The sequence below is a fragment of the Talpa europaea genome (assembly GCF_964194135.1).
Source record: "Talpa europaea genome assembly, chromosome: 3".
In the NCBI taxonomy this organism is placed as follows: domain Eukaryota; kingdom Metazoa; phylum Chordata; class Mammalia; order Eulipotyphla; family Talpidae; genus Talpa; species Talpa europaea.
This window is the reverse complement of record NC_140069.1, coordinates 129,901,752-129,973,840: the sequence shown is the minus strand read 5'-3', so window position 1 is coordinate 129,973,840 and position 72,089 is coordinate 129,901,752. Positions and strand designations below refer to the sequence as shown.

The 72,089-nt window shown below is 37.6% G+C and overlaps 2 protein-coding genes across 4 annotated transcripts; both read left to right on the top strand.

Moving 5' to 3' along the window:
• Positions 1–2,407: 2,407 nt before the first annotated feature.
• Positions 2,408–10,799, top strand: NDUFA5 (NADH:ubiquinone oxidoreductase subunit A5; the record flags this gene model as incomplete). 3 transcript variants are annotated; one of them, XM_084229272.1, is made up of 5 exons in its annotated part: positions 2,408–2,428; positions 2,728–2,772; positions 7,397–7,513; positions 8,213–8,278; positions 10,698–10,799. In XM_084229272.1, the coding sequence occupies 5 exons, from the start codon at positions 2,408–2,410 to the stop codon at positions 10,797–10,799; spliced, it is 351 nt and encodes a 116-aa protein (XP_084085398.1). The 3 variants fall into 3 exon arrangements, with proteins under 3 accessions (XP_084085398.1, XP_084085399.1, XP_084085400.1); XM_084229273.1 differs by lacking the exon at positions 2,728–2,772; XM_084229274.1 differs by lacking the exon at positions 7,397–7,513.
• A 9,131-nt stretch (positions 10,800–19,930) lies between these two features.
• Positions 19,931–48,452, top strand: IQUB (IQ motif and ubiquitin domain containing; the record flags this gene model as incomplete). The annotated part of the gene is made up of 12 exons (XM_084230619.1): positions 19,931–20,363; positions 22,964–23,098; positions 23,757–23,918; positions 23,999–24,171; positions 24,369–24,524; positions 26,642–26,852; positions 29,224–29,399; positions 37,243–37,413; positions 40,302–40,478; positions 42,306–42,554; positions 45,704–45,889; positions 48,288–48,452. The coding sequence occupies 12 exons, from the start codon at positions 19,931–19,933 to the stop codon at positions 48,450–48,452; spliced, it is 2,394 nt and encodes a 797-aa protein (XP_084086745.1).
• Positions 48,453–72,089: the final 23,637 nt, after the last annotated feature.

The following is a 72,089-nucleotide window of genomic DNA, read 5'->3' as shown; positions in this document are numbered from 1 at the left end:
AGAAAACAGAGGCAGTTTTGAATATTTAATAATGTCTCTATATTACAGGATTACATTGTAATGGGGAAAAAACCCCATATATCAGAAACGCAATTACCTGATTATACTTTTTGGAAGTATCCATAGCATATCCATATCCATATGGATATCCAAAATATCCATATTCATTTTCACAGAGAGAAAAGAAGAAAGGAAAAAAATACAAACTGTTTTTTTAAAAAAATTAATTTTATTTTTATATTCCCCATACAATTGCAATCCCCTTATTTTGACCCCAATCCCTCCCTTCCCCGCCCCCCCACCACCCATGGAGTGTCTCTGGTTCATAGTTGTTTGTTGATTTTGATTTTCACTTTCTTATAGTTGTTCATTTTCCTGGTCCCTTATTTAAGTTTTCTAGATTCCTGCTATGAGTGAGACCATCTGGTATTTTTCTTTTTCTTTCTGGCTTATTTCACTGAGCATGATCCCTTCCAGCGCCATCCATGTTGCTGCAAATTGCATGTGTTTATCTTTTTTGAATGCTGAGTAATATTCCATGGTGTATATGTACCACATCTTCTTGATCCAGTCATCTATTTTTGGGCATTTGGGCTGTTTCCAAAGCTTAGCTATTGTAAATAGTGCTGCTATAAACATAGGGGTGCAGGTGCTCTTTGGAATTGATGTTTCTGTGTCCTTTGGGTAAATACCTAGGAGTGGAATTGCTGGATCATATGGAAGCTCTATGTTTAGTAGGTCCAGAAATCTCCACACAGCTCTCCATAGTGGTTGGACCAGTTACAAACTGTTTTTTTAACATGACTGTAATGACTAGAGATACAAGAAATGGTTAATATACAAACTATTAAAATTTTATTTTATTTTTTATTGAGGTAATGTTTGTGTTTTAGAGGTAAAGGATCTCTCACCTCTTTGTTTTTCTTTTCTGTTGGAGATGAAACTGCAAAGACATCTCTGAAGCCTACGTCATGGAAAGGTTCGCCTATGTATTTTTCTAAGTATTTTATGGTTTCAGATCTGACATCCAAAGTCTTTTATCTATTTTGAGTTGACCAATTCTATTCAATTGGCCTACGTGTCTGTTTTTGCTGTAGTAATATACTGTTTTGATTCCTATAGCTTTGTGGCACACTTTGATGTCTAAGTGTGTGATAGAGTCACTTTTTGTCAGAATTGCTTTGGTATTTGTGGTCCCATATGAATTTCAGTAATGTCTGTTCTACTTCTTGGAAGAATTCTGACAAAACTTTGACAGGGATTGCAATGAATGTGTATATTGCTTTGTGTAGGATGGCCAATCTAACATTGTTAATAATTCTAATCCACGAGCAGGGAATATCTTCCCATTTCCTTGTGTGTTCTATTTCTTTTAGCTTTATATTTTCTTTGTATATAACAATATGTTTTAGATTTCTTTGTATAGGTCTTTCACCTCATTTATTAAGTTTACTGCTAGGTATTTAATACTTTTATATATAATTGTAAATGAGATTGTTTTCTTGATTCCTTTCTCTTTTAGCTCATTGTTTGAGTATAGTAAGGCAAATGATTTTTTTGTCCCATTGACTTTTCAGCAAATGCCTCTTTAACTCGTCACCCAGAATTTTGGCTAGTTATTTCCTCTTCCCTGCCACCCTTGTGCTTGGCACAAACCTCTTTTAGAACACTCCCTACTTGATTTATTAATAATGCATGTCATCATCATTGTTCTGTGAATTACAGGATATGAAAGGCTGTCTTACACATTATGTCGTAGTAACTGACACTTAATGGGTGTTCAACAAAAGTTTATGGAGGTGACAAGTGGTATGGTCTGGTATCATTTCACCTGGGAAAATAAGAAAATGTCTGATGTCCTTTAGTAAGCGAAATAGCAAAGGGTTGCCAGGGAAATGGTCTCACACTGCACACTACTGCTGTGGCTTCTAAGAGAATACAGATATTCTAGCGCTACGAATTAATTTTTGCAGCTACGAGATCACGTACATGAAAGCGCCACAATCACCTGCATTTTACTACTAACTACCCTGAGGGAGGGAGATTGAAGAATTCGCCGAAGATTAAAAGGAATGCAATTTCCTAGGGTTTCGATACCTCGGCGTGCGCCTCACAATCTCTGGGCGCACATCAATGAGGAAGGGTCAGGAACCCAGACCAAACAAATCGAACTCAACATTCGCCCCAGCGCCTGATTGAGCCGCGCGGGGACTTACTGCGCATGCGTGGTTTTCCACTGGGCCTGGGAGGAGTCGGCATTTGCTCTGGTAGAGACCGGGAGGAGAGCGGGTGCGGGGGTGGGGCCACGCTGTTTCCAAGGTGACGGCGTGGCGGCCTCGGTGGTGGATTGAGCGGGTCTGATCAAGGTTCCCAGAGGGCAGCGCGTCCTCAGCTGCTCGGCGCTGTCATGGCGGGTTTGCTGAAGAAGGTGAGGCGCCTGGAGGTCACTGCTGGAGTTTTAGACTGTGAGGGTACTCGTCCCGCGAGTGCATGGCCCAGACTTGTCCGTGCTTTTTGGGGGGTTCTTTCTGTTCTGCTTACAGGGGTGATCAGTTTAGTGGTTCCACTCGGAGAGATCAGTTTAGTGGCTCCGAACAAGCTGCACCGAGGGACCCGTAGCTGGTTTTCGACCAGCTTTAGCCCGGGGAGTGGTGATTTTGCTTTTCTTTAGCGTCATGAACTCAGAATTGCTGTAAACAGCGTGGATCTTGTTTTGTTTTTGAACAGACCACTGGCCTTGTGGGATTGGCTGTATGTGACACTCCGCATGAGGTACGTACCTCTTTTCTTTCTTGATACCTGAGTTCTCGAGGAAGACTAGAACCCTACGACCTTGTTTGTTGAAAGGCTGAGGGGATACGTGTTTTTTATACCCAAAGTTTTAATTTAGTGTGAGCTCCTCACACAAGAGAGATATTTAATTAATGAACCGTTGCCGCGTCTGTTCCCCCACCGTCCCCCTCTCTCCCCGTCTTCTTCTTTATAAAACTTTTCTTATGCACATTTTCCGTGCCATTCTACTGGCTTCATTTGTATTTATTTGAAAGCCCTGCCAAATCACTGTCTCCATTTCCCATCTTTACCCCCACCTCTCGGTTTCTACCTAGATGTGCTAGATTACATACACTTTTGCTGACCAGCAATATCAGTCTAGCAATTGCCCCCATTTCTTACCAGTTTTCCATTCTAGTTGGTCTTCCTCATCACTAGACATGTTTCCATCTAAGCAAAAGCTGAGAAAACCCTTCTCCATCCTCTCTTGATAATCCACATTTTTCGCCCTCCCTTTATAGATATCCCCCCCCCCAAAAAAAAGAATGATCTGCACTTAACTGTTACCAATTTCTCTTAAATTCTCCTTGAACATACTCCAATCAGTCTTGGTCAGACTTTTCAAGGTCATCATGATCTCCCTGGTGCTAAATTCAGTGCTCATTTCATGTTTCTCATCTTAATTGACCCAATGATAACATTTGACACTGTTTCCATTAAGTACTTTTTCTTTACTGTGTTTCAGGAAAAGCTTACTCTTCTCCCCCCACCCCATTACTTTTTCTTGTCTTCTTTTCTGGTGGTGCCGCATTTCCCCATTTCTGTATTTTGGAGTTCTGTGACTTAGTTCTTTGACCTTTACTCTTTTTGTATTTGCTCATCCCAAGTGTCTGGGCCTCATCTGATGGCTTTTAAATACCACCTTTACACCAAATACTGTTAGATTTCCAATCAAGCATTGACCTCTCCCTTCATTAAGATCTTGCCTATTTAATTGTTTAGTGGCTATTTCCACTGGATGTCATACAGGCAACAAACTTAACATGTCCAAAATTGGGTTCCTGATCTCCTTAATACCTCTCTTCTATAACCTTGCCCATCTTAGTGAATGACACTGCCATTCTTCTAGCTTAGGTCAGAAACTTTGAAATCATCTTTAGTTTTGTTTTGTTTTGTTTTTTTCATTTGGTACTTTAATAAATACACTGGCTTCTGTTCTCAAAAAGTATCCATATTTTGACTACTACTCATCACTTCCTCTGCTAATAACCCTGTTCTCAGTCACCATAATCACTGCTGTGGATAGTTGCAGTTGCTTCCTAACTGCCTCCCCTTCCTTCAGCTTGCCTGAGTTTTGTCTTTTTTCATCTTGACTAATTAACCCTGCAGTAGTTTCATCAAACTAATTAACCCTCAACATAAGTTGAGGCAGGTTACTCCCTCCCTCAAAGTCCTCCCTTTGGTTTCCATTCATTCTTAAACAAGTCCTTCTAGTGATCCTCTCTATTCCTAGTCAACATTATTTTGACTTATCCTCTTTTCTCTACTAGAATGTAGGTTTTCATGAAGGCATCATTTAAAAAAAAAAATTGTTCACTGCTAGAACTATAACTAGGCATGATATGTGCTCAGTGAATAATGTTTTTTTGAATAAATGTTTTATATCCATGAGTTAATAGTGACTTAGACAATCTAAAACTTTTTTTTTCCTAGACCTGTTTCTTCTACTGTGGGCTCCATTTCTCTTAATGCTATCAGTATTTTTCCATTCCCTAGCCAGGGGAATGTTGCTACTTCATAGTTGCTACATCATAGTTGCTACTTCCTTTACTCTTATATCTGCATGTTCATTATATAGACACGTTCATTAAATAGACGAGTTCTTTTCTATAACAGCTCTGCAATCTGGCCTCTCTTCTCTATTCCTGCTGTTATTACTGTAGTTTTGTCCCTTGCTTTTGTTTACAACACCTTTGCACTGGCCTTTCTAACTATTGCTTCTTCATCCTGTCCTTTTTACTTGCTACTACGAGATTAATTTTCCTGAAATAGATTCAGTTACATAACTTCTCTAAATCTTTTAATTGCATACAGAATAAAGTCCCAGTACTTTAACTTGGCATGCAAAACCACTTAAACAATCTGATTCATTTTTGTCCAACCTTATAGCCTAAGCATTTCCCATTGTCTTTTATTTTAGCAGCGTGCTATCCAATAAAAATAAAAGTCACAAATGTAAGCCATGTTTGTAATTTAAAATTTTGTAGCAGTCACCTTTTTAATAAAGAAAAATATAAAAGTTAATACTGTATTTTTAGACCTAACATATAGTAAGATATTAAAAAAGTAGTATTTTATAGTTTTTTCATACTAGATTTAGTTAGTTTTATTTATTTACATTTATAGCACATCTCAGTTTAATACTAGCCACATCTCAAATGCTCAGTAGCCATATTTGGCTAGTGGCTCCTATATTGGACTACACAGATCAAGGAAAATAGAACTATATTATATACTGATTCCTTTATAATCCCTGTATTTTCTGCCATTCAACCCCATGTATGCGTGCTATATTTATAATCACCTTTTCCAGCATCATTAAGTGTTCAGGTCCTACCACACTTCTGGTCTCTCCGTCTCATGCTGACTTTTCTATGAACTCTGCTGTGCTAGTTACCAAAGTGACTTCTCTGTACTCTACAGAATAATAATGCTAACTCTTGTTGAAACTTAATGTGTGCCAAGTACTGTTTAATTTATACAGCACCCTTTGAAGCACATATTAATATCTCCATTTTACAGATGAGGAATGAAAGCTAGAAGAGTAAGTAACTTGTCTAGTACAACTAAGAATTGAACCTGTGTGTATCAGGCAGTCAAGTTGTAGTTAGCACATTTAAGTATTGTCTCCCTGCTCTGCGTCTTTCCCACCCCTACTACATGCACACTTATTTTATATTTTATGGTGTTTTCCAGTTTTTTGTACACTTATTTTATATGTTATGGTATTTACTATTTTTTTTTCTTTGTTTTATCCTACACGACCTTAAACAATATGGGGGTGAAATTGTGTCCAGTCTATGTGTATATCCAAAGAACTCCTAATCTACTATTGTGTATAGGAGTAGTGAGGAGTACATATTTTATAGAAAAAAATGAATGATCTTTATATGAAGAGTTCATATACTTGTAATTATTGAATACTGGTGCTTACATGCAGGTGACCATGTCTTGTATGCCTGCAATAATGCTTTGGCATAATGATTAATAACGTCTCCTTTTACTGTCAGAAGTGTCCCAGTTTTTATGATTAATTAGATGTTCACCGTATTCATAATATTTTTTTTATGATAAATTAATCATCTCTGATTCTCATCTGTTTTCCTCCAGGAACAGATGTTTTATCAGGAAAGATTAAAGTTTAAGTCAAATTTAAAATTTTGAATCAGATTAAAATTTTATTTTATATTAAACATTGATATATGTATTACATGTATAAGTAGGAGAGGATATGAATAAAATGTATAAATTAAAGTTTAAATCAGATTAAAGTTTTTGTAGTAACATACTTGTTAAGGAAGTATATTCATTGTATATTTGCTAAGAAAAACATAATGAAAGCAACATACAAGACAGATTGCGCAGATGGCTGCTTAGAGGCTCTTACAGGTAATCTTTACACAAAGATTACAGAAACAAAAAGGGAACAAATAATTAGGACCCAAGTCTTTTGACAAGACCTTTCTATTGTCGTATCTAGTCCTAAAATTTAGAAGAAATGAAGCTAAAAATAAAACCATAAATTCAGGCTACATATTATCTGATAATATCTAAAGTAATATAGTAAAATACCTTATTATGGAACATCATATTCAAATATTTAAATAATATCTAAATATGCACACTACTTTTAAGAGTAAGATTATTGAATACTCTTAGGATTTGTTTATTCATATATGAATTAGGTATTAGCTCCAATGGATTTTATATAATTAAGCTAAAACTTCAAATTAAACACAAAGAAACAAAAGAAATTACTTATGTATATTTATTGTTATATTTAGGAATTGTCTTTACTATCTGCTATTACATTTATTATTTAGTAATCATTAGAATCTGCCATTACAACTTTTCACCATGTGATTTTACGTTGTGTTTTTGACAACAAAAACTATGCTAAGTCAAGCCATGGCTATGGGGGACTGCTGTTCTTGCTTCTTTGCACATGTGTTTTCCAGTAGCAGCGAGTGCAGATACTACTCTACTGAACTTTTAACTTCACTGTGTTTTCGTATAAGCTGAGCAGAGAGTCAGTTCTCTTGTTACTTTTCTCTATTTAGCCTTTCAGTGAAATTTTCTGTCAAAATCGTAAGTGTAAACCCTAAAGTATTATGACTACATTTGTTAAATTTGATCACACTGTGTACAACTTGCACATACAGCATACTAAAGAGTTTCCATTATTTATATTCACTTTTTTTTCTAAATAAGGGGGAAAGATAGAGCATAGATATGCAGAAATTACTTTTTAAAAGGCGTTTATTAAAGTAATCTGTATTTTAAAGTATTTCATTAAATGCTTATATTTTAAACTATGAAAATTTACTCTGATTTGTCTTTTCAGAGGCTAAGAATATTGTACACAAAGATTCTTGATGTTCTTGAGCAAATCCCTAAAAATGCAGCATATAGGAAGTACACAGAACAGATTACCAATGAGAAGCTGGGTATTGTTAAAGCGGTAAGTAGCTGACTTGATTTTGTTTTCTTGGATTTATAGTATCCAATGCAGTATTTCACAAAAAAGAATCAGTTGCTTAATTTTTTCATATGTTACACACTTTCTCTTCTTATTTCTATTCTTCATTCTTTACATATTTGTATTCCATCATTCCTCCCTTTTATTCAGTAGAAAGTACTTTCTACTGGAGTGGAGGAATAAAATAAAATCCTTCCCCTAAGTTACCATGTAGCTGTTTTTTATTCTCTCTTCCCTATTTAGTCCTTTATTTCTCTTTTACTTATTATACATACATTAATTTTCATCTCTTTCTCTAGTTTCCAAGAAGAATGAAAGCAAAACAACAATAAAATATGTGTTGTATCTAAAGCAATCTGTCAGAAATAACTATTTCTTAATAGTGCTTTGCTGCAGAAGAAAGAGGATCAAATTACTCTCTTAAGTACCAAAAATTATACTGAGCATTGTCATGGACTTTGTCCAGCAAAATTCCCGTATTGAAGTCCTAACCTCTGTTGTGTCTGGAACCTTTAATGAATTAAGGTTAATGAGGTTATAATATCACATATGCTTCTAAGGCATGGAAGTGATGCCTTTGTGGCTGCCAATACAGACAAAAATCTCTGTCCTATAGGATAGTGAAATTGTTATTGTGCTCCCTTATTAAAATGTTTTCTCTTTTTTCCCCTTAAATTATAGGAAACAGATGTTAAAAAATTAGAGGATCGACTTCAGGGTGGTGAAATAGAAGAGGTGATTCTTCAGGTAAAGAAAATGTTGAATATTTACATATTTGACTTCAAATATTCAGTGGTACAGTGTGCAAGACACAAAACTGACATAAAGAAAGGACAATTAAATACCTTTATATCAACTCAATGCATCAAATATGCGTATTCACATATAGAAAATACTTCTATTGTGTATGTCAGTTAGATAGTCATCATATACCATGATTTATGAAGCTTCTGTTGGAAATTTGGAGTTTGTTACTCTGAATTTAATCAGCATGTCCTTACTAGCCTTACTTTAATTCAAATAGTAATATAAACTTACTGTTGTTTTAATTGTTTTATCTTTTCATATACAAGTACTTATTTTAATATGGAAAAATAGATATTTTGAATCATAAAGTTAAAATGTACATTTTAGTTTCAACTGTTGGAACAGTCAACTAACTTAACATTTGCTGGAGAAACAATTTTCACTTTATTAGTTACATTTAATATATTAAGTCCTAAATTACTTTATCTGAGATTTTTTTCTTCTCCCTTATGCTATAGCCACTCTCTGTCTCTCTCTCTCTCTCTCTATATATATATATATGGAACAAAAAATTAACTTTTTATGTATTGTCCATACTTTTTTTTTTAGTTTTGCCTTTTGTCTACAACTGAATATTTTTCCCATATGTAAATTTTTTAAACTTTTTTATTTGATCAAGTCAAAATTTTTATTTGATTGCTACCCCTTGCAACACCTCCTCTACCCCAATATTTTAGGCTTGGAATATTTTCCCCCTAAGGGATTGATAAATAAATGAGTATTCAATTCTATTTCATTTAATTTTTATATTTTCTTGCTTTTTAAAAATATGTAGCCATGTTTCTTTAAGTTTCTTTATTTAGCTAAGGTTATAAAGGATATATTGGGTAGTATTGGAAACTAGGGAGACTTATCACCAACAGACATCATACACAAGTTGAAAACAATTATTAAAGGCCCTGGTAAAAGAATTATGGCATTCAGACAGCACTTTTATGAATGTAGACTATTCAGTCGTTCAAAGGCCTATTTTCCTAGCCTTTCTCTTTGCTTGCCAGGTCAACTATGATACTAGATGTAATGTTAAGGGAATTTGATGCAAATTTCGTGTTGATGATTTCTTCCTGTTCCTGTAGGTAGTGGCTACCATATTGGGCAGCCCGTTTCTGGAAGGATAGTATGAAAGGAATTAAAAAAAAAAGGACAGTGTGTCAAAACCCAGAGAAGTAGGAAGAAGTTGACAACATGGATACATGCTGCTGTGTTCAACTTTCTGAAGTTGGACAGACTTCTGTAATGTTTTAGACTAGATACCTTCCCCACACCCCGTAATGCTTTGGGGGCATAGAGAAAGCATAAATTCCAAGAGACCTAGACCAGAACACAGGGGAATAACTATCCTCAGTTCTTTTAAATCAATATTTGTATTTTCTCATTTCAGTATTAGTAAATTCTACCCCTCGGTTTCCATTAGTCTCTTCTTTCATTGTTTGTATACATTTTAAACTGTTGCTGCTAAATTTTGATTGGCTGTTTTGCACCACTGAAATAAAGGAGGAATTGCCTCTTTACTATAGAATTGTAGCCTGTAATAGAGTTTAAGCACTTACTCAGTGTTGAATGCCTTCTTTGATATGGTGACATACATTCAACAGTGTCCAGGGTTCTCATAGGACTTTTTGTTGTAGGGGGAAAAAAAAATGTAAGATAAAAAGATTCCTAAAACATACTTGTTAAATATGTTATAAAATGTTTTTGAGAGGAAAAATTAAATACAACAAAACCTGGTTAAGGGCACTAATTCAGTCAATCAATAAATATTTTTTATGGCCTATTCTTTTATATTCCACAGGTCATTGTTTTATAAAGTGTGGTGCTCAAGTGATTATGGGTCAGGTGATTATGTGGATTGTGACTAGCATTTAAAAAAGAAAAAAAAGCTGTAGAAAATAGTGTATTGCAGCTATCAGAGGTAATATTTTTAGTCTTGTTTTAGTTAAATATGTGTATTGTGGATTCCATAGTAATATATTTTTGTTTTACTGTTTGGCCATGGTAAAATAATGTTTGCAAGCCACTAACATAGATGAAGAAATATACTTGTGAGCCTCACAGAATTTGTAGTCTAATGGTGAAGAAGACAATTAAGATTGAAAACTCACCAACTAAACTTTTGGACACTTTAATTGCAAATTTTAATTAAATGGAAGAAATCAGAAGACATCCTTTCTTACTCATGGTGACTTTGTAGCTGTGAGAATTAAAGTAATTTAATTAATAATGTTCAGTGATGATATACAGTATATTATGTATTAATATGAAAGCAATACTCTAGTAGTAAAATTTCAGTTATTAGCTATGATAAAAGTCTACCAATCTACATAATCAAATTATCTTTTTAACAATTTTTTTTTAATAGGCTGAAAATGAACTAAGTTTGGCAAGAAAAATGATACAGTGGAAACCATGGGAACCTTTAGTGGAAGAGCCTCCTGCCAACCAGTGGAAATGGCCAATATAATGACATGTGTGTTGATGAGAAACTGATGTAATTAAATGTTCTGTTAAATTTAAAATGTTTCCATATTATTGACATTGTATAATCAAGAAATCTGATACAGAAGATATTTAGAAGACTTGTTAATATTGAAGATTATGATAATAAGGACACATAAATCAGTTTTTGACTTATAAAGCATGCATTGGAAAGATAGTATTATTTCATTATTTCAAAGATAGTATTTCTTTAAACAGTTTATGGGAAGATCTGAAAGTTAATTGGAAAAATCCCTATAAATTTTCAATGCAGAGGTCATATTCAAAAGAGGAAGTGTTTTAGTGGCATCTTCAACAAATATATAGGTGATTGTATCACAAAAAGTAGTTAAGAAACAGGAGTAAAAAGCATCAAAGTAGAATTCATTATAGCAGCCGAGAACTTGATTTGGCATTTAAAAGAAAGATTTCTTGTTTAAAGTGGTATTTGGGGAAAGTTCCCCTTTTTTTCATTTAAGACTTTGCTTTGTGGCCCTTAACCTATATTTTCTTGATTAACTACCATTAAAATAAAAGTGAAAGAAGACACATTAAGAGTTCCTAAAGTTTGTGATACAGATAGACATCAAAACATATTTGTATAATTATATCTTCTAAGTGGGATCACTAGTTTTCACTAAGTTTCCAATATAAATGCAGCTGGCTGTCAAAAACAAACAAACAAAAAACAATGTTTAGCATGAGAAAAGAATTGTCCTTTTCTTTTTTCTAATATATTTCTCCCCCTATAGAACTGTAAATTAATTGCTAAATAAATTGGATTGAGTTACCTTTTAGCAGTCAGACTGCAGGTAAGCTCCTGTTGGGAAAGTGGGAAAAGCACTAGAGGGTGAGTCAAGTTTTCATGATTCTGACAACCATAATAAACTCAGTGACTAAGGTAAGGAAAGTTGTTGAGCTCACAGAATGGCTCACTTTCTGCTCTAGAAGAAGTAGGATATATACCTTCCTTTATAGTTTTAAACATTTTAATGTATAATACTTTTATTTATTGAGGTCAAAATATATGCTCCTAAAGCATGTTTCCATAAATACTTTCAAGATAATTTTTTAACCATTTTTTTCAGGTCTTTGGGGGCACTTAAAAATGGAGAGATGGCTTGATATGTCTGTCATACTTTCAACATCACTTCTCATGATTCTTGGGCATCTCATATATTTCACCAACAGAACTTCTGTGGCTGTTAGTAAAGGAGGCCCTTACTGATGTTTGCATTAGTGATGCTAGTCGTAACTTAGTGGTCATCGTAGAAGTAATAAAATAATCATATCTAGTGTTAGTGTTAGCTAGGCACTGTTGTAAGTATTTGACTAATTTCGCTCACTAAATTTGCCCCACAACTCTTAAGAATGAAATACAGCAAATTATCTCCATTTTTCAGTTTAGGAACCTAGAATGCAGTGTGAGTAGTTCTTCCCTGTAATTATTCGACATGGGAACTCGGGAGAAACTGAAGCATAAGATGGTGTAATAACATACCCAAAGTCACATAGCTAGTAAAATTTGAACCTAGGCAATCTTGTCCAGAGCTCATGCATCTAACATTATGTTATTTATGAAAATTCTTGGGGTGCTGTCACGGCTGCCTGTACTCTCAGGGCTGCAGCAAGAGAACCTGGATCTTACTTTCTTGACTTTTCTATCAAAGTACCTATAAATAGGTATGAGCAGAAGTAGTTAACTATATAGTTTTGTATGATTCGGAATTTCAAACACTTTTTCAGAAAAGGAACTATCAATTTGTATTGCCAGGCTCTTAACAAGCTCATGTTTGTATTATAATCCAAATTTTTATCCATACAGATGAAGTATAATTTTAAAAGTATAATTTTATGTCCATGTTTTTCTAAATTTTAATTTTTTTCTAATTCATTCCTTATATCAAGATACATTTTTTTTTCAATCTGAAAAGAGTTTTACTTAGCCTTTTTTTATTGTGGAAAATTTCAAATACACATAAAGTAGAAAGAATAATACAATGAAGCTCCAGATGCACATCACCAACTACCCTAATTATCACGTGGCCAGCTCTTCTACTATATGTTACTACTGGAATTATTTTGAAATACACCCCAAATCTATAATTTTCCTTGTTAATATTTGAGCAGGTATTCCTAAAATATAAGGACACCAAAAATATGAAACCACAATATCATCATTCTGGACATGTGAGACATGTCAAGAATCTCAAGAACCCCCTCCATCTTTTTCTCCTTGTAATTAATTTGCTGAATAAACCAGATTGTTTATCTGGTAGAATTTCATACAGTCTAGAAGCTGTTGATTCTATCCGCCTGGTTTTGGGTCCAGAATTTTAATCCTATCAGGGTTGTGTATCAAGATATATTTTAACCTGAAGTAACAATGGGGAACTTTGAAATGAGTGATTCTATAACACCACTAGGTGGCATCTTTGTAAAAATAACACATGAACAAAAATGTATAAAAAACAAAGGTAGATGTTTCATGAGAAGTAATCAGTCATTTTAGGCAATACATCCTAAGAAAATGCATCGTTTTATTATAAAAAGTAAAATGGAAAAAATGTTGTAAAATTACTTTTCCACTTTGAAAATTGAGTTTTTTCCTCTTGGTTGTTTTTAGCTTGCATTTATTTTGTATAACCAAACAACTGTATTTGTGTGCGTGCATGTTTTGATGTGCTAGTAGCCTTTCCAAACTGCATAGATTACCTAGAAAGCCTACCAACTAAACGAGGCTCCTATGTAAGATGAGCTGTGTAAGATCGTTTCCACAGCAAAATATAAATAATAAAATATGAACATATGGTGGGTATCACATCACATTTAACACTGTGAACGACCTGAAGTTCTCTACGACCAGGTTTTCTTCTCTCCATCTCCTACCACTATTCCTAAACCTGGTGTTTTCATACTTCCCTAACATGAAGAACAATAAATAAATTTTTAGAGAGGAGAACTAGAAAAAGTTAAGTATTTAAACTTAACTAGTCGAATTCTCATTACTAGTAAAATTTAAGATAATGTGATGATTTTTGAGATGGGAGTGGGGGAGTGTTTGGAAGAAGTCGCGCACCTACATACCTTTAATGATTTACCCATTAAAGACTAACACTAGTGATTATCTGTATGCCTCCCACCCCTCCTTACTCTACTCTTCATGGGGATTCATAAAGTGGTTTAAATGCATTTGATTTTATTTAAAACATTAAAACAATTTTTTTTTAAGATTTATTTATTTATTTTTACAAGTACTGGGTACAGTCAGAAGCACAGGAGGGTGAGAGAATTCACCAGGGCCAGAGCGGGGAGCAGAGCAGGCAGAAGGACCGAAGTGCACTGCTGAGGGGAGCAGCGGGCGGCAGGAGAGGTCTGTGCGCCATGTGGGACCCTCCTCCCGTGGCCGGGGAGCAGCCGGGGATCGAACCGCGCTGCAGAGGCTGCAGGCAGCTTCGCAACCCAGCGCTCAACCGCTGCGCCACCGAGAATTTTTTATTTGAGCATATATTTCCTATTTTATAACCTAGTAAGTTTTAAAATGGGGTGCAGATAAAAGCACTGGGAGTTAATGAGATGAGAATCCAATTTCAGAATGGTATAAAGGAAAAAAGACACTGAAAATTAGGCAAGTGCCTGGCCTATATATAACATTTTAATTTTATTGATTGGTCCTTCTTGAATATCAGTGTAAAGCATAGCATAAAACTGGTTTAAAATCAAGGCTCAAGTCAGACCACTTGGGTTTATCCTGGTTCCTGCCATTAAACCTCTCTGAACCTTGATTTCCTCAGTAAAATAGGGCTAATCACAGTTCTTTAAAAACATAGGGATTAAATTAGAAATATGTGTAAAAAGTGCATAGCAACAAATAGTACTTAGTAAATATTAGCTATTGTTAGGAAATGATATGAACTTTACTACTTTTACAACAGGAACATAATATAATGTGTTATGTTCCCTAATAATAATGCTTTTTCGAAAATCTCAATTGGAAGAATTTATAGTGATAGGAGAAATAAGAAAAGCTTCCTGACATAAAAGGAAAATTATTTAATAACTTCCGTCTCCCGTTCCTCTCTGGTTGCCAGGAAGCAAAGACCTAAGTCCAAAGGTTAAAAACAACATGTACTCTGGTACCACTATTCTTTGTCAATGCCTTCATTCTCACTGCATATTTATATTTCCTCTACTCCTGGGAGTTGGGTTTTGTTTTTTTTTTTTTATATAAGAGTGAATTGCTATCTGTTTAGACTGGAGAATTGTTCCCCATTACTAGCGTAAAATGGGAGGGTGGTTAGTGTCCCACCTACTTAGGATGCAGGTTAACTGAGAAGTAAACCTTCTCCCCTTCACCCCGCCACTCTCCCTGCCTCATCCCTTGATCTCTCTCTCTCTCTCTCTCTCTCTCTCTCACACACACACACACACACACACACACACACACGCACACACTCCTCAGCCCAGGGAGGCGTGATGGGAGGGGCGCGGCGCGGTTGCTAGGATACATTCAGCAACTGAGAATCCAAGTGAGTGAGGACGCTGCTGCTTAGGATCCCTAGAAATCGCTTTGGTGGAATAGCTGCGTTTCCTAGTCAGGTAGGAGACCAGCTTCTGCCCACCCTGGCCCTTACACGCCCTTGAGCTGGGGGCTGGCGTTGGACCCTGAGGACCAAGTGCTTGGCGCTGATCTGGTCTGGGTTCTGGGTGCTGCTTGAATCCTTGGGAATGTTCCTCCTTTACTTTAAAACCATTGTGAAACTTCCCAGCCTGGAGTGATCTGCCTTTTCCCTCCATCTGCCCTTGCGCCCTGCGTTGCAGATAGAGGGTGGACAGTTTCCACTCTAACTCAGGGGAACTCTCCAGATTTCCAACTAGCAGTTTTGCTTTTTCTCTTGATTGAAACATGTAATATGGAGCCTTTAGAAATGACGTCTTCACTTAGCCTAATTCATCTGAGATTTATCCATGTTGTTCAGTTTGTTTCCATGTTGTTCTATATTGTTTGTTAATTTTTATTGATGAGTAGTATTTCATTTTATTTTTTTAAAGATGTATTTATTTATGCATACAAGAACTGGGGTACAGGCCAGAGGTGGGGGGTGGTGAGAGAAATCACCAGAGACAGAGTGGGGAACAGAATAGGCAGATTGACTGAAATACACTGATGAGAGGAGCAGTGGGCAAGTCAGGAGAGGTCTGCTGCACCATGTGGGTATCTCCCTGGCTAGGGATCGAACTTGTGCTGCAGTGGCTGCAGATTGCTTCATAGGTTGCATCTTAACCCCTTGGCCACCAGGGAGGCCCTAATATTCCATTTTATAGTTGTATCATATCATGTGTATCCAACCCTCAGACAAGAAATATTTGTGTTATTTCCTGTGTTTGATAATTAAGAATAAAATCTTCACAAATTTTTGTGTATAGCTATTGTGTGCATGAAGTTTTCCATTCACTTGGGTAAAGGACTCAGATTACTTGGGCATATAAGTGTATATTCAATTTTAGAGGAAAACTGACAATTATCCCAAAGGGGGTACCGATTTTCATTTCCATCTTCAAGGAATAAGAGCTCCAATTGTCTTCACACTTCCTGTCACCTGCTATGTTGAGTTAATGAAAAAAATATATACACTCTTCTAATCAGCGTGGAGTGTAATTTCATGACTTGGAGTTGCATTCTCTAATAGATAATGACAGTGAGCATCCTTTCATGTATTTGTTCTTAGGACCAGGACTAGAGTGAGGCCAGTGAAGCAACTAGGTCCAAATTTTTCAGGAGGCAGACGTGCAGTGTAGGACAGTGTAACCACTTTTGCCTTAACCTAGTCCTAGGTTTGCTTATTTTCCTTTAAATAATGCCATTTAATAGGTTGGGGAGAAGAAAGCAATCCTGACTGAAGTTAAAATTTGTTGTATGTCCTTTTATTTAATGTCACAGTTTCTAAGAACCTATCAGTGACTTTAAGTGAGAATTTGCTGTATATTTTTTGGTGATGTGTGTGTTTAAATCTTTATCCATTTTCTTACTGTTTCTTACTGATTGACTTTTTAGAGTTCTTGATGTATTCTAGAGACAAGTATTTTATCAGATAGGAGTGTCACACACAAAAAAATCTCTTCTACTTTTCTTCTTGATGAACAGAAATTCTTGATTTTGTTGCTGTTGCTGTTTTAGAAGATGTCATCTTGGACATTTTGGAGGGGAAGGTGACCCCCTAGATAAAAACAAAACATTGCTCTCCAAAAAGGACAGATGAGTATGTTCCTAGGAGTCAGGGCTTCTTTATGATATGTTGTGTACTCAGGTCTGTAGGCTCTGTTATGGGAGTAATAACCAAATGTGGGATTCTTTGTCGTCCGGTCTAAAGAGGTTTCTTGAACTTTAAGAAAATAGACTTTTCGGGCAGGGAAAGGAAGGCTTGGGGTCAAAATAAGGGGGTTGTAATTGTAAGGGGAATATAAACATAAAATTTAACTAATAAATAAATAAGTTAATTAATTAATTAAAAAAGAAAATAGACTTCATTCTGTTTTTCTCGTTTCTCTTTTTCCTCTATTGTTTTAAGATTTTAAAACTTTATTTCAGTTATTAGTTACAATTGAAATTTAATTACATATATTTAATTTAATAATGTCTCGGGTTAGGAGTATCATATCCTTCAATTTTCTAAAGAGTATAAGGACTTAAGGAAAGTTTAGACTCATCTTCCCTTCCCAATTACTATTATTATTATCTAATATTTCAAGTATCTACTAGTTTATTGTGTTGACACAATATTTGTTAGGTTGTCTTTCCTTCTTACATTTCAGACTTCTGTTGGGATAATTTTCCTACCTCAAGTGTATCCTTGAGAAGTTCCTTTGAGCAGATATCTTAGTGGTAACTTACTTGTAAATGTTTCTTTGTTCTTTTTTGAGAGATCCTTTTGTTTGCTATGCAATTCTAGGATAATAATTATCTTCCTTTAATTAGTCCATTGTTACCTTGCTTTCTGTTTTTGTGATGTCTGTAGTGATTTTATTTTCCTTTCTTGTGTATTAATATCATCAAATTAAAATAATTTAAAACAGTAACTATATCCTTTATCACTAATTGCTTTTAGTACATTATCTTTGTCTTTATCATTCTATAATTGCATTACAATATAGATAGCTAGAAATTGTTTTGTTTTCCCTATGAGCAATATATTTATGTTGTGCTTCCTGCAGCATCTGTGAATCCATATTTTTTATCAATTTTGAGAATTTCTCGGCCATTATCTTTTAAAATATTTCCTCTTCTGAGATCTAATTTGACATGTGCTGGGGCTGGCAGACTTTTTCTGAAATGGTTTTCACAGGCCATGTGCAATCGTCTTGCATACTCTTTTTTTAAAATCTTTTTTTTTTTAAGATTGATTGAGTGATTGATTGATTTATACAAGCACTGGGTACAGTCAGAAGCGCGGACGGTGAGAGAATTCACCAGAGCCAGAGCGGGGAGCAGAGCAGGCAGAAGGACCGAAGTACACTGCTGAGGGGAGCAGCGGGCAGCAGGAGAGGTCTGCGCGCCATGTGGGACCCTCCTCTGGTGGCCGGGGAGCAGCTGGGGATGGAACCGGTGCTGCAGAGGCTGCGGGCAGCTTTGCAACCCAGCGCTCAACCGCTGCGCCACTGGGGAGGCCCTTTTTTTTTTTTTTTTTTTGACAATACAAATCCATTCTTAGCTCACAGTGAGATATATGCTTAGCAGAAAAATATACTAGACTTTTTCTGCGTGGCTATTAATCTCTCATATTTTCATATACTTACCTCTTTGCAGCATTCTGTATAAAATCTTTTAATCTTCCAGATTACTAATTCTTTCTTCAACTGTCTTGAATACTGCAGATTTATTGAACTCATTGAATTAAATAATTATATTTTCATTACATATATTTCATTTTGGGGGAAGTTTGCCATCTAGTAAACTAGAGAACCTCACTAAGGTTAATTTTTTCTCCATAAGGATTTTTGCTTATAGTGGAAGCCAGAAATACAACTTTTCACTTCACTACTATTTCAAGGTTAAATCTTCCCCTGCTGTTGTCACAGAAATCTGGTCTCAGGATCACTTCATTTCCCTCCACCACTTCCTGGCTGCCAGCCTATACTCTGCTCTACTTGTTCCTTGTTGCACTGATCAGATCTGTCTCTGTTTACTCTGGGCCACCACAGCCAAAGTCCCTTTATGTTATCAAACCATCTCCCAAACCCAGACTTTTGATTGCTAGTAGTCAGACTCTAGTTAGCTCCAAAATCAACCCACATTTGCTTGTTAATATATTTGTTTTGGTGGCGGAGGTCCTTGGAGACATTTGCTGTAATTAGGGAAAATATAGTTACTTCAAAATGTGAATTCTGCCCTAGGGATAGCTGCTGCCAGTGGCGTGGAGCTTCTGGTCATTTGTAATGTCCTGGTTAGTTGTATTTTTAGGAAAAAAAAATAGTCATTCAAAAAAGCCCTCCATCACCAGGCACTCTTCAGTGAATAAGGAATAAATGGCACTGTATTTAAAAGTATTTTTTAATATATTCTTCACAGATCATTTCTCGCAAGTTTATGGTGTTTTGAGGTTTTTGTTTTTGGTATACGTTTTTACTTTCTGTGGTGATTTTGTTGATATTTAGCAAATATTTTTACCGGATAACATTACAAAGATAATCTACATTAAAAAATTAATTACCAGGCCTCCCCGGTGGCGCAGTGGTTGAGCGCTGGGTTGCGAAGCTGCCGGCGACCTCTGCGGCGCCGGTTCGATCCCCGGCTGCTCCCCGGCCACCGGAGGAGGGTCCCACATGGCGCGCAGACCTCTCCTGCCGCCCGCTGCTCCCCTCAGCAGTGTGCTTCGGTCTTTCTGCCTGCTCTGCTCCCCGCTCTGGCTCTGGTGAATTCTCTCACCCTCCCGCGCTTCTGACTGTACCCAGTGCATGTACAAACAAACAAACAAATAAATAAAACATGCCTCTATTTTAAAAAAATTAATTACCAATAAGGTAAGATATTATGAATATTATACTAACAATGAATTGCATGCTTGGTGTAGAAATTTTTGTGTAAGTAGTGAATGTGTTTATTTTTCTCAATTCAGGAAAATGTCTGATCAGAAGGAAAATGCTAATGCTCAGAATGTAGGTGATGCATCAGAAGAAACTGATAAAGCTTATGAGGCTATCAATATCCCAGTTTCCTCGGTAGAGATTCCAGAGTTAGATCAAACTGGAGACAATGCATTTGAAGTGGAAGCATCCAGCATGGACGATGAAACATATGTTGAGGAGCTCAGAGATGAAATAGAGTCAAGTCTGTTTTCAAATGATGAAGGACAATCCGGCCAGTCTGTGTTATTATCCTACGAAGGTTCTGATAGTCTGCCATATTATCAAAATCAATATGTAGCTGAATATGAAAATGTATCGCAGTCAGACAGTCAATATTCACATTCTGTTGTCACTATGCCAATTATGGATGACATAAAGTATCTAAAGAAATCTTTGAAAGCAACAATGAGAGATTCTGTAGCAACAGGTATTGCCTCCAAAATATATAGGATATTTCTTTTTCTCATTTTAAGATTGATTGTGTTCTCTTATATATTTTTGCTTGAAAATTTATTTTATATTTGTCATTACTTTCCCTTTTCCTCATCCACTAAACTTCTGTAGCTACACTCCTCGAATCTCTGAACTATCTATGAAGTATCTCTGTTTTTCAGCATCTACTCTACCTTAATAAATGAGCATTATTACATTTTAAGATGATATTTATCTGTTTTCCCCCAAATAAAGGTGGTTTTAAACATGGTTAGGTATGTTGCACAATGGTGGACAAATATCTCTCATTATAGTTATTTTTAATACATACTTAAGAACATACTTATGTTGATGGCATTTAGGAGTTAATACTACAATGTTGAGAACAAAGCAGAGGGTGACAAGAAGAAGAAGGTTACGCAGAGAACCATTCTGCTGGGATGGTTAACTGATTGCTCCTTCTCTTTCTTGCCCATTAATTTTGGGAGACTTTCCATCCATAGGATAGAGACTAGGGTCATCATTTAACAACAGCAGTAGTTTATTTTGGCTGGTATAATGTATATTTTGAATTCAGTGGGATAATTATTCCTGGTGTGAAGTATCCATACAATTAAGGAATGAAATGGAAGAAGCAATTAATTAAGCCCAGTTATCCTGATTGCAGCTGGTATCCCTCAGTTTTATTACTGAATATATTTGGTATCTCTAGGGTAAGGAAAAAATGTCAGGCTTTTCTTCCCTCCCGCCATCAGGATTGATGATGGATCCTTGCGGTCCTGAATGCATGCCTGATGGCGGGCACCTGGAATAGGGTGTGGGCCTAGGTACATGGGATTCATCTGGGCTGAGACTGTGCTTTTGGGGCAGCGTCACGGGGACGCCAGAAGAAGCCAAGAAGCCGAGAACCAACAGAAGCCGAGAGAGAAGCAGAGAAGGCCGGAGAGCCCAGATAGAGTGAAGACTTGCTGGGGCTGGGAGGCCTGCCAGCCTCCCGGCCCCCCAGCACCCTTGCCTGCTGTGTACTGGGTAAATCCCAATAAAAGACCTGCAAAAGCCACTGAGGACTCTGACTCCTCCTTTACCCAGTCTGCTGGATCCTAGAAAACCTGCACCGTGTCCATTCCTGACCCTACAGTATCCATTGTTGACTATTTTTTGATTCCCTGATATTGTGGCTCATAAAAAACATATTGTGATTTAAAAAATGTCTTGGTCCTATACTTTCTCAAGCTCACAAATTCTTTAACAAACACCTCCCCTTTCCAAAGCTTAGGAGGTCAGTGCTGTGAAAATTTTAAATATATTATTCATAGCATTTTGAATTTGTAAAACAACTTAAATGGTCTTCTGATAATATAACATCTGTGAAGGTGTTCTCTTTGTTGAGAATGTGTTTCTCAGAGAACTGTGAAAATAAGTTTTAACAAGCTCAAAGAAACTTAGTATCAACAAAATTAGTTAAAGTTCATCATGGGATTATTGATAAACATCTCATTTAACCTTATGAACTTTCATGTCAGGCATTTACAAATACACCAATTTTTTTTTTTTTTTTGCCTAACACACACACACACACATATATATGTATATATTCCACACTCCATCTTACTTATTAACATCTTCTCCATTAAGATTTAAAGTTTGCACATGTGAAAAACAAAAGCTTACCCCATAACAATTAATTTCTAAGAACTCCATTTATTTCCTATTATTTGTGAACAGAAAATCATTTCATAATAACAGTATTTCTTTATTTTTAAAATTGAAGCATCGTGATTTCCTGTTTTATAGAGTGAAGAGAGAACCATATAATGTCCTTTTTTTTGAAAAGTAATTTTGTGCACATTCCAGATATTTGTAATGAATGGTAGTTTGCTATTTTGCATTTCATCAACTGTAGATATTAATCAATTATGGGAAGAAGAGTGGCTTTACTATGAGATATCTTTTATAATTGCAAAGTCAAGGAAAGTTTTCCCTGAAAATTTCCATACTGGTTTTTCTTAACTTCCTGAATATGTATTGATTTCCCAAGGTGTGATAGCTCAAGTAATCAAAGCATGCACATTTCTAAGTTCAAGGATTCCCTTTTAGGTCTCAGGCACTCCCTTTCTAGTACTCATTAAACAAAAATGCTTGATTTTTCTGAGATACTTCCTATACTGGTATCTGAGTAATATAGACAAGATACAAGGAACTCTTAAAAGCAGTTTAATTTTATTCCCTGCTTGTTATGGTATTCTGAGAAAGGAGGTAATAACCCTGAATTGAATATGCACCAGTGCTCACAGAAAGGAATCGAAGAGAGATCTGAACTTGGAGCAGGAATTTGGGGTAGTGGGTGCTGATGCTAACTGATGCTAATTCTTGAGAGCCTGGGCTTATTTTCCAGGGGAAAGGTTGTAATTGAATATTGGTCCACTCTCATAGAAAATTAAAAGTACCTCTTATCAAGGGGATGTGCTGTGAAACGTGGCAGAATCAGCCTAAATCCTACATGGTTAGAGATTGTCCTGTAATTCTGTATCTGTGGACTGTAGTTTGTTGATGTTTGCTTTTGATTATGACTTTCTTTTTTCTTTTAATCTGTAGTAAAAATTGTACTTATTCCTGTGGGCCAGGAAATAATATGGCCTTTTAAAGTTGACACTGCTTTTAAGTACCTGAAGGATAATTTTTCACACCTGTTAAATATCCCGCCTCATGTTCTCCAACTAAGGCATGCAGGTAAGCTTGGAGGTTGGCAAAATTTATCAGTGCTCCTTTAGTTTTAACATGGAAGCAATAAAAATGTTTGATTTCAAAAACTAATTATTTTGACACTGTTTGAACATAGATGTTGGTTATGAATTTGTCAATTCAACATATGTAGGGATCAGAAAACCTGCACTGTATCCAGTCCTGCCTTTACAACATATTTTATTAAGAATAAAGAGAAACACCTTTTTTTAGCACAAAACTGAGGCTTTCCTCCACCTTGGCATGAATTATATGTATATGTGAGTTTCTGGTAATGGAAGCAGAAAAAGATGGACTCTTTGGAATTCTGAGTTGTACTTCTCTGCAATTTTAAGGAATTATATGGCACTGGTGAGAAGGGAGAGTATTAAAATCATTAGACTTTCCTTGATGTGGATATGTCCTGTGCTTACGTATAATGTATTGTGAATTATTTTTAGGGAGCCAATGTTTAGGATATGATTTTGCTCATATTATAGAATATGTTTTATGTATTAACACTACATTAAGAGCTGGAGACCATCAATACTCTGGCAACTAAACTATAAGCATTCATAGAAGTACCTTGAAAGTTTTCCATCCCCTTCAAAGGAGTACATTTGATTGTTTCTTGGTTCTAACTCTTATAATTTTATCTGATTTTTAGGAATTATTCTTAAAAATAATGAGACTCTCCTACAATACGGAGTTAAGCCACAGGATGTTGCACAGGTGGAAATCTTTTCTACACAGCCAGATCAATTTCCAGTCAAAAGAATCCATGGATTAAGTGAACAGTCTCAAATCATAACTGTCAAAATACAAACTGGTTAGTGACCTGGTGTCTTTTAGATAAAGTATTTTAGAGTCCCTTTGTAATCAAATTCAATCTTGACTTAATCTCCTCAGGCACTGATGAGTACCAGGAGGTAGCTGTTGAGATTATAAAATCTGACTTTCACAAACCATTTCTTGGTGGATTCAGACACAAAATAACAGGAATAGAATATCACAATGCTGGAACACAAACTGTACCTAAAAAGATTCACCAAAAAACCAATGTATTTAATAGGGATACCCAGGTAATATTTTTTACTTTTCTACACAGGTTTTTGAAGCTACAGGAACAACAAATGTTATACCACTCACCTCTCTAAAATTAAAATCATCTAAGGAATTATATGGCAATTAAAATGATAAAATTCACTTAAACAGAGGAAAATATGCTTTTTACTCGCTTGTATGTGTATATAGTTGATCAATTTTTTTGTTGTTTTAGACAGTTTTTCAGAAGAAAAAGCAGCAACAAACTAGAAATACCACATCCACACAGATGACTAAAATTGGTGTGTATGTATCAAATATGACTGATAAACTGGTAACACCAGGAAACTATATTTCAGCAGAAAAATATCATGCTCAAAGATTAGCGGCGGTAAGATGACTTTTATTGTGGGTGAATACTGAAAATTAACTATGAGTCACTGTGTATTTGTATGTGTTTCCTAAGACACATTAGCTATTGAAAGAACCCACAGGAGTGTTGTTGAAGAAAAAAATGTCCGTAACACATGTTAAAGATGGTAGGCGGGGGCCTCCCTGGTGGCGCAAGGGGTTAAGACACAACCTATGAGTCTGTCCGCAGCCTCCGCAGCACAAGTTCAATTCCCCTGGCCAGCCAGGGAGCAACCCATATGGCGCAGCAGACCTCTCCTGACTCACCCGCTGCTCCCCTCAGCAGTGTACTTCGGTCAAGCTGCCTATTCTGCTCCCCACTCTGTCTCTGGTGAATCCTCTCACCCCCAGCACCTCTGGCCTGTACCCCAGCTCTTGTATGCATGAATAAATAAATCTTTAAAAAAAAAGATGGTAAGGCAGACTTGATTCAAATAGGGAGACTACAGTGGTTGTAGTAAGGGAGACACAGAGGGCTCAACTCTGAATACAAGAAAAAATTGGAATTTAAAACTAAGGAGCAGGGTACCAGTTAGTGGATGGAAAGTTACTAAGAGAAAACATCAGAGATGAGAGGGGATTCTGGCTAAACCAATGGAACAGGATTTTGGGTGAAGGTAAACCAAAGTGATAGGTGTCATCACGGGGATTGTTGGGTGAGGAACCTGACCAAATATAGAGGGTGATGAGATACTGAAGGTAGATATTCTGGTTAAACTGAATTAGCAGTGAATTTTTTTTGTTCTTTCATATGTCATACATAGGTATTTTCTTTTTCTCACAGGCACCTAAACCTTTTATACGAAATACATACTTAATCAGGCTCTCTGTCTTTTCTGTGAACACATCAAAAACCTTATTCGGCCTTACTTTACTTTTCTTTTTTTTTTTTTTTTTTAATAGAGGCATGCTTTATTTATTTGTTTGCTGGTTTGTTTGTTTGTCTTGTCCACACATGCACTGGATACAGTCAGAAGCGCGGGAGGGTGAGAGAATTCACCAGAGCCAGAGAGGGGAGCAGAGCAGGCAGAATGACTGAAGTACACTGCTGAGGGGAGCAGCGGGCGGCAGGAGCGGTCTGCACGCCATGTGGGACCCTCCTCCGTGGCCGGGGAGCAGCCGGGGATCAAACCGGCGCCGCAGAGGCCGCGGGCAGCTTCGCAACCCAGCGCTCAACCGCTGCGCCACCGGGGAGGCCCCTTACTTTACTTTTCTCCTTCTATTTGTCCTCCCTCTTGGAGTTGGATTATACTGAAGGCATACTCCTTCACTATAATCCAATCTTTCAGATTTCTGTTTATATACATTACTGTCATTATCAGGGATTAGGGGTGAGGGAAAGAGACGTGTCAGTGTATTCTCCATCCTCAGTCTTGATCCGGCTTCTCTACATTTCATTTTTATATTTGAGTTTAGTAAATGAAAACTCAGCAATAGTAAGCTTTTTGAGAATCTAGTACTATGCTGTACTTGCAGCAATATTTATATTTCTCACAGTTCTTACTTATTTACTTAAATCTTCCTTTTATTTAACCTGACTTTGGTGACTCAGGTTCTACTTTCTGTACAAAATACAGTTTTATTTTAAATAAGAACCTAAGGTATGGCAATTTAAGATAAACTAGAGGCCACTAATAATATTCATAGCAATAGTAGTATTTATTGAGGATTTGTGATGTACCAGGCTTGAATGAAGCACTTTAAATGCATATGTAAATTTTCACATATGCATTCATATTTTAAATAAACATACCATTATTTTCACTGTGTTACAGATGAGAGCACTCACTAAAGCACATAGAAGGGAGTTAACTTACCCCCCATTCAACCACGTAGTGAATAGCAGAGGAAGATTTAAACTAAGTTTTACTCCAGAGCCTACCTGCTTATGTTTTATGCTGCCTGCCTCCTATCAAGGTGCACTGGCCAGATTTCTAAGCCAACTAACTTTTATGTTATAATGTATGGAAGAATATCTAGCATAGAGTTTAAACTAGTTGCTTTGTTTAGTAGTTATTGAATTGGAATAGAAATAATCATCACTGCCTTTCACTACTGTCTGGTAATGTTGACAATAAACACTTTATTTCACTATAGGTAATAATAATACAGACTTACTACAGACAATGGCATGCTAAACGCGTGGTAGAGAATATAAGGAGACAAAAGATGCTAAGGTTGAAATGGGAAGCAGAGGAAGAGGAAAGAAAAAAAAGAGAAAAGGAAGAATTAATGCAAATGGACTATTACCGGAGACATAATCCTCAAACAAAAGAAGATTTTGAACTTCTTTATAATGCATTGGAATGTAAGTTTGAAATAGGATTTACATAAGATATTATTTTTTACATGTTTCATTAGTAAGATACACAGGTCTATTAAAGACTAAAAGGAGACATTATTTTAGAAAAATGCCTTGAGAATCTGGTCTAGAGAGTTTAAAAACATGCATAATATATAAAATTGGAAAAGAAATTAAGGCTGGAAGAATTAGAAATGCTTTTATATTAAGTTGGTAAGAAATGTGCTTTTTGCTCTATAAAATATGCAATTTTAGTTTATTATAATTTGATCCTCATCCCTGTGAGATAAAGAAAGTATTGTCCAATTTGGTTTCTTGAGATGGTCTTGGGAATTTGTGAACTCAGAGCTGAATTGTCTCAAATCTTTCAACCCAGCATCCTGTCTCTTTAGAGGAGGGTGCTACCTTTTCAATCCTTTCCATTAATAATAATACTATATAAATGTATATTTCCACACATTTAACTTTCACAACTTATTTCTTCCAGAGTATGTGTGCTGTTCATCGACACAATGAAAAGGTTCAGTTACTTGAACAAGGCAAGCCTTCCTTACTCAGGCAGTGGACACACAGTTCTTCTTGAAACCTTTCCCTGTTGCCCACATCCCGATCTCAGCTTGAATATCACCCTCTCAAAGCCTTTTATAACTGACAACTTAGATATCCATTGTCATCTCAGAGTTTTCACTACACCTCAAACTTTCCATTTATACCACCATAATTTGTAATAATACATCTTTAGTTTAACATTAACTTTCACCACTGATTATAATCTCCTTGAGAGAATAACTCCTTTATTTTGATGATCTCTTTTTCGGTGATTAGTTTACATGCCCAGCAAGCATTGGTAGAATGAATGAAGAATGAAGCAGCTCTAGCTTCTGCCTTCTGGGGAGTATCAGCTGGACTAGAAGTAACTGGAACAGAAGAGTTATTTCTTACTTAGAAGCCAAAGAGTAGAGAAGTTGGATTCTTGAGATGATATAGAAGACTTTTGAAAATTAAAAATAGCTTCAATGTTTAAAAAATTAATATAGATAAATTTAACTCTTCAGGAATGTAGCGGTGTTTGAGGTAATAGGTAAGCCTGTTCCCTAGACTTGAAAGTCTGCTTCCCTTTTCTCCATCACTGACCTCTGCAAATAGTTTTTAAATTTCATTATTTCCATTTTCTCTGTCAGATGAAAATAAAGGTTATTTCTAAGTGTTACTAATAGAACACTGTTAGCAAAGTGTCTGTGAAAGTTCTTGCTGAAAAGCATAAAAACCTATACTTTTGTTATAGGGGAACTCTATTTGAATACTATTCCAAATTCACATATAGACCAAAGAATACCACTGTTCTTTTGTTTGGTTAACAGGCAACTGTGCAAAATAACAGGACATATATTGAATGAGGACCTGCCTTATTAGTGGTACTAACTTGGAAAAATTACTCATTTTTACTAAGTCTCACTTTATTCATCGATAAAATGGTGATAGTTTCTGGGTCATTAATTTCAGAGGATGTTATAAAGTGAAAAATGCAAAATATTAAATTGAAAGTATCTCAATAAGAACAAAAATATATGTATACACAAATTAGTGTTACATATAAAATAATACATATATTCTAAGTTAAAGTAGGACAAGTATGTTTTATATGTCTACTCATATTTTGTATTAAGAAATGAAAATGAAATTTCTTATATAAAGGAGATGCCTCTTAGTTTTTGACTTTTCAAAAAATTCTAAATTACAAGCCCTCAGAGTAATATTTTTTTTAATTCTGTTTTGTTGTAATTGAAATTTCTCGTTCACAAGCACAATATTTATTCTGTTCTTCTGTTTTCTGGAGTACTCATAGTCATTCCCCGTTCTTAACGCTGGTCTTTGAAACTGCCGCCCTCTTGTGGCTGATAGTGACAATTGCATAGTTTGAACTCCCACTAACGCCAAGTTTAAGGTTCCCCCACATAATCAGTCTCTTGGTAATAAAAGCAAAAGGGTGTCAATTTAAGAAAATGAATATAACTACTAGGGCAGTTACCAGTCTTCCTCTCAACAGGTTCTTTCTTGAAGGGAGATCTGGGCAGTTCACATTTCTGGCTGCCACCAAACCGAAGCCATGTGCTTGCTTACTTGGGCTATTATTTTACATTATTATGCTGATTTCCTTTGATTTGAGTCTACTTTTATTGCTTTCAGTTTCTCAGCTTCGATTTCATCCTTTTTAAAAAATTTATCAGGTGTACAAGTTTTTCTATTCATGTATAAATTTATTGCAGTCGATACAAAATTAAAAATCCTCCTGTTAAGACGTGATGGTAAAAAATGCTCTGTAAGAATGTGGCGTTTTAAAAATTCAAAAGCTTTTCATGTTCCTTTCCTTTTTTAGTATGGCGGCAAGAGGAACTTGCACGCATTAACCAGTGTTACACCGGAGCTGAAAGAAAAGCCCGCTTGTGTGACCTTCTGGAAAAAGAAAGCCAGCTAATTGCTTCCATCGAGAGACACAGATATAACGCTTATATGGCGAACAAGGAGGCAGCAATACAAGCTTTTTTGGATAAGGTTAGTAAAGTAACAATTATTTAAATATGAATATATACTGCGTTTAAAAATGTAGACGAATGAACTAGAGGAGACATTGTAAGAATCTGTATGCATTTTATCATTTTGATGGCATATTTTTTTAAATTCCATACATATGTACTTTTCTTTTATCAGATACAACTTTAGATTTAAACTGTAGTCTAGAACAATAATTGGCTAGTAACATGACATTAACCTGTTCTTAACTAACGGGATTTGGTCACAAGAGAAAAAACAGAGGCAGCTTCTTTGCGACTCTGTTCATTGAGACTTAGGCTGATTGTAGAAAGCAAGTGAATTACACCCCGAAGTCACAAAATGTCTGGGTCTAAGGTGTCCCCTAGTAAGCATCCTGGGGAAAGTAGCTATAGACGGAGAACTTACTTTTGTCCATAAGTTCATTAACTGATTGGTAATTTCTGACCAAAAGGATATATGGTTATGGAATACCTACAATTAAGGGGAACACCAAATTCATTACTCTTTCATGGTGGTGAAACAGCTTGTTTGATATCAAATAGCCTGTTTCCATGGTGACCAATTTCCTTTTTATAAATATGATCTTTCTAAACTGTTAAAAGTCAATCCAAACGCAAGAAGAGAGAGGGGTTTTTCAAGATATTTACCTGCAGTGATCCATAGTTGTATGATTCTTGATGTTGAAGAAACTGTGCTCCTAAAAATCTCATTTGTTTGCTACTCTAAATGCTCCCTTATGTCATTTTACTTATACACTTTCGGATCTGTTTTCCTATGGCTTGAAGTACTGTCTGCTCCCATAGTTCCTGCCCTACCACTCTTAAGAACTTCCAGATCTGGGGCCTCCCTGGTGGCACAAGGGGTTAAACACCACACTATGAAGCAATCCGCAGCCTCTGCAGCATGAGTTCGATTCCTAGCCAGGGAGCTACCCACATGGTGCAGCAGACCTCTCCTGTCTCACCCGCTGCTCCCCTCAGCAGTGTATTTCGGTCCTTCTGCCTGTTCTGCTCTCCACTCTGTTTCTGATGAATCCTCTCACCTTCCCGCCACACATCTCTGGCCTGTATCCCAGCTCTTGTATGCATAAATAATCTTAAAAAAAAAAAAAAGAACTTCCAGATCCCCTATCCATTACCTACTATCTTTGCTCTCTAATGGCCCAAGTGTATACCTCAAGTTGACATAACAACTTGTAAGGATATGGTAGTAAACCTTTAGTAATACCACCTCAGGCTGATCCTATTCTGTAGCATGCAATTTATCGTCCTGGTAAATGGGAGATAATTTGTCATCTTTGACTACTTACTATGAACTTTTTTTTTCATTTATAAAGTATTCAAAACTTGTTTTTATATGTTGGAACTTTAGCATGTCAAAGCAATTCCAGGGTTAGTTGATGACCATCACTCTTTCTAGGAAGTGCAACACTAGGAAGGATTTTACCCTAAAAAGATGAGAGGGGAAACTTTCATTTGTAAGAATTCCTGCAAGGTTTTTGTTTCTGGATTTAAAAAAAAAAATTTTTATACATTGTTGGGGTTGAACCTGAGCTGAAGGATCCTGCTCTGTACCAGGAAAATGAAGGTTTTTGAGTGTTGCTGGGAGAGAAAGGGTGGAAATAGAGTGGGGAGACATCGGGAGGCCGTGGGGTACAGCGTGGCTTCTTTAGTTATATTACAAAATAAATGTAATAGTGAGTGCCAGGTAATTTTATGTTTTTGTAAGAGGAGAGGGAAAGAGAAAAATGACCAGACTTCAATGTCCAGACTGATTCACAGCAACATACAAAATTTCAAAACCAGGGCTTCCCTGGTGGCGCAGGCGGTTGAGCGCAGTGCTGTGAAGCTGCCCACAGCCTCTGCAGTGCCGGTTGGATCCCCGCCAGCCTCAGAGCAACCCACATGGCAAGCAGACCTCTCCTGTCTTGGCTGCTGCTCCCCTCAGCAGTGTATTTCAGTCAGTCTGCCTGTTCTGTTCCCTGCTCTGACTCTGGTGAATCCTCTCACCCTTCTGCACATCTGGCCTGTACCCGACTCTTGTATAAATAAAATAAATCTTAAAAAAAAAAATTCAAAACCAGAAGATTGAAGGATGGAAAAGTTAGCCACAAGCACTTGTAGAAATCAAGGCAAAGGCTTTTTGTGAGTCAGAGGTTTTTTAGAATTGGCGTTTCTAACCCACGGTGAGCCCACCTATAAACCAGCTAATTCATCAGTCCTCAGGCTCAAATTCAGAGGAAATGAATATTTTAGCTGAGACAAGGGGGTTTGACCAAAGGGTTGTGCAGGGCAAGAGAAACAACTGCAGAGTAGAGCGACTGCCTTGAGGCCAGTCCCTGGTCCAATACAGTCTCCTTCCTCTGCTCTGTAAAAACACTGAATAATAGTGACGTTTGGCCGCTTTTGACCTAAGTTATGGAATCGTCATTACTGTAATACAAAATTTAATCACAAAAAGGTGATTATGCTAAATGTTATGCTAAATATCATAGAAAATAATTGAGATAGATTTTATAGTTCGTCTTTGGTTGTAAATATTCATAAAGTGTCCATTCCCCTTTTGCCTGCCCAGCTCCCGTGCCTAGCATGGTTGCCATATTCAGGAGAAACTGGTGCTGATTTTGTTAGGGGGAAAAGGATGTCCCAAAGCAAATTCCATATAGGCTTTGTGGACTCCACCCCCACCCCAGGTCAAAGCCAAAGACACTGGGAACTCCAAATCCCATCACCACCAAAGGGAAGGTGGCTGGGACCTGAGGGTGGGGTTAAGCAGCCAGGTGGATATAAAAGGCAGACACGTGGGCTTTGGGTCCCCCATTTTGGCTCTCCGCCAGCTCGCAGCGTCCGGCCAGCTCGGAGAGTGACTTTGGGTTTCCAGGTTGGCGGATCGGGTAGGACGCATTAAAGACTTTATTTCCCTATTTTCTCCCTGAGTTGTACATTTTCCTTATTTGCTTTTCCCTTGTAAATAAACCTTTTATTAACCTTTGGTGTGTGTCTGCAGTGGAGTATTCATAAGTCCCTTTTAAGCGCGCGGGTGAGGACCCACAGCCAGGCAACCCGTTCAGTATCGGGGCTGCTCTATAACAATTTCACAAAACTTGAAGTAACTTTTTACTCTACAGTTTTTTGGATTGGTAAGAAAAAATAGCTTGTAATCGATTTCTAAAGCTAGACAAGGTCAGAGTTCTTTCCAGTGTCAAAACTAACAGCCAGGGCCTCCCCGGTGGTGCAGCGGTTGAGCGCTGGGTTGCGAAGCTGCCTGCAGCCTCCGTGGCGCCGGTTCGATCCCCGGCTGCTCCCCGGCCACCGGCAGAGGGTCCCGCATGGCGCGCAGACCTCTCCTGCCGCCCGCTGCTCCCCTCAGCAGTGTACTTCGGTCCTTCTGCCTGCTCTGCTCCCGCTCTGGCTCTGGTGAATTCTCTCACCCTCCCGCGCTTCTGACTGTACCCAGTGCTTGTATAAATAAATAAATAAATCTTAAAAAACAAAAACAAAAACAAAAAATCCTAACAGCCAAAGATAGATTTTTAAATTAACCTAGCACCATGACATATAATTCTTTAAGGAGAATACTTACTTTGAAAATATTTGAAAATAACGTTGGAGAATAAAATTTTGTATTTTGGTTCTAGTTTTACTTCACTGTATTTAAATATCACGTAGTTTATTGAACTAATAGTTTAATTATTAATTTTATCCTGATGGAATGATATGATTTTAAATCAGTCCAATTAACCCATTAAATTAGTATTGTATTATGGATTCTATTCTAAGCCTTCATTCCAATAAAAGGCTTAACCTACAGGTTTTTTTTGGTAAAGCATTAGCTCAATTATTTGTACTTTTGACACACCAAACTTTGACTGCTACAGGTCAGGTGAAAAAATTCAGGTCAGGAAGCCCAAACACAAATCATCAGCTGGTGTCTAATACATGCTTCTTTCCCAAACTACAAAGAGAGATTATTTGAATTTCTGTTAAAGGTATTTCTTAGCATCAAGCCATTTCTTTGATTGTCTCACTCATCACTTTCACAATCACAAGACAAAAAATATGACCAAAACAAGTAAACTGTGTCATTTAAATATTTTACCTCCATACTCAGGTGGCTAACTGTTAATGGGATGGAAAATCACCAGTAGCTCCTGGCTCTCTCTGAGCACCGGGGTACAGAGGTGTCCTACATGGGTTGACAAAACCTCTCTGCCATGTCAAAGAAAAGTTGATCACTATCTGGTAGCTTTTGAGGAGTGAGGATTATTCTTAATTTTTGCCTTTAGGGACTAGAGGAAAATTCAGGAAAAATAAAGACCTCCCCTCCCAATGCACTCATTCCTTTTTTGTGGAAGCTTGCTGCTCTCAAGGTTTTGAGCATCTCCCCCTTCCTGAGGTGTGTCCCCCTGCTGTCCTTTTTTTCACCTCTAGAGTCTATGCTGTCTCATTTGTTGGCTAAATGGAATTTGTTACTCTTCTGTTTTCTGAAGCTATTTAAGAACATGGTTGTTATACATCTCTTATTACAGCGAAGGCATTCAAAGAAAAAGCAAAGTTGACATTTTATTGCATCAGAGTAAAAATTCTTTCAGGCGTGAAATCAAAGAAACCCAGACTTGAAGACCAAGTTATCAATGTTGGCAGAAATATGTCTAAGTATAAAAACAGCTTGATTGAACAGATTTTTTTCTATCTTCTCAGTGTCAACACTATGGAACTCTAGCTTCCAATCTACGAGTCTTTATAACACTCAATTCCATTTAATCTGACTAACACCTATTTATTCTTCAGATTTCATCTTAAGTGCTATTTTCCCATCAGCTAAATACGTCCTCTTAATTTGTAGCTACTTATTTACATGCAGTTCATAAGCACAATCACACTTTAGGTATTTGTTTTCTCATGTTTATATCCCATTATATTTGAGAGAACTTGAAATCATGATAGTATTTTACCTACTTGGAATCTAGTAAACTGACTAATATACTAATATACTAATATACTAAATACTAATATACTAATATACTAAACTGACTAATATACTAATATACTAAAGTACTAATATACTAAACCAAATAAGTGAATGAATGAGTGAAGCAGTCCGTATGATATAACAGAACTCTTCGAGAAATTTCTTATCATCTGTAGGAACCAGTAGAATGACCAAACAAAGAATGACTTATAGAACAATTTGGATCTAAATTTCATTGCGAGAATGATGAAAATGGAGACACTGATTAAATGTGTGTGTGTCTGTGTGTTTTCAAGTATGATAGAATTTCAGAAACTAATGATAGCATTGTCACAAATCATAGTAGTTATCTTTATGGAAAAGGTAGGATTTGAGTTAAACATTGAAGAATAGAAAAGATTTTAATGTCTAATATATTTGGAAAACCCAAGATATTACCATATCTTACTAAATTAGATGGAGCTAAAGCCTTAGAGGGATCAGTTAGATCAGCCTATCAGCTGGAAAAAATGTAATGAAGTAAGTGAACTCGGCATTTCATTTGAAGGTTATTATTCTTGGATTATTACAATGAAATACCTTACAAGCCTGCAGAGCAAAAGGTATTGTCTATATTATTGGAAGAAAGGAAATAACATTTAAATAGAGTCACCCTGAGAAAAATTGTATGCAAAATTAAGACATTGGTTTGACTTCATAATATTGCAATGTAAAACTTAGCCTGATTACCAATTCCTTAAAACTTTTTAAAAAGAGCTTTGAAACAAACATTAAACTTTAATAATACTCTGAAGTATACCCCAAACAGGGCTGTATCTATTTAATACAATTTTTAAAAAATTCTAAATGAAAATATTTTAGAATTGGACTATTTCCCTTTTATAGTCCTTAATAAATTTTACTTAATTCCATCAGCCTGCTAATTAATACATTATTTTAATATTAGATTTATAATCTAAAATATAAATTAATTATAAGGCTGCAGCTTCTCACTTCTGTATTAAAACTAGATCTGAGAATCTAAAATATCTGATGAAGTCTGCTAGCTCTAAATATTCATTTTGGCTTTGATCAGAAATGATGCCATTTGTTCAAAAATATATCACATGTACCTATGCAGTTTTCAATGTAATTTAGCTAATATATTGTACAATGTTAAAAAAAATAAATTGAGGTGGTTTCTATTATCCCCTCATCATACTGTCACACAAAATCAGCTTTATGTAATTTCTCTATTTGGCTAATGATATCCTAATGATATCCTAAAATATCCTCATGATATTTTTTCAATAGATAGGGCTCCTATTAAAATTTTAAATTATATCAAAAATAATTACACATCAGCCTACAAAACCATCCAACAGGTGGGCTCTACAAAATTCTAGGTGACCTCATAACTTTTGTTAAGGAGATGGTCACTAAATCCTGAGTAGGATAGGGAGCATGAGGGTAGAAAGGAAAGCTCAAAGAGGAGGTGGATGTAGGAATTCAGGAGGTTTGCTTTTTGTTGGTTTTTGAAGGACAGAAGACATTTATTCCTGAACTATAAATTTAGGGTAGCAGAGTCAGGTGGAGAGGGAGGACACAGCAGTCAGGTCTATGCCTCTGCTCTTTCTCTCTTTCCTCCTTGGCCTGGATTCTGAGTTCCTTATGGGGGTGCTATGTGGGAACCCCTTTGACTGTAGGTAGAAGAAATCACCTGCAGATTAATTGTTCACCTTAATTAAGTATTTGTAGCTCTAGCTCTCTTGGGGCTCAGCTTTGAGAATCACTGTATCCCTGACTGAGACCAGAAGATTTGTAGACAACAGGCATCAGGGACCCCCAGCACTAGCCACTGTGGCGCTGGTTGCAGACTCCTACCCCCGGGGGCCTGGGAGAAGGCCCTGACCACCACCCACACTCTTGTCTCATTGATCGAGGGTTTGAACAGTGAATAGTTATGTTCAACATACCCTTGTTTCTGGTAGATTCTTATCAGTGGAGGAAAGTAAGTAGCTTTATATTATAAATCAGAAGAGCAAATAGTTTTCAGGGTGAAATTTCTAGGTGGATGCCTCAGAAAGCCTCAGAAGAAGACGACAGAAGCAGTCACCAACCAACTTAGTTGTCACTAAAAATTGCCCTGGTCCAAGTCTGCAAGGGACTCACTTCCCGTCCTGATCATACTCTCTGAATTCTTAGCCTGGGAGCCCTCGGATGAGCTTCAGAGCAAGTGGACTCCTCCCTGACCCTCTTTAGCAGCTGGGCTGGCTTGCAGGCACCACGCTCAATCTGGAAATAGGAAGTGAGACTCTTAGCCACCGTTAGGAGTCAGGGCCACAGCACTGCTTAGAGAGCTAAGTAGAGCTGCCTAACTATTAAACTGGGAACTTGTCATAGATTTATTTCTAAAGGACAAAAACTATAACTCAGGGTCTCTTTCTGCTCTATCTTAGGTCTAACCCACTGAAGATTGTAATAATTGACCCACACAGGTTGTTTTCAACTGGCAGGACATGATCAAGACACAATATAATTGAACTATGCAATCATTTTTTTTAACATTCTCAAGAGCATGCTTTTTCCCCAAGGGGGAAATGAGTTATTCCATGTACCCATCAGATTATTCAACATACTGGGTGGAACAAATTAGTAGCAAATCCTGAATCCTGTAGAAGTGCTTACAGTTCTATAGACTGAACAGCTTTTCCTTTTTTTCCTAACATGTTTTACTTTCCCATGGTCTACAAATTTTTTTATTCATTTTCTCGAGTTTTAGTGATAGTTTTCTTCATAAAGGACATGATATTAAAGTTAACTTTTGGTAAAGGAACAAAATTATATTTTAACCTTTAATTAACTGATATTTATAAGCAATGTTATTTTTAAGTGTTCAGCTCCAAAAACATGCAAAACAGCCACTGGGAATATAGTTGAGCTGGATACACAGTTCACCATCAGAGCCAGAGAGCTGCAAACCATCTATAAATGCATCATGCTGAGAAATATCTCCCAAGATGAGAGACTGGATGTGCTCTTAACCCTTAAGCACACTATGAAGGTATGTGAACTTTCTTCTAGGTTTGAGTTATCACGATCAATAAAAAAATTGAATGTTAAAATATGGAAGACATTTTGTATTAAGTAACCTGTAAAGACAAATAAATGCTTATATATGTAAGTTTTAATATGTTTACTATGTTGTTTTGATAGTTTTTGTGTGATTAAGATTTATAAAAATATTATAGTTATTTTTAAAATCATGTTTATATGTTTAAATTATGTTTATTATGACATTATATATGTTTTGGATATAGGTTCCTATCTCTACAAATATATGTTATAATACTATCCCCACCACCAAATGGTGTAATTTTTTTTTTTACACATAAAAGGTTTTATTAATCCTCTCATGAAAAATCTGCACAATCACCACAGATACAGATAAAGTCACTGTAGAATCTTTACTCCTTTTTGCCAGCGCCAACATTGGCCTTTGCAGTCCCTCTGACTTTCTTCATTCTGTTCTTACGTTCCTTTCGCTGTTTTCTTGAGGTCTTTTTCTTCTCATAAAGGCCATGTCAATGCCCAAATGGTGTAATTTTAGGAGGATATGTTTATGCATTAATATTTAAAAGTTTCCATATTATCTCTTATGATACATAATAAACATAATGTCATTCAACAAATGTTCTAAATGTAAGTATGTCCTTATTTCTGCAATGAATACAAATATATGCAAATATATAACATGAATTAGTATTCAACATAGTTCAATAAAATAAATTTGTGTGTATATATTTTGATACTTTTCAATGAGAATTTTGTTTCTAGCAGTTTTAAAGTCCTATCAGTGATTTTATCTTTTTTTTCTCATCAATTACTGATTTTCTGTGTTTTTAATCCTGCTTTTAATGAAAATGAAGTGGGTGTCACAGGACAAGTTTCTAAGAAACGCACTCTGAGCTGGGGTTTGTGTACTGGAAGTTTACTGGAAAGTAACTCCTGGAGGGATGCGAGAAAGCAGGATAGGGCAGCTGGATAATTGACTCTGGTGGAATGTCAGCAATGACTTCAGCCAGATTGGGAAGGCCCTTCTGATTGTCCTGAATGGAGCCAAGCGGTGAGGAATTTTTACTTCCATGTTGACCATCTCTTGGCTGTGGACTACCCCTGGAAGGAGCTGTGCCTTCAGATGAGGCATCTCTCTATACCGAAATAGATTCTCAGAAAGAGACACAGTTGAGAGCATCTGTCAACAATGTACCAGGAGAGGCAGAAGAGCACTTCAGGTCTGGACACAGCATACACTACACATACTGCTGCTTGGACCCACTCACCTCCTGTTACAAATTTCGGAAGCAGTTCCTTTGGATTTGGATAAACCCCCCCCCACCCCCCCACACCCCCACCCCCCCACACCCCCGTGAAAATTGCAAGCACAAAATTAAAGAGCTAAATTATAGCCCCTATTTTCATCATTGAATTTAAGGTCACGGCACAAACTCTGTCTCTTTCCTCTGTTACCCATTTTTTTTGTTTCCTTCACCCTTAGCTAATACCTTGATTGAACTAGGTGGTTTACCTATTAGGGGTGATGCACCCATTGAGAGGTCTAGACCAGAGGCCACCATGCTTTGTTTAGGCTGAGGATATCAGACTTTCATTACTGCCAAAACTGGGTAAGGTAATACCAAGGAATACCCATTACCGGGGTGCCAAACATACTCTTCCTATCCCTGTGGGTCCTACTGGCTTTCAAAAATCAAGGTCAATTACCTCTCAAAGCATGTAATACTTTCCTCGCCCCCAGGTCTCTTGGCTGAGGAGGTAAAGTACTGTTTGCAGCTTTAAGTTTAATAGAATTCTTGTTAAATCCTCTGTTAGAAGCGTTTTCCTTCCAAGAATTAGGACCTCTAGACTTGAGGGCCCTAGAATTGCAGGGAGAAGAAGCAAAAAATTCCCCAGGCAATAAATGGGGCCATTTCTACTTCCATCCCCCTTGGTTTCCAGTAGGACTTCTACGTGGTCTTTCCCATCACATGAGCTCTTACCCCACAGATCAAGAAATCAAGGGTGGGGGCCTGAGTCAACTGCCACATGCTCCATTCCAAGGATATTTTTAAGGACCAGGGAAGTGAGCACTGAGTGGCCTATGAAGCCAGCGATCCTCTGTGAGCTACGTGTGGCCCCAGATGCCCTTTATTTTTTGTTACCACACATTCACTCTCACAGGATCCTGGGCCTTTATACCTACATTGATTAGTCATTTGGCTCATGATGCCCTGAGAAGAAAGCATGTCCTTGGATGGGGCAGTTCTTCTCAGTTGATAACAGCTATTTATGGCCAAGATAACTTTCTTCAGATGAGGGCAATCCAGAGAGAGGCTCAGCTGAGAGTGGTCAGCCGCCAGCCCTATCTGCAGGGCAAGACTGAGGGCTTTGAAACTCAGATGAGGCATCAAAGCATTCATTGCAGTGGCTGTGTAGCCTGTATTCCTAATGAAAGGGAAAAACCCAAGCATCGCGTGGGTTCTTTGTGACTTTTGTTCAGCATAAATTTGTAAAATTTAAGCCTGGCATTGTATCTAGCTGTTTGTTGTTCATTCATTTCCATATTGGATATTTTATTATTTATGTAATAATTTTATGTATCATTTATCATACATACATATCATTTATGTAATCAACTTATGATTATTTGGTTGTTTCTAAATTTGGGTTTCTGTGAACAATACTCTACTGCACTTTTCTCTCAAACAATAGAATTGCTGGGTTGCAGCTATGTCTCTCTTAAATTCTACTAGATAATGACTGTTTTTATCTAAATTAGTTGTATCAATTTATACTCCTATCAGCAATGTTTCAGTTTGTTTGGATAGAAATTAAAAAAAACAAACAAACCAGTGATTTAAAATTCTGTATGGAATATTCTTGTGTTTTCTACAGGAACATGACTGTAAACTGACTCAGGAAATTCTAGAATTGATTGACAGAGAGGTGGACCTTATGATGAGAGGAGTCAAACATCGTAACCTTGAAGGACTCCGGAAAAGAATCGCAACACTGTTTTTTCATTATATCAAAACACCTCTGTTTAATCCTGAAGTTGTAAGACACCTCAAGGTATTCTTTTTTCCCCTACTCTATTTTTTTTCTTAATTTTTTTTTTGCCTTCTGTTGTAATGGTTTATTTCTACTACAAATGCTTTATCTGTAGGAATAGAGAATTATGGAAGAAAAGAAGTAATATAAAATTTCCCCTGACGTTATGATTTAAAAATTTTACCTGCTCTTCAGACTGAAAGGATTTTGTTTCTGAAGAGCTGTCATATTCAAAATCTGAGGACGACCCCAAGGGGAATAGAAATGCTGACAGGCCTTGCACTGTGTGCTGGTGTGAAAGCTGTGTGCATAATAAGCATTACTCCCTTTAAAACACCAGCCCAGGGCCTCCCAGGTGGCGCAGTGGTTGAGCGCTGGGTTTCGAAGCTGGCCGCGGCCTCTGCGGTGCCGGTTCGATCCCCGGCTGCTCCCCGGCCACCGGAGGAGGGTCCCACATGGCACGCAGACCTCTCCTGCCGCCCGCTGCTCCCCTCAGCAGTGTACCTCGGTCCTTCTGCCTGCTCTGCTCCCCGCTCTGGCTCTGGTGAATTCTCTCACCCTCCCGCGCTTCTGACTGTACCCAGTGCATGTACAAACAAAACAAACAAATAAATAAATAAAAACATAGCTCTATAAAATAAATAAATAAAACACCAGCCCAACACTCCTCCCTGGTGGAGCAAGGGGTTAAGTTTCAGTACTTTGAAGCTAACAGCTGCCACTACAGCATGAGTGTAATCCCTTCCCAGGTTGCTGACCCACATGGCACACAAGATGTCTCCTGTCTCTTCTGCTGCTCCCCTCAGCAGTGTATTTCAGTAGATCCGCCTGTTCTGCCCCTGCTCTGTCTCTGGTGAATCCTCTCACTGCCCCATACCTCTGGCCTACACCCCAGCTCTTGTATGCATAAATAAGTAAATCTTTAAAAAAATAAAATAAATAAAACACCAGACCAGATTTTGTACCACTGTTCTCTTCCAAAGTTATGATATGAATTCATTTTCTTTGTAAACTGTCTAGACCCCTATTAAACAAATGATCTTCGAATTTATGGCCAAATATTATAATCTTTTGAATATTGTTTTTAAATAAGCAATGCCCAATAAATTAGATTTTAAACCTATAAGCACAGTTTATTTAGAACTGATAAAAGACAGCTCTAAGAAATATCATGAAGGACTCCCCAGCGGCGCAGCGGTTGAGCGCTGGGTTGCAAAGCTGCCTGCGGCCTCTGCGGCGCCGGTTTGATCCCCGGCTGCTCCCCGGCCACCGGAGGAGGGTCCCACATGGCGCGCAGACCTCTCCTGCCGCCCGCTGCTTCCCTCAGCAGTGTACTTCGGTCCTTCTGCCTGCTCTGCTCCCGCTCTGGCTCTGGTGAATTCTCTCTGGTGAACCCTCCCGCGCTTCTGACTGTACCCAGTGCATGTATAAAACAAAAACAAACAAACAAACAAACAAACAAATAAATAAAACATGCCTCTATTAAAAAAAAAATCTAAAAAAAAAAAAAAGAAATATCATGAACTGAAACTGATGGGCTGTAGCTTCTGCAGCACCCTGAAAAAGCAGGCTTTGTGCTATAGTAAATTTTGCTTTAATTACATACATATATCTAAAGGTCATGGAATAATATATGTTTTTAATATTTTCTCGGGGTAAATGACTACAGCCTGAAATTTAAACATTTCTAGGATAAGAAGTTAAGGGGAAATATGACTTTAAAAAAATGTACCAACTTTTTGTCTTATTCTAGGAGAGTAACTTCCTCTGGTTATGTTGGCTAGTATTCAAACTGGCTTATATACCTTTTTCTTTTTTTTGCTTTTCCTTATTTTTTGAACTATTTAGGTCCCTCAGGACCCAATGGAGTTTTATAAGAAGATTTACTTCTGCCACAGTTGCCAGCTCTATTTGCCTTCTACAGAGTTCTCTGTGTCCTCCACCTCACAACGCATATACCGGTGTCGTAACTGTGTTAGTCTTGACAATGAGGCTCGACAACGAGAATCATTTTTGAAGTTCAAATGTTTACTTAAACGACTCTACTATTCAGAAGCCAATTATAAAGATGATTCTAAAATTGCTTTCCTGATGCAGGTATGATCAGTAAGAGATGCTAATTATGGATGAAATTGGTCTTTGTCAAGGAGACGGTCTTCAAAGGGATTTGGGTGGAATGAAATGAAGTGCCTTTGAACATAATTTTGCAAGCAAAACCTGCCCTTGAGTTATGAATGGAGATATGGTCTTGGTTTTTGATACTAAGCTATGTCTGAGGATGTACTGGTGCACAGACCTTACAGCCTCGAAAATAAGTTAGTAATTAAAAAGTAGTACAGGTTCCTATGATAAATACACTCAGTGTTATGAAGGGGAAGTATTAAGCACAATGTAGACATTAAACAAGGTGCTTAGTGCAATTTGAGGCCCAGAAAAGGTTTCTTGAGGAAGTGACTTAGGGGAGCCATAGAATGAATTGTGGTTAAATCTAGTGACTATGCCTCAATGCAAAGATTCCATGAAAAAAATGTTTATCCTCACCGCTAATGATGCACTGATATTTTCTTTTCAACCTTATCTACTCATTCAAATTTCCATTTAAAAAAAGGTACACAGACTCCCTGGTGGCTTAGGGGTTAAGTCTCTCAGGACTATCCTGAGTTGGATCCCTGGCCAGGGAGCTACCCCCACATGGCACAGCAGACCTCTCCTGTCTCACTGGCTGCTCCCTTCAGCAGTGTATCTCAGTCGATCCGCCTATTCTGCTCCCCACTCTGTCTCTGGTGAACCCTTCATCACTGCCCCCAACCCCCCCGGCCTACACCCCAGTTCTTCTATGCAATAAATAAATAAATAATTAAAAAAGAGGTACGAACCCACAGTTAAACACACCTCAGATTTTTTTCCCAATAGAGTTAATATTTTATTAATAAAAATATATTTATTGGGCCTCCCTGGTGGCACAGCGGTTGAGCGCTGGGTTGTGAAGCTGCCCGCAGCCTCTGCAGCACCGGTTCCATCCCCGGCTGCTCCCCGGCCACTGGGGGAAGGTCCCTCATGGCGCACAGACCTCTCCTGCCGCCCACCGCTCCCCTCAGCAGTGTACTTCTTCAGTCTGACTGGTCTGCTCTCCTCTCTGACTCTGGTGAATTCTCTCACCCTCTCTCTCTTCTGACTATACCCAGTGCTTGTATAAACAAACAAACAAACAAATAAATAAATGAATCTTAAAAAAAATAAATAAAAATAAAAATATATTTATTTTAGAGTTTATACTCATGCTTTTCTTCAAAAAATATTGATGTGACAGGTGTATACTAATTTATTGGGAGTTTTAGACTTTTTAGGGCTTTTTCCATAATTCATCTATGAGTACCACCTCAAATCATATATTGTGTTAGCGTTCTCCAGGATTCACATTTATATTTACTGTGAGGATTTGACTCACATGGTTATTGAAGCTGTCAAGTCCAAAATCTGTAGAACTAACGATGAGGTCAAGTCTGAAGGCTAGCAAGCTGCTGTGGAACCAGAAAGAGTCAATTCCAGTTTGAAAACAAGTGCTGAAGGGCTTTCTTTCTCTAGGGAGAGGCCTTGCCTACTATTCTATTCAAGCCTTTAACAGATTGAATGAGGCCAAGCTAAGTCAGGCAGGGCAGTCTGTTCTACTTGTTGTACTGATTTAAATGTTAATCTCATGCAAAATCTCACAGAAATACCCAGAAAAATGTTTGACTGACTCTCTGGGCACTTTTGACCCAGTCAAGTTGACATATAAAATTAACCATCAAACCTATTGTGTGAAAAAAATTCAAGGAGGGCCTTAGCACTTTTCAGATAAAAGTTCCCTTAGATGTGATTATGTCTGAATATTACCCCATGTAGGGTTCTAATCTCTTATTCAACTGTCCAGTGTCTACAAAATGGATGTCCATTGTAGACAAAATGGGTGTTCAGAAGCTACCCGACTTAATGGTATAATTTTCATTAATATTTATTTCAGCAGTGTCATCCACATACATAATTTGCATAAAATTTCTCATGAAATAATAAAGCTCATGGACAGCAGTAAAGTTAGAATTTACTGAACTTGAATATGATGGCATGTAAAGTAAAAAGAGGGAAGTTAAAGGCTTCTTTGCCCCTCCCTGGCCTGGTTCCACTGGCCTGGGAGTCCCACTTTATTTTTGTTCCTTTTCTGCTTTAATAAACTTTTTTAAAAAAAAAAAAAAAGAGGAAAGTTAAAATACATAGAATGTAAATGCTCTGCTTAGAGATTTGACTGGTTTTCTAGTCACCTAGTTACCTGTATTCTGTACAGACACTGCCTAACGCGAGGTAATAGCATTACCCTGTTATTGCAACAAATTCAAGTACAGCTGCTTGAAAAGTAGGCATCTCTTAGAGGATGCCACTGAACCTATCATCTGACACTTGAAATTAAAAAACAAAATATGAGCAAGGCACATCTTTTAATGTAAGTGAAAGTATATGAAACATTAAAATTTAAAATTCTATAGTTTTCCATTGCAGCTGCTATCACATTGTCTCTATTTCTAGCATTCATTAAGCACTAGATTATATTGGTTGAGCTGAATATATTCAATTATCCATTTCTGTCACTGATGGTGATAAATTCTCTTTTTGTTTAACCTTTGGCAAATTGTATAAGCTTTTCACAGAAAAGATTCCTGTTTTCCTACCCAAATTTTTTAGTTTCTTTTTTATATGCTGACATTTTGTGAAACTTGTCCTTCTGACAATTCTGTTTATAAATGCAGACCTTGTGATGAAAAGTGACTTCAAAAGTTTTAGCTAATATGGTTTAAATAAAAAGTTTTAAAATGATCTCATTTCCTTTGTTTCCCTATTATGTCATCAAAATAACAATCATTAGAATAACACTGGGCAAACTGCTTAATCTTTATTAAACCTCAATTTCCCCACTTATAAAATGGAATAAAATGACTTACTCAGCAACTAAGCTGACAGGTACTAATGGATTTAGTCAAGTACCCAACTGCAGCCTGGTAACCATGCAGCCGAGCTTCGGGGGCTGATAACGTTGTTTGGGCAGAACAAGCAGAGATTTGGCGAAAAACTGAAAGCTGTGTGCCACAGACAACCTCGTGAATAAGTTTTCCCCTTTAAAAAAAGACTCAATGTGACTATTATCTTAATTGAATCATCTCAAAGAAGTTTCATGCTTAGAAGAAAATATTTTTCACACTTTCTTTGCCATGCAGCTCCAGGATATTCAGTACCTGACCGAGAAGATCTGGGCCTCCCAGTCGGTGCTCAGCGCCTGGAACGACCTCGATGACCTGGTCATGGTGAGGTGGGACAAGAACGTGGAGTGGTCCCCATGGAACTGTATTCTTCTCACCAAAGACGAAGGTGCGGTTCACCTGAAGCTAGCAAGTACTGAAGAGGTGAGCAAGTTAAACTTTCTTTGGGACATTCATTTCATCTTTAGAGTTGTCAGACATAACTTAACTGCCTTTTGATATACTCCATGTGTAATTTAAATGCTTTCTTTGGGTTAAGAGACAGACAAGCCAGGGATAACATAGCAAAAATCTGAGGATGGTACAAATGGCAGAGATTAAAATCACAAGGGAGCTAAGGCACTTAAAATGTAAGGAAAAGGGATATGAATGTTTTAGAGGGATCATTCCTTCCTAGAAATAAGTTCAGATGACTTAGTGTCACACTGAATTCCATGAAGGCTTGGCTTATGTTTGGCTTATTTATGTCGATATCGCTAATATCTAGAATAGTATCTGTTACAGATCGGGGGTTAATAAGTATTTGCTCCATGAATAAATGCATGTAACCATCAGAGAGGTGTAATATAACCTGGACTCTGTCCTCTATGATTTTCATCTGGATCTGCCTAAAAGCACACTGAATATCAAATAAATGGTATGCATAATTGTATGTTCTCAATGGCACTTATATTGAGGGTGGTATAGTTTTGAGGCTCCATTTTTCATTTGTTTCCAACTAATTAGGAGTAGGGGAAGCACTGTAAAAAATAAATAATATTTAATTTCAGTCACAATACACAGTCGGTAGAATTTTTGATGAACAGAGTTGAAAGTCCCTGAGGAGTTCCCAGAAAGCTTCATTTACACTAAACAAGTGGAAGGTCCCAACAGCTTGTACTGATTCTCTGACTTCTATTGATTAAATTGCTGTGCTTTTAATTCCATGTATGATGTCAGCTAAGAGAAAATAAAGATATGATTTGAAATATAATAGTGATTTGGAATAGTGCAATTCCTTGCCTGTGATTTTATCAGGGGACGGAGAGGTGTAAAGAAGAGAAACTGCTTAAGTTTTTAGCTTTTTTGATTTTGTTTTTCCAAAATTTTTTCCAGTTGAAGGCAGGCTAAGAAAAATATCACTCCAGGGATTAGCAGAAAGGGCAGCAAGAAATTGAAGCTGTGTTAAGTATTATATTTAGTAAACTAAGCTGCGTCATAAATATTTAATCACTGGAAGCATAGTCATATGAGCAATATCATTTCATCTAGGACATAGTGGGATTAAAGTTCATTTCTCCAAAGCTGATATTTCACTGCTTCTTCAATTTATCCACACAGCTCCCTTTGTGTATTTAATCAAATTCCTACAGTATCAAATTAAATGTTCTATGCACACGCATTTCTAATTTCAGGATGCTGCTCATATTGACTCTGTAAATAGAGCTAAGGCTCTCAAACAGACAAACTCAAAAAAAATTTACCCTTTAAATGGTTTTGGGCTTGTATAATCTTAAGTATTAAGTCTAGCTTTAAGGACAATTTGGAGCATTTCCAGATTTTTTTTATTTATGCATATAAAAACTGGGGTGTAGGCCAGAGGTGCGGGGGATGAGAGGATTCACCAGAAACAGAGTGGGGAGCAGATCAGGCAGATCTACTGAAATACACTGCTGAGGAGAGCAGCGGGTGAGACAGGATTGGTCTGCTGCGCCATGTGTGTTAGCTCCCTGGCTGGAGATCAAACTCATGCTCATGCTGCATTGGCTGCCAATAACTTGATAGCACTGAGGTTTTAAACCCTGTGCCATCAGGGAGACCCTCCAGATTTTTTTTTTAATGCACAGAGATAGTTGTTTTCTCAGTAAGTAAAAAAAAAAATAAAAGTTAAAATAATCTTGACTTCCTGCAATCATTACATAAGTTATAGGTAAAACACAGGGAAAATTTCTGTTCTCTGAGCTGTATATGTGACAGTTTTTTCATAGTTGACCAGTGTAGAGTGGGAAATCAGAGGTTATAAAAAGGATGACCAAAAAGAAGTTTGTATTTTCCCACCACCAATGTGGAAATATGAAGTGAAAAATCAGTATTTGGGGAAAAAAATCAAGTTGGAAATTGTATCAATGTTAAAATAGATTTGAAGAGAAAACCAAGGTAACAAAACCATTCATTCAAAAATACTGATTGCTATCTTGTGGAGTCAGAGACACATACATGAAAAAGACCCAGTTCAAGTCCTTCAAGCAATTTCCTTATCATGGAAAAGACTCTTAAACAGACACTGAAACTGAAGGCAGAATAAAATAAATATTATAATTAGAATACATAAAAGTGTTTTTGAGTACAGAGGAAGGTGGGATTAGTTTAGACTCAGAGAGGTCTGAGGAAGAGTTAGGAAAGATTTCCGGTTTACACTTCATAGGATCTGCGCCCTTAAAGATGATAGATTGGGGAAAAACTGTTTCTGTGCAAAACAACTAATAAGCAAGAACATGGAAGTATGAATGTTTTTACATGACAAATATGTCTGACATTTAATAGCATTGCATTTTCTTTTCAGGGATATGAACCCTTGTTTATTCACAAGATCAAACACAAACATTTCCTGGCTAAGAACTATTTTTCTCAGATTCCACTGCTGGCTTCATTTATACTGGATGGTGGTGAAGTAAATGAGATCAGGAGATATCACACAGAAAAAACACCTCAGGAACCTTATCTTTAGAAGATCCAGGAGTATTTGATGGTCAGCATTTTTGTCCACTGCTAATAGTGTAAAACAGAGGTCACACAATATGGAAATAGAATTTTATCTTTGTATTGATTTTAATTGTTTTTTTATTTTTCATAGTATAAATTGTGTAAAGAGAACAGCCCTAAGTAAATGCTTTATTGTTAGACAATTTGTGTTAAATTGAAATATAATCTTGTTACTGAAATTAAAATTTAGAGTAAAAGAACATTTCACTTTTACATATTTCACATTAAATTAAAAAAGAATTTCAAGTATGTTATTGTTAAAATCAACAAACAAAAACTAGTCTTACCTTTCAATTTGAGTCACTCATTTAGCTAAAACTTAGATGATAATAGTATATGGAGGGAGGAAACATTATAGAATTCTCTTTCTAGAAAAATTTTTACAAGTAGGATGAAAGATGCAGTGTTTTAACATAGGGATTTGAATCTTCACTTTTAATCTTCCACTTTCAACATCATCCTTTTCAAAATCCCAATAAAAACAGGGCCTCCCCTAGTGGCGCAGGCGGTTGAGCGCAGCGCTATGCAGCTGTCCGCAGCCTCTGCAGTGCAGGTTCGATTCCAGCAAGCCAGCGAGGGTCCCACATGGTGCGGCAGACCTTGCCTGTCTCGCCCGCTGCTCCCTTCAGCAGTGCATTTCATCAGTCTGCCTGTTCTGTTTCCCGCTCTGTCTCTGGTGAATCTTCTCCCTGTCCTGCACATCTCGCCTGTACCCCGGTTCTTGTATAAATAAATAAATAAATCTTTTAAAAAATCCCAATTAAAAACAACTAAAGCTATGTATAAGCAAACAAAATTTGCATGCCATGCTGGAAAACAGGGTTAGCAGTGGAGCTATCTTTTACCCAATGGGAGAAAAACTCCCAGCAGGGCAGTGAGGAAAACCATAGGAAAGATAATCTTGGTCAAGGAAACCTGAACACTCCCCTCCCTAGTAAACTAAATGAGTAACATTGATGACATGCATGTCAGGGACCTATAAGGACAAACAAGGGTGAGTGAGTCAACTGAAAAAAGGAATAGATGGGATGCTCAAGAAAGGATAACTCAAGTACAGCCCATTTACAAAGAGACTTTATTACAAAGTACGGGCGGTGTATAAAGAAACCAAGGGAATAGGAGGGCCAGGATCCAATAAGCGTCTACCCCTCGTCAGAGGAGCCCAGGGAGGGAGAGGTCTGGGAATCAGAGTGTAAGGAAGGAAACTAAGAGGATCAGTGACGCACTGTCAAGGGAGCGGGCAGCCTAGGTGACCTCAGGAACTGGAGAAATACTCTGCTGTGACAGTTTTCCCTTTCTTCATCTCTGTGTGACAAAACTCATACAGCTCAAAGGCAAAGAGCAGAGTAGCCCCGGGGGAGAATGGGTTTGGATGACTAGCTAGAAGATAGCCTGCTAAAGAGAAAGAATTGAAAGACCTTTAATTCCAAGAGCACCATTTCACACACATGAAACACACATGATCATTATACATGTACATATACAAAGATTTGGTTGTTGGAAAAGTCATGATACATTTTTTGCTTGTTAAGCACACTTGTTAACACTTTAGGGGGAAAAAACCTACATTGCCTAAATTGCTATTGCATAAAATAAGAAAATTCTAAATTACCAAAAGCAACACATTGGTATCAATGAGCAGAAAATGTGGTATTTGTAGACTAAAGCAAAAACAAGGATTTGATTAATTAGTTCAGTCTAATCCTCTGGACTTCAGAGGAAAAGGACAATAATGAAGTGGGTAAGTAAAAACAGTAAGTTTAACAGCTTTGCTCTATCTACACTAGAGATAACATAAACCTAAAAATGAAATAGAAAAAGAGAAACAATTAGTAAGGAGAGATTTTAAGCCAATTTCTCTAAGCTAAAAAGATTTATCTCCCTAGTTATATAAGAAGCCAGCCAAAAACAGGAAAATTAATATAGAGACACAGATAGATATCACTTTGTGGCATTTCGAAATTACTAGCATATTGGACAAATTCTTTAAGCATTCAAGTTGGAATAGAAAAGCTATCTACATGAGAAACAAAATCAATAAAAACAGCATAGATTTCTCTTCCCAACACTAAAAGCCAGAGGGAGGAAAATTTCTATCGAAGGATTTTGAAACTTAAGGGTAAAAATCCACACTGAAGAATTTTACTTCCAGGCAAATTTTTAATATATGAGAACAATAGAAAAACATTGTTAGGTACAAAACATATCATAAATCTATGTGTACCCTTTCTGTGAGCTAGTTGACTTCAAAATGGTAGAGATAAGACATGGGCATGATATTGTATCTGAGAAACGTCAGTGAGTGCTACCACCTCAGGATTCTTTCTAAGTGGCCATCATTTGTAAGTGGCTATCAAACAATGTAATGATGAAAAAAGAATCTTCAAAAGTCTGTACTGAAACCACCACCACCATCATCATCATCATCATCATCATCATCATCATCATTACTTCATCTTCCTCATCACCTGAAACTATAAGAAATAGCTGGTAATTCCAATGAATTTTCTGCTGGAGAAGGACTAGAGAGAAAAAGAAGGGGTCGGTAGATCTATCTATCTATCTATCTATCTATCTACATCTATCTGTATACATCTATCTATCTATCTACATCTATCTATCTGTATATATATATATATATATATATATATATATAGAGAGAGAGAGAGAGAGAGAGTGAGAGAGAGGTTGAGAAGTAGGTATTCAAGTATTTCATTTAAAAATTTAAAAGAAACCACTTGCAGAAAGAAAATGGAATTATAAATTCCACATTTCTAGAGAGAGACAGGGAACAGCAACAAACTTGAGAACTTTGTGAAGTAAAGGATTTTTTTTAAGGTTAACAGGAAGGAAGTACTTACAAGAGAAACACAAGATTAAAAATATCACAGTGCATAAATTTGAATAGGTTAAAATTCTCCAGTAAAACTTATTCTCATATTGTATTAAAAACATGAACTATATGCAGTGTACCAAATCTATAACCCAAATAAAATGACATATAATGTGTAAATATGAAAGTATTTAGTTAAAACCATTTCGGCCATATGAAAACAACCAACAAACAATTGATAGCAATATTAACATCAAGGATGAAATTGAGAAGACAATTAGCAGGGCTAAGGAAGTTACTTTATCTTGAAAAACAGTTCACACAAAAATGAACAACTAATCTCTGTTTGGAACAAAAGTAGGTTTTTAAAAATTTGACAGTTTTCTATAGGCTTCTCATGTTTGTGAATGACTTTTGAGTAGAGGTGCTTGTTCTTTTTTTGGAATAGTTTTCAAGGGTGTTTGTGTAGCAAGTTCTTTTAGAAGATACAGTGTTTATTGTTGCCTATAAAAGATTCAGTCTCTAAGCCTAGGAGTCCCATCCTGTAATGCAACTCGCTGTGTGAGCTTGTGTCTTCTGGAGCAAGAATGTTGATTTTCTAGCTGCTGCTACTTCTATAAACAGTAACTTTTGCTTCATCTCTGACTCAGAAGTCCCATATCTTCTATTATCATCTCTGAAATTGTGGCAGACTAACGTGTTAGCTTGAGATTAGGGTAGCAGCTCAGACACTTTCCAATTTGCAACTCAGGATACCTTACAAATGAAAAAACAAAACAAAACCAAAAAAAGTCAGTGAGAGAAGAAAAATAAAATGCTGTATCTCCTCTCTTTCCAAGAACACTGGGTGACTGAGTACAGTCCTTCACCCTCTTAAATTGAGGCAGAATTATGTCACATGGTTTGCTCAATGGACTGAGAGTAAACTTAATCTTGTGTCCCTTTTGAGCACTGAAGGAAGGAATCATTCTGATTCTACAGATATTCTTCTCCTAAGGAAGAGCAAAAATAGTGAATGTCCTCAATGATATGAGATCAGTATATTCATGATATCAAAAGTTATAAAGGATAGCACAAGAAAAAAAAGTCAGGGGGTAGGTGTAAGAGTTTATTCTGAGGTTATTAGAATAAAAAGGGTAAAACAAAAGATTCTATCAAGATAAGTTGATGCCATTGCTTAGATTTCAGGATTTTTAAAATATGCGAGGTATGCTCCTTGAAGTCTGGACTCACAAGTCCTAAAGATGTCACAGCCTAGACAGGTTGACAAACAGGTAGATCAGGATTGCAATATAGTGTTAAAATAGCTAGGGGAGGGCCTCCCTGGTGGTGCAGGTGGTTGAGTGCAGCGCTGTGAAGCTGTCTGCAGCCTCTACAGCGCGGGTTCTATCCTGGCTGGTTGGGGAAATACCCATGTGGTGTGGCAGACCTCTCCTGTCTCTCCCACTGCTCCCCTCAGCAATGTACTTCAGTCAATATGCCTGTTCTGTTCCCCACTCTGTCTCTGGTGAATCCTCTCACCCTCCTGCACATCTAGGGGAGAGGAAAGCATTCATCAGTGGCATTTATCAGTGAGCATGAAATGCCAGAATTGTTCTGGAAAACATCAGTCTTAATGGTTTAGAGGAAATGTTTCGATTATAGTCCCCATAAACATTATGCATTTATGTTATCAGGAAAGGAAAATACATTAAAAATGATGAACTTCTTGAATAGGAACAATTTGTGATAACAACAGAAAACCAATGCTTTTCACAGCATCTTGTGGACAGCTGTTGCAAGATGTTTGTGAAATGTAAACTGGATTTAAATTTCTTCTCCCCCATATTCAATGTAGAATTAAATTACAACTTCCACAAGGACATGTTAACAGTGATGGCTCTTAGATTCTAGAGAGTTGACATTTTTATACTGTGTCAAAATTGAAATTAAGAATATATCCAAACTGTATTCAGCAATGCTTAATCATTGTTGATTCAAGTGATTGGTGAGAAAACGAATACAGTGGATGCAGAAGCTGCAAATTGATCTTGAGCCAAAGGTAAAAGTTGTGCACAAGTGAGAAGTCTGTATTTTTCTGACTCTTAACAAAGTAATATACTGGAGCTTGTATTTCATATCAGTATTGGATTTGTGAATTGAATTAGGTACAACAGCAAGTAATAAAGGAGGAGACTGGATTTTTTTTTTCCTTATAAGCTCTTCAGATTGTTTTCAACCATACTAAGAACCCTACCCTTCTTTGTAGTATTGTTATAGGACAGGGAGAGGGGCAGCCCAAACCCCGCAAACCTGCCTATTGTCTATTCTAAATGGGTTCTGCCATCCGCCGCATCAACACAAAACATATGACACTTTAATGGGAAGGAACTTTAATAAAAACTAGGAAACAATACAGGTAAGGCAAAGAGTCTAGTTTCTAAATGAAGCACCCAAAGTTACCCGTCCCCTCGTGGGTAAAAGTCCATCCATATGGGATCGGCCCAGAGCAAGGCCCCAAAGCCTGCCACAAGTCTAAAGCATCTTCCAGTGGGGACCCACAGAAAAGGGTCACAAACAACCGGACAAGCCCGGAAGGAAAAGAGCAAAATCAACATCAAGATAAAAGCTGCCATTGTCACCTCCCCACGGGTCTCACCCACATCTGTGTCATCCAGTCCACAACCAAAAGACAAGCGCAGTTTCTTCACATGTCTCTAGGCTCCATGCGCCTCCTCCAGGTCTCCTGGCTCCATCCTGCTTCCTTCCTCAGTCTCTTCTGCAGCTTCTCCTCTTCCTGCTCAGCTCCACCCTTCCTTGGGTGGGGCAGGGAACCTGGAACCTTCCCCTTTCCTGGGGACCACCCTGTTACAGTATGTATTTCCACTTGCTGAATAGTGCCCTGGGTTTTCTCTGCTTTTGCTCATTACAATTTTTTGTATTTTTCAAGGTTAAGCCAATTGTGTCTCATCCATTCATTTGCTCATTTATGCAACACACCATTTCTTGAGTTTAATATGGACTAGTTATTATGCTATGGAGCCACAATGTCAAGTAAAATACTGTCCATACCCTCCAGGAACCCATGGAGAGAGACAAATAATTGCATTCTTCCGTGCCTCCTCAACCAAAAAGTAAGGTTGGCAGTACCTTCAGCTGCAGGATTGTTAAAAACTAGAGTATGTAAGGGCCTCCCTGGTGGTACAAGGGGTTAAGATGCAACCTTTGAGGCTATCCGCAGCCACTGCAGCATGAGTTCCAACCGTGGCCAGGGAGCTACCCACAAGGTGCGGCAGACCTCTCCTGTCTCACCCTCTTCTCCCCTCAGCAGTGTATTCCAGCCAGCCTGGATGTTCTGCTCCTCACTCTGTTTCTGGTGAGTCCCCTCACCCACCCGGCCTGTGGCCTGTATCCCAGTTCTTGTATACATAAATGAATAAATCTTAAAAGAAAAAATTAAAAAAAAAAAAAAGCTGGATTATGTAAGTAAAATACATGGGTGTAGGGTAAGGTAAAAAGTATCAGGCTTTTCTGCCCTCCCGTCATCAGACTAGATGATGGAACCCTGAAGTCCTGAATGCATGCCTGATGGGGGGCACCTGGAATAGGGTGTGTGCATATGTAGATGGGATTCACCTGGGCTAAGACTGGGCTTCTAGGGGCGGCGCTGCAAGGACTCCAGCAAAAGCCAAGAACGAACAGAAGCCGAGAGAAGAAAAGAGAAGCAGAGAGAACGCTAGAGAGAGCGCAGATAGAGTGAAGATTTGCTGGGGGGTCGGGAGGCCTGCCAGCCTCCCGGCCCCCCAGCACCCTTGCCTGCCATATGCCTGGTAAATCTAAACAAAAGACCTGCAAAAGCCACTGAGGTCTCCAGGACTCTTTCCTCCTTTACCCCGTCTGCATGGGATCTTAGAAAACCTGCTGAGTGCCCATTCCTGCCCCTACAATGGGTCACAAAGTGCTTGTTAAATGAAAATTTAAAGCATTAATGCTTGCTTGCTTCAAATGTTTTTTAAGACAGCAAAGGTTCTTTCATTGTTTTGTTATGTGGTAGGTTGGAGGGTGACATGGAGAATTAGGTTTACCCTCCAAAGGCTGACCATTTTCTTGCATCACCCCTAACTGTGAAGAGTAACTGACACCACAGGATATTGTTGGGCAGTCATTGTATCCTAATTGACCCAAGAGCCTTCGCTTATCCTTATTGTTTCCTTTTTTTTCAAAAGATAAAGAACTCTGCTTTGGAGGGGGGGATGTTTCAGGTGTATAAAGATGGAGCTGCTATTGCTGACACTTTGTAGCTATGAATTTTAACAGTGTTCAAAAGGTTATTATGAACTTTCAGTAGCACTTCAGAAGAAAACTTCCCCAACTTCAGAGAGCCTTTTCTGCAAATGGGTTGCTTGGTCTCTCTCCTCCCACTCAGCTTGGCTTCCTGCTAATGCTTGTGTTTGGCAGTTTCCAATGGTCTTTCTAACCTGCATTTATCTTTCTCAAATTAGAGGCAGCTGGGCAATTTTAAGAAGACAACAACTCCCTAATTCTCTGTTTTCCTATTTGTAAAGCCAATAATTCCCTCAAAACTTGGGGAGACTGATTTGGCTTTGAAACAAAGAACTGTATGTGGTCTAAAACTTTCTAGACTGATTATTTTATAAATATTCTCTAACCATTTGAAAGTTTTAAAAATATCAATTATTACAATAAAAAATATACATTGTGGTAACTATTCTCCATGCCTGTTTTTAAGTTGATATGAATAAAACCAATTGGAGCTGGTCTCCAACTGCGATTAAGAAACTGTTTAATTTCTATTATGCACAGCAAGTAGCCAAAAAAGACCCTTTGAGTTGAAAGGAAAACAATTTGTTTTTTTTAATAAAGAGATAAAAATGAAGAATTTCTATTTGCTAAACACAGACCCCAGCTGTTTTATATTCACAATATATGTTTATAATTATTTTTTCTTTGCAGAAAATTCCAGATACTATTTTAAGAACAAATTTAATGACTGCTATTTTTCCCCAACTTTTTAATTACATTGATATTTGACCTAGCTCATCTGGTCTTTCTTTTAAACCGTCATGTCCTTGTGAATACTGTTAGGGAAAAACTTTATTATGTGAGCCACATAATACCGGTCAGCTTCCCTTTATGAGGCTGAGGAAGCAGCCTTGTGTATTTGACAAATCAAAAAAAAAAATACTGTATTAGTGGTTTCAATATTCTAATAAAAAGGCAATGATAAAAAAATGCAAAAATAGTCATGTTTTCTTTTTCAGAAAAGTTTTTTTCCCCCAGACACAAATTTGATAACCTCTGACAAGTGTTGGGTAAATGATTGTCAGCCTTTTCTGCCCTCCTGACATTGGATTAATGATGGATCCTTGTGATTCTAAATGCATGCCTGAAGGCAGACACCTGGAGTAGGGTGTGGGCTTGCTTAGGTGGGCACACCTGGGCTGAGACTGGGCTTTTAAGGGTGGTGTCAACAGGAACGGAACTATCAGAAGCAGAACCACCAGAAGAACAAGTAAGAGAACAAGGCCACGAGAGAACGCCGGAGAGCCCAGAAAGAGTAGACTTGTGGGGGGCTGGGAGGCCTGCCAGCCTCCCGGCCCCCCCAACACTCCTGCCTGCCATGAACCTGGTAAACTCAATAAAAGCCTGAAAAAGCCACCGAGGGCTCCAGGACTCTCCTCCTTCATCCGTCTGCTGGGATTGTAGACATCCTGCTCAGTGCCCTTCCTGCCACCACACAAGGTACTCTTGAATAGGATCTCAAATCCCCTAATGGTCCTGTAGTTGCAATTTTCATTTACAGTGGTTGTTGTGAACTTAAGGAATTCCATTTTTAATTGGGTCTTTTTATTGTTGAGGTAAAATCTGAGTAACAGTGAAATACAATGATCCCATATGTATAGTTCAATGGGTTTTGAAAAATATGTACACCTGTATAAACAGTTGTACACCAGTATAGAGACAATAAAGAATATGACAATCAAGTAACAGAATACTTGTATTGTCTCAGAAAGCACTTATGTGACCCTTCACAGTTAATGCCATCCCACCTAGAAAATCATTCTGATCTCAATCATCAAGGATTAACATTGCCAGGTCTTGAGTTTTATCTGTAGTACATGGTTTCTTTTGCTCAAAATAGTATTTTCAAGATTCATTGACATTGTTGGATGCCACAGCAGTCTGTTGATATTTATTGTTGAGTGATATTCCATTTGGATTATTTCCAGTTTTTTGGCTATTATAAGTGATCTGCTGTAAACATGTTTTTACAAGCCTTTGATGGACATGTGATTTCATTTCTATTGAGTAAAGTCTAGAATTGAAATTGTTGTCATGGAATAGATGTATCTTTAGCTTTACCAGAAAGTGCTGGATAGTTTTCCAAAATTGGTTATTTTACATGCCCTCCAACAGGTGTAAGATTTTTTATTCTCTGCATTGTCACCTGCCTTGGGCAGTGCTGGCCTTTTTTGTCTTTAAAGTGAATGTGAAGTGGAACCTGATTGTAGTTTTAATTTGCATTTCCTTGATGACTCCTGATGCTGAACAGCTTTCCATGTATATATCAATCGGTCTTGTGCATTTTGTTGGGATGTCTTTTCCCAAATCTTTGGTGCATTCTTTCATTAGGTTGTTGATCTTATTTATTATTTGTCCTAATATATTCTAACAAGTCCTTTGTCAAATAATGTATTGTGGATATTTTCTCCCAGTCTGTGGTTCTCTATTTGCTTTTATTGTGGCTTTTCATTAATATTTTTTAATGTTAAAGTCCAATGAATCACCTGGGTCTTTTATGGCCAATGCCCTTTTGTGTTTTTCACTGCACACCAGAGAAAATCTCTTACACTTGTCCTAGCTCAAGCGCACTGTCATTTCACCTGATGCTTGTTAACCTGTAGGTGAGGCATAAGAGGGCTTTGTCCTGATTAAGCCTCAGTCTGTCAGGCACTGTGTCCTTGCACTGTAGGTACATGACTTTCCTAAGGACTCAGGTTCCTCCTTCAAGCTGAGCCCAGCAGGTTTTTATGATCCACTGCAAGAGTGGGCTTTTATTTCCTCCTTCTTGTCTTCCAGCTACAACAAGCTTTTTCACAAGTGCCCTAAGGCAACAGGTTTTTGTTGTTTCTGCAGCATAATTTATTTGTTTCACAGAGGAGATAGGTCTGGTCTAGTTTCAGCTGGTCTCTCACATAGCTTCTCAAGCAACAGGAGCTGTCTCTGCATTCTCCTGCCTCCTGTCTGTGAATGCCTTGTGGACAGTATGATGTATACCTATTTCTCCATTCTACTTCCCTCACAGGATTTTTATCTTGATGTGCTATAGACATCTATAATCATCTTTTATTATATATGTATCATACTTCCCTGTGACAAAACATTCATTAGAAAATAGGAATTTCAATTGTTTTTGGCTACCCTACTTAATTCCTTAAACTCCAATTACATGTTAAAAACATATAGTGTTTTAGCTTCAAAAATTATTTTTATTGTGATATCAATCGGTAATTCAATTAAATGCCTCTACAACTTTGTTCAAGGCAAAGAAACCACCTATAGTGAGTCAGAATACCACCGGACTCACTACAGGATTATTTACTGGTCGTTATGATTGTTTACTTTCCTAATTCTGAGAATTAGGACTTATCAAATTAATGACTTATCAAATTGTTGGGGTGGGGGGTAAAGGATGTCCTGAACATACTCCACTAATAGGTTTTATGGACCCGACCCCCACCCCAGACCAAAGAGCTCCAAGACACCAAGGACCACAAATCCCATAATGTCATGACCCCCGAAGAGAGGATTGCTGGGAACTGAGGGTGGAGTTAAGCATCCAGGTTTTGAATATAACTGGAGTTGTGGACCTTCGGGGTTGTTGTTTTTTGCTGGCTTTCAGTGTACTATTGGGGTTCTAGATCAGAAGAACTGGTAGGATGTGTACAATTTATCTTTCTCTCTTCCTGAGTTAGTCATTTCTTCATTTTCCCTTTTTTGTAAATAAACTCTTTATTAACCTTTTTGTTTGTGCCTGTGGCTGAGTCTCATTATAAGTCCCTTTTAAGCATGCAGGTGAGGACCCACAGTCAGGCCAACCCATTTCACATTGGGGTTCCCCTGAAACAAAATGACTATTGATTATTGGCTTTTCACTTACAGGACTTTTTTTTTTAATTTTTTTTAATAGAGGCATGTTTTATTTATTTATTTGTTTGTTTTGTTTTATACAAGCACTGGGTACAGTCAGAAGCGCGGGAGGGTGAGAGAATTCACCAGAGCCAGAGCGGGGAGCAGAGCAGGCAGAAGGACCGAAGTACACTGCTGAGGGGAGCAGCGGGCGGCAGGAGAGGTCTGCGTGCCATGTGGGACCCTCCTCCGGTGGCCGGGGAGCAGCCGAGGATCGAACTGGCGCTGCAGAGGCCTCAGGCAGTTTCGCAACCCAGCGCTCAACCGCTGCGCCACCGGGGAGGCCCTAGAGGACTTTTTAAAAACTTTTTAATCCTATCTACAAAGGGAAGTCTGAAAATTAAAAATTCCCTTTTCAAAAGACTTGGCCAATATCGTGTTTTGGTTCAGGCAGCTTTTAATCTTACATATTTTAAATATATTCTTGTCAGAATTTAAGATTACAGATTATGGATTTAACTCATTCAATTTGTGAGGGTTATGAGACACATTGCTCAGTTCTGGCTGCGGGGAACAGAATTGGCTAACAGCCCCAGTTATGTTTGAACCCACCACTGGGTTGGTCTGAGGATATACTTCTTTGGGGCGCTTCTGCCACCCAGTGTGGGTATTGCAGTCCAGTCCATTCCCATGGTCATGGGATTTATCTAACAGGAGACTTCAACTCAAGACTTTATCTATTGCTAAAACCTTCTCTGCACTGCACTGCTGTCAGAGGCCTTCCTGCCCTGCTCTTCCTCTTTCCTCTTGTTCTTTCCCAGTTATCTGACATGCAGTGTAGTCTGGGGTCTGTCCTGCCAACTCCCACTCCCTTTTTATTCTTCATAGTATTTTTTTTACCTAGTAAATCCCCACATGTCTAATCCTGTCCTGGCATGTGCTTCTTGGAGGACTTGGGCTAACATACGTTACTGCAAAATGTCTGCCATATAGGATAATTAACAAAACCAGGCCTCGTAGTCAACACAGTCAGCTAAATTAGACTTCATTTCTGTCACAAAGTTTGGCTCTTTTTCATTTTACATAAACATGTTAATATGAACTTTCAGATATAATAAAAATGCCTAAGATAAATTATGGACTATCTCAAAACATTACTGAAAGCAGTCAATTCAAGATTAAACTAAAAGTAAAATGTAGATTGTAGATTAAAATGAATAAGAACAAATGTAATTAATATTATTGTAACTAATGTAGTTTTTAGAAGGTTATAAAAACAGTAAGAAACTTATGTTATTATTCATTACTTAATTTTTAATAATGCATGGTATGAGTAGTTAATATTATAATTTATGGTGCAAAATGGATGCTAAAAGGCCTAGTATTCCTTAGTAAATGAATATATTAGACTATGATGTTCAGTTTTTGGGAATAATTAAAAAAGAATTATGCATTAAAAATCAGACATAGCTCCATTAATTTCATTAGATGTTAAGATAAGTTTTTCTTACATATTAATAAAAGGAAGACATATATACTACTAAAAGCTAATTGACCCACAAGCTATATATATAAATATATATAAATTTTGATATTTTGATGTGAATATTAGGGTGAGCTACAATATCCTTTTGAAATACCCACTGACCAGTTGTCCCTGAAAGGGTCTACTGGAATTACCAAGGGAACTTTATAAAATATAAAATATAAAGTCCAATCCTTTTCTCAATCTATTGAATCAGAATTTCTGGGGTAGTATCTTGGAAAATCTGGAAACATCTGAACAACCTATTATCTGTATGTGTTAATGCACCTTTTCAAGACTGTTCAAGATTCAGAAACTGGAAACATTGCATGGTTCATTGAAGGAAGATAAGAGAGAAGGGAAGAAATTAAAAAAAAAAATTACCCAGGAATTAGGAAAAGAAAATGATAGAGCTTGCTTTAGTGGATTTATTTAATAAAGAGAACCAAGAAGAGGCCCATCTGAAAGCAAATCTCCCTCAATTTCTGAGTTTTGGGGGATAGAAGACAAAGATTTAAAAGGGGATACTAGGGTGCTGAAGGGATTGGAGGGTCAGGGAACAGTGGACAGAGGTCTGGAAAGAGCAACCCAGATGGGAGAGGAACTGGCAGGGAAGCTGCTCTAACAGCTGCTCTAACTTAGTCCATTGCGAAACACAGCTGGACTTAGGGGGCCCTGCAGACCCTGTATCTCATCTTTCAAGTTTCATCTTAAAGAAGTGGGCACCCAGATCCAGCCATGTTTATTTACAATGTAAATAAAGATGCCCACCAAGTCACTGCTTCTAGAGTCCTTCTCTCTTCTGCTCACTCCCAGCAGACATGCTTATTATCTCACAAGACTCCCCTTCTTATTTCAAGTTTCCATCTAGTAACATTCACATGTGCCTGACTTTCTATTTCCAAGGTGAGCCTTGCTTTCTTCAGAGCTGATGGAGGAGGTGAAGTCTCCTCATCTGCTCCTTAACTGGGAAATGAGTTGGTTATTGGGAAGAGCATTGGAAATAGGTACTGGGCTAGTGATCAAGAGCATTTTCCTATTTTTCACCATAACAAAAAGAAGGAACTACTATATGAGTGAACAAGGATTCCCAAAAGCTGTTACTAATGAAAATTCCAAAACTTTCACTTGCTATCCTTTTCCATAGTCTCCAAGTCTTCCTGCTGGGAGATTCTTGATATGGAACTCACCTTTTGCATGTTATAGATCAGGGCTTTGTCAATCTATTACATGGTAAATAAAGAGGGAGGGCCATTTTTAGTGTATTTTGTACAATAAATTTTCATGTAGTGCATAGGCATTTCACAGTTAGCTCTTTCACTGATGTTTATGGCCCATTTCCACAGATATTACCATGCATTTTGGGATTTCTTTATATAGGAACACAACACAGAAATCTTGTTTCACCCCATTCCTTTAACTCTACCTTTATTCTACGGTGGTCCCACAAGGCAGCTTTTCCCAAGGTTATGCTTGATTTCACGTGACCAAACAGAAGCCACGCACTATAGCTATACTGACGCATAACCCCTATTTCTTCTTGAGTGCAGTCTGCAATCAGTTCCTGTATAAATTTCTCTCTGAAATGAAATGTTTGGAAAAGATATTTAACTGATGTGAGGCTAAGCTTTTTCAGAACAAGTAATTTCTCAAACCTCTATTCTACTATTCTTCATTCTAGCTATTAAAATTCATAACAGCAAACTCTGTGAACACTGGATCTATGTGGGTTGGAGGTAAATTTAGGCCTTAATGGAGGATGTCACTCACAAGGCAAGATAATTTAAGGATGGTCTCTTTGCATTTGAATTTTAAAGCACTACAGCAGGAAGAAAGATATTTCACCAGTGTAAATTTATGTATAGATACGGCTTTTGAAAAGTATCTTTAGAATCAACATATGGATCACAGAGTTCCTATAATAAGCTTGGATAATGAAAGATCACTTATTTTTATTTCAGTTTATTTTTAAGGATGAATTTATACATTTTAATATCCACAAGAGCCAAAGCTTTATTTCCACAGGAAAAAGACAGTATGGTAATTCAAAACCTTGAGCGAGTGATCAGCTATCAAATTTAAAGTTATGAAACAGTCTTAATTGACCTATGAGAAAATAATGTTGAGTAGATAGTCTCAATAGTGACCATGACCCGCAAAACTAATCTTTTTATGCTGGCAGTACTCTACTACCCTGATAGGATGACAGTAATACTACAAAGTTAATTTTGACACATATGGACAAAATTAATAAACTAAGATGTTGAGATCACTTACCTCTGAGTGATGTGATCAGGGATTTGTCTGTCTTTATACACTCAAGATTCCTTACCTCTCCTATCCCCCAAGAACACATATTTGGTTGAACCCCAAAGAATTGTCAATCACAGCCACTTTGGACCTACCAAAGGCAAATGTAATGAGTCAAACTAATATCACTTAAACCATCAATATGATTATATTCAGCTATGATGAACAGACATAGAAATAACAAATATATAATGCTAAGTAAGATATTTAGTTATCTTTCATCTAAAAATTCAGAGATAAGCCATCTAGGGTTGATATGGTAGTTCAGCTCCAGGAAATCTTATTCAACACAGACTCTGTACAATGTGGCTCTTGTCCCAATGGCACAAGATGGCAGCAGGAGTGCCAACTCTCATGTTCCAATTTCAGTTAGTGCAACAGAGGTAAGGATGATGGAGAAACAGGCAATAGCTACCTTATTATGTAAGGCCTACTTGACATTTAAACTTCTGTTCTATTGACCATAGCTTAGCTACAGGCCAAATCTGCAAGAGCTTTAAAAATGTAAACATTATCATGAGGATTGAATGTTTCATTGAAAATTGGGAGTTTTCTGGGCCTCCCCATTGGCGCAAGGGATTTAGTCCCAGCAGTATGAAGCTATCAGCAGTCACTGCAGCAAGAGTTCGATCCCTGGCCAGGGAGCTACCCACATGGCGCAGCAGACCTCCCCTTTCTCACCCGCTGCTCCCCTCAGCAGTGCATTTTGTCAGTCTGCCTTTTCTGTTTTCCGCTCTGTCTCTGGTGAATCCTCTCACCCCCTGTACCTCTGGCCTACACCCAGCCAGCTCTTATATGTATAAGTAAATAAAAAAATCTTTTAAAAAATTATTTGAAAATTGGGAGTTTTAAAATATCAGAGAAGGGACAAGTGGTTGTTGGAAAACAATTAACAGTGTTGTAATGAGATATATATATATATATCATTCCCAAGTATCACTACTCTGTAAAAGGATCTCTACTGTTTTAAAGCATTGGTCCAGTGGGTCAGCACAAAGAAATTTATGGGACAATTGAATTTCTCTGTTTTGGAGATGATGGAACTATGTTATTGGTTATATGACTGAAAACTTACAGAACTGTACACTACAGAGAAAAACTTGTATTGTCTGTCACATTTATGTGGAATGTACATCTTGTTCTTGGCAAGGCATCAAGGAAAACAAGTCTTCAAGGTTAGAGAGACAGTGTGTTGAGTGAGGATTGGGAAGAGCATGAGAAAGCCTGTCTGGGAGGGGAAGAAGGAGGACAGGGTCCTCTTGGATCCCCTCAGCGCATGCCAGGGCGCAGCTGCTTGAGTGGTGCTGATGCTTGTGCTTGCCAGGCTGACTTGGATTCCAAGTGCTTTTCTCTTTCTGATGTTAATTTTACTTGCCATGTCATCATTCTAATTTTTATGTGTATCTCCAGGAGATTTCCCTGCTGTTATTGTGGGAAACCGTGATTGGGAAGGGAGGAAGGGCAGGGGATTTCACAAGTTAGTTATTCAACCAGAGTTCTGTGATATTTTTATCTTAAGCATAGTTTATTTTGTATCATTTTAGGCTCAAGTCTGAACTGATGCTATGTAGAGTTCCCTTCCACGTCTCATACACCTCAAGCATTCCTGTTGGTTTAAAAAACAAAATGGTTCCCCAAAAGGTCAGTGCTAGGCAAAATTAAGAATCTGGACAAGTATATAAAGTATACTTGTATATGTAATACATAGTGTAGTGTGTATATATATAGTATATAACACAGGTGTTGATTTATAATGCTGTACACCTGAAACCTATATAATGTTACAAACCAATGAAATAAAGTAATTTCACAAAAGAACTGGAAAAATGGTTTAGGGTTCCTTTTGCCCACCCCCAGTCTGGTCGAACTTTGCCATCCTCAAATATGAGAGCCTGTTTTCCTCATACAACATTCTGTTTTCCTACCTATCCAGGTCTTTACCATTTTTTTCCCACCTGTCAATTTGCTCATTCACTTATTTCATTTTATAAGCAATTGAGTAGCTACCATGTACTTGTGTGCTCAAGCTGCTGAGATACAGCAGCAAATAAAGCCATGTCTGAGCCCCCGGGGGGGAGTCTTGGGGGGGGGAAAGGAGTGGGGTGAGACAATGTATAAGTATATAGTATCAATGTATAAATATGCAATGTCTAAATATATAAGTATATAATGTCTGCTAGCCACTGCAGCATGAGTTCAATCCCTGGCCAGGGAGGTGACCAACATGGTGCAGCAGACCTCTCCCGGCTTGCCTGCTGTTCCCCTCAGCAGTGTATTTCAGTCGATCTGCCTGTTCTGTTCCCCACTCTGTCTCTGGTGAATCCTCTCACCCCCCACATCTCTGGCCTGTACCCCAGTTCTTGTAGCATAAATAAACAAATCTTTAAAAAAAAGTCACACATCAAGATTATACACAATTTTGTATACACAATGAAATAGGATTTAGCGATCAGAAAAGACAAATTCATGCCATTTGGAGCAATATGCGTGGAGCTGGAAGGGATAATATTAAGTGAATTAAATCAGAAGGAAAAAGAAAACTATCAGATGGTGTCACTTATATGAGGAATATAGAGTAACTAGAGAGTCAGATAAAGACAAGCTTAAAAACTAAGCCCTGAAAGCTGACTACAAGACTGGACCATCCAGGGTGGGTAGGAAAGAGGGACGGATAAGAACAAAGTGGGAAAGCGCAATGGTTTATGGCAGTGGATTTGGTGGTGGGTGCGCTATGGTATCAATTCCTGATGGGGGATCCAAATATTACCTCAATTAAAAATTAAAAAATGTCAATCAAGGTTGAGAGACACTCTATTAGTTACAATGGTGATGAAAGGTCTTTTTGATGAGGTGATATTTGAACAGGAACCTAACTGAAGCAAAGGAGCAAGCCGGGCAATAACCTGGGGTGGGGTTGGGGAGGGAGGTATGGAGAGTTCTGGCAGAGAACAGAAAGAGCTAGTCCCCTGAGGTTGACAGAGCAAGAGCAGTGTGGAAGAGAGAAGGTCCAAGTGGCAGCCAGAGGCCGACACATGAGGACTTTGCAAGGACTTCAGAATTCCTTCTGGTGTGAGGGAAGCCACAGGAGGATTCTGGACGTGGGCACAGTAAGGGGAGATTGATACTGAAACTCTCAATAGTATTTTCAAACCCATCAGAATTTTGTCATGCATGTGCAGCTTTGCAGTGTTTTCTGCTATCCAGTGAGCTCCCTCACTCACCTCTATGCCTCCATGTGCTTTGCATACACATGTGTTGTGCTAATTACTGTGTGCTCTAATTCTTTTTTTTAAAAGATTTATTTATTTATTTATACAGATTGATTGATTGATTAATTGATACAAGCACTGGGTACAGTCAGAAGCGCGGGAGGGTGAGAGAATTCACCAGAGCCAGAGCAGGGAGCAGAGCAGGCAGAAGGACTGAAGTACACTGCTGAGGGGAGCAGTGGGCGGCAGGAGACATCTGCGCGCCATGTGGGACCCTCCCCCGGTGTCCGGGGAGCAGCCGGGGATCGAACTGGCGCTGCAGAGGCTGCGGGAAGCTTCGCAACCCAATGCTCAACCGCTGCGCCACCGGGGAGGCCCTGTGTGCTCTAATTCTTTACTGGGAGACCATCTCAGTTGTGAAGCTGCAAATGAGGCCAGGAGTCCTCATACACTCTCCATAGATGTTAGACTATTGCAGAGAGCTCTGACCTTAGCAAACTGTAGAGTGGATCAATGATGTGTTTCAGCTTCTTGTTTCAGTAGGAGGAAAAGTTCCATATTAGAAAACCCTTCAACCCTGAAGATTGGTTTAATGGTTTGTGGTTTAAAGCCATGGCTTTTATTCATTTTTCTAGTAAACAGATTTTAAAGCTAGTTAGTCAATAGTCTGTTTTACTATGTATCATTAAAATTGTTTCTCCTGTGTACTTCTCTTCATAGGCATTTTTCACTTGTAGACAAACAGAGCTAAGATATAAGCCTGTTTTAAGGGTATCATTCTTGCCTTGTTATTTTTGTCCCACATAGCGTGGCAGACCTCTCCTGACTCACCCACTGCTCCGCTCAGCACCGTATTTCAGTAGATCTGCCTGTTCTGTTCCCCACTCTGTCTCTGGTGAATCCTCTCACTGCCCCCCCCCTTCCCCATACACACAGCTCTGGCCTATACCCCAGGTCTTGTACGCATACATAAATAAAACTTTAAAAAAAATCTGTGAGAATTCTGGATACTCATATTCAGACGACAACCCCTCTGTTCTACGTGTTCTGTTTTCAGAAAGACTGAACCACTTCTAGAGTCCCCTGATGGTTGGGATTCAGGAATGTGCTGTCAGTAAAAGGTGAAATTAGAAGAGAGGAAGAAAGAAGATACTTTTCTGCCTGCCTCTGGCAGTGGCAGCAACTTTCAGTTCCTCAACTTTGGTTTTGGATCCAGCAGCCTCAGCAGAGCTTCTTAATAGACTTAGCGCAGGGACAACTATGGTAGAAATAGGTCTTTGGCAGCTTTGGTGGCTAAATCTAATACACGGCCAACAGTGGATCTTGGTCCCTGGCTTTGGCCCCAGTGGTAGAAGTTTGTTTTCTCCAACATTTCTTTTACCTTCTGCTCATCAGCCATTCAAAGACGTTTGTTACTAATTCCCTCGATTAAATCTACATTTGCTCAAAACACCTAAAGTGGTTTCTGATAAGAAAAATACTTACTGATAAGAAAAATAAAATAGATATTGAGCAAAATCTAGCCTGGAAATAATATCCTTGTCTTTACTGTAGTTTCTAAGTACATATTTCTGTTCGGAATCACTGAAAACGATGCTTTTTCAAGCTAAACAACATTCCTGCTATTTGCATCATTTAAAAAAAAAATTTAAGGTGATAAAATCTTACATTATACTTCTGTTGACAGAGTCCAGCAAAGTATTGAGATAGAATCACACATCCAAAAATGTACTTGTTGAAGTGAAGCCAGATTAAAATACAAAAGAAGCTATAAACCACAAAGCTAGTAAAATGCAGATGAATATTCTGAAATATGTCTTCAAGATCATAACAAAGTTATGGGCTAAGGAAATGTAGTAATTGACTTTCTTGTTTTATCTGCTGTCTGTGGAAGGATGCAAAATGATGTGGAGGCTAGCCCTCTTTTATTCATAGAAATGTTCCAATTGCATCGGTGAGGGATTGCTCAGCCAGTTCCAGGTCCAGGGAGTCTGAAAAGTGTGCAACTCTGCTGATACAACCTCTGGTAAGAGGTGAACAGGTGCCTGCAGAACTCCAGGATCATTTGGGTTCTTTGGGAAAAACTCCACTACTATGGCAATGTGCAAAGGCTGGTTAATTACCTTATTACATGGAAATAATATAGCAGGGGTTGGTGAAGCAGACATATTTCCAGGCCAAGTATAGGTTGGATATATAATGGGACACAGGATTGAGAGAAAGATGGCAAAAACCTTGATAAAGAAAATTTGGACTTGATACACTGGCAAGATGTTGGAGAAGGTCATCCCAAGGACATGACCACCAGTTCACCCTTGAGCTGAATCTGGGCAGAGACACTTTCTTTCCTCCTATGTATTGGGATGTGCATTATGCTTGCCTTCCCTTCACTAGAAGCTGCCTCAAAGAAACAGCCTTGAGAATGTAATGTGCTATTGAGATTATCAGGATAACTTACCCCTGTTAAAGCCTCTATATAAACTTTTAAGATTCTGACAGGCAGGCACAGAGATTCATTTGTCTTGCAGGTACCCCAGACAAGCTTCATGAGTAAGTTCCCTGATTTATTAAAACCACCAATATGGAGTGGTTTGCCTTCTTTTTTGGTCTCTTCTTGTCCACTGTCTATGGGAACTCGTTGGTGAGCCAGCCAGAAAACTAAATATGGGTCTTGGGAAAGAGGCAGCCAAGGGGAAATTTTGAGTTAGCCATCATCTTTATGGGGAGGGGTGGCCATGTGAGTATGGGGACATCCTGAAAATGTCAGTTGGTTTGATGCTATTGTTTGAAGGGCTGTGCATAATACATTACAAGTGAAGAAAGGCAGATCGAAGACCAACTAAACTGTTGGGTATCTGTCTGAGAGAGAGGGTTTTAAATGTAGTCATTGACCCTGAGTTCTACCCATCTGTTTTTCTTTTCTCTGTTTTTTCTTCTTTCTTTTTCTTCCTGTTTTTTTAAAGTCAATAATCTAAATGGATAGCATGTTTCCACCTGGATATAACCAGCTGATTTATATTCCACCTGGTATAAAAGTTGAATTCACATTCCAAAAAATGGGGTCACTTTCAAAACCAACTTGGGGAGGCAGGGTTGCTGAATTCAACCAAGATTTTCAGATTAAAGGAAAAAGTTTGGGTGCCTAATTTCCTTTATATCATTCTCTGGAGGGTACGTACTGGCATTTTACAAATGAGAGTTATCGTTGAATTTGATAGAAAAGGTGATTGACATAGCTTTTCTTATACCTTTAACTAAATTGGAAACTAATTTTCCGGATATTTGGGAAAAGTACAGGAGACTATAGGTGAAGAAAGGAATTAGAGAAGTGAAGAACAGAAATGGAAGTAGAGCTGTAAAAGAGAGCATGAGTAAAAAATCAAAAATTCTGGTTGATCTACTTCATGTTATGATGGAAGCAATGGAAGGAGTCAAAGATGAGCTAAGATTAGAATCCAAGAAGCCTGAATTTGTTAAAGGAGGTGAGACATAGAATTACAAGGGTGCAAGAAGGAGTATTGGAACTAAGTACCTTAAATGCCTTTTCAGTTTACAAGTTCCTAATTTATTTTAACCATTCTGCTGCTTCTGATGAAACAGTGTGCTATTGGGTTGGTTAGTCATGACTTTCTAAAGTCCATATAGTCATGATTTGTATTCAATCTCACCTTTCTTTACTTCCTCTCCAGAGCCTATTGCACATAGTTTCAGGGAAGTTTTCCACCTGCCAAAGCTCAAAGCAAGGACAATAGATTTTATGAAGTTCAGAAAGGCATTAATAAGGAGAACCTACTTAAAAAGAATAGACAGGTCTGCTGAAACACTTAAGGAATTCTCTCCTAGTGTGTGAATTGTCTGTAACCTCTAATTTCAAATTTTAGCAATTCTAATGTTAACAAATTACAGTTTTAAGTAGAGAGACAACAGCAGGCTTGTATTAGAATGGAAAATTTGCTTTCAAAATCAAGGCATTACTAGCAATGACAAGATGAGCACTGAAGCATTTAAATATCTTTCATTACGGTGTGGAAAGTTACTCAAAATCCCAACAAACTAGTGGTTGCTTGCTCTATATTTTTGTTAATATAATGCAGATTCTATCTAGATTCAATTACTGTAGATTTTGTGAGGAAAAAGGTGGGTTATATATTTTTTCACCTTTATATGTCTCATTGGCTTCTTTTGGGGGGGTCTCATTTGGCTAAGATCATGGCAGAGTCTATGAATTTCTTTTTCTTTTGTCAGTTACTGCGGAGCTCTTTGGCCAATCTCTCGCTAATGACTTTTGGATTAATTTGAAGGTTTAAGTCATAGAAAGTGATAATTAAAACATATGCCTTATTTTGTTGGCAATAGAATTTATAAAATATCAGTATTGACTTTCTTAGACAAGGAAGGGAAAAAAGATTATTTGGGAAAAAAATCTATAGAATGTATGTTAAGAAATGTATCACTTCCATATGTAGTAGGATTGGCTTCTAAATATTTAAGTGCTCCTTTGGATATTTCACTAATAGTCAGCAATAGCTCCCAATTTCAAATTGTTGTCATCATGTATATGACTACTGTATGCCAGGGATATATGTTCCATATGTAAGTCATGGCTTCTAATGTGATTGAAAGTATTTATTTTCTCAGGTGAAACATTAGTTTGTTAAAGTATATGTATGTAAATTTCCCATATCCTATGATCAACTTTTAGAAAAGCATCCCATGTAGCTAAATATGATTTTAAAAAATGACATGTTTTCATCATGTTCCTCACCTCATCATTTATTTTTTGAGGGTTCATAGTTTAAAATTGTTAATTAATAGTACTTTGTGTACTCTGCTATAATCAAACCCTCACAAAAAATATTTTGATACATGCTCAATTTTAACTTTGCAGTGGATATTTGGTTGCTCAACTAAGTTACCAAAGAAATTATCAGTAAAATCTGAAGAATACATTATATATATATTTATATGTGCACATATAATTACATATACACAGTGGAAATAATGTTCATATTTATATATTTGATCCACTTATAACTTATCCTTGAGTATTGTGTGAATATATAAAATATTAATCAAAAGATCGATGGGAAAAATTCCATTTTACTATTCTGTTGTCCCACACTTGCTGAAAGTTCTTTCCTGCCCTGATTTCAGATAATGCATTTATAACATACTGAGATTTCACATTCTTTTTTGTCTCTATCCAGATCCACTAATTTTTTTCATTATTTGTAAACCAATACCTCACAGTTTGAAATATAGACATAACATTTTTTAAAATATGGTGTCTGGTTGTCCTCCACTACACTGCTTCTCTTTCTCAAGGCTTTTCTTTCTCTATATTTTCATAAGTAAGCTATCTCAGCCTTGACTGGTAAAATGATTGGGTAAAAGAACTGATTTCTGAGACTTCATAACCGTAAGTCCACACTCATATAGACTCAGGGTAGAATTCACATTTCCAATAAAGCCCCAATATCCCAAGCTGAAAACTGCCAATCAGCCCATGTGGTGACTCTCTTACCAGCTGCCTCTAGTGGTTATGTTTACAGTTTCACCCCTTGAGAGTGTGCCTTGGTGGCACATGTCTTTGCT